Source organism: Vicia villosa, linkage group LG6 (assembly GCF_029867415.1).
Source record: "Vicia villosa cultivar HV-30 ecotype Madison, WI linkage group LG6, Vvil1.0, whole genome shotgun sequence".
NCBI classification, from domain to species: Eukaryota; Viridiplantae; Streptophyta; class Magnoliopsida; order Fabales; family Fabaceae; genus Vicia; species Vicia villosa.
Genome location: NC_081185.1, coordinates 38376688 through 38448776, shown reverse-complemented (window position 1 = coordinate 38448776; position 72089 = coordinate 38376688). Strand labels below are relative to the sequence as shown.

At 35.4% G+C, this 72089-nt stretch overlaps 3 protein-coding genes across 4 annotated transcripts in view; 2 read left to right on the top strand and 1 right to left on the bottom strand.

The window, feature by feature from the left end:
• Nucleotides 1-7331, top strand: part of LOC131609129 (GPI ethanolamine phosphate transferase 1-like) — a 17923-nt gene extending 10592 nt beyond the window's left edge. Inside the window, exons 11-18 of the mRNA XM_058880788.1 lie at nucleotides 1-18; nucleotides 123-231; nucleotides 4863-4965; nucleotides 5066-5255; nucleotides 5830-5928; nucleotides 6012-6070; nucleotides 6388-6493; nucleotides 6696-7331. The exon at nucleotides 1-18 is cut by the window's left edge and continues 124 nt beyond it. Coding sequence (XP_058736771.1) covers nucleotides 1-18; nucleotides 123-231; nucleotides 4863-4965; nucleotides 5066-5255; nucleotides 5830-5928; nucleotides 6012-6070; nucleotides 6388-6493; nucleotides 6696-6860 — 849 coding nt within the window. The 3' untranslated portion in view covers nucleotides 6861-7331. The remainder of the gene's footprint in view (nucleotides 19-122; nucleotides 232-4862; nucleotides 4966-5065; nucleotides 5256-5829; nucleotides 5929-6011; nucleotides 6071-6387; nucleotides 6494-6695) is intronic.
• An 18485-nt stretch (nucleotides 7332-25816) lies between these two features.
• LOC131609126 (UPF0051 protein ABCI8, chloroplastic-like) lies at nucleotides 25817-29676 on the top strand. The gene is made up of 2 exons (XM_058880785.1): nucleotides 25817-27313; nucleotides 29193-29676. The coding sequence occupies exons 1-2, from the start codon at nucleotides 25925-25927 to the stop codon at nucleotides 29409-29411; spliced, it is 1608 nt and encodes a 535-aa protein (XP_058736768.1). The 5' UTR covers nucleotides 25817-25924; the 3' UTR covers nucleotides 29412-29676.
• Nucleotides 29677-30698: 1022 nt separating this feature from the next.
• On the bottom strand, nucleotides 30699-32254 carry LOC131609127 (uncharacterized). Of its 2 annotated transcripts, none has more exons than XM_058880786.1 (6): nucleotides 32043-32254; nucleotides 31875-31910; nucleotides 31495-31696; nucleotides 31344-31422; nucleotides 31120-31237; nucleotides 30699-31048 (listed from the first exon to the last, which is right to left on the bottom strand). In XM_058880786.1, exons 1-6 carry the CDS (start codon nucleotides 32207-32209, stop codon nucleotides 30970-30972), a joined length of 681 nt encoding a protein of 226 aa, XP_058736769.1. In that variant the 5' UTR covers nucleotides 32210-32254; the 3' UTR covers nucleotides 30699-30969. The 2 variants fall into 2 exon arrangements, with proteins under 2 accessions (XP_058736769.1, XP_058736770.1); XM_058880787.1 differs by having other exon boundaries at nucleotides 31543-31696.
• Nucleotides 32255-72089: the final 39835 nt, after the last annotated feature.

The following is a 72089-nucleotide window of genomic DNA, read 5'->3' as shown; positions in this document are numbered from 1 at the left end:
GCACTATTTTACTTTCAGGTTCATCTCGTCACTTCCTTGCCACTTGTGTATGAATTTTGGAAGCTTAGTTATGCAATAATATATGATAAACCCTCTGATTAACGTTTGTTCTTCGTGCCCAGGCTCTTTTGGTTGCTTTGTCTTCACTCATGGTGTATTTATCAACTACTCACAGAGCTGAGAAGCAAGAGTTGCTTGTATTTCACCAGTTGATAAATTGGAGCATTGCAGGTATAGTTTTGACTTTTCATTTTTCTCCCTTTCTTTTTTTTTTTAAACCTATGTTGTATCACACAGCTCTACTTGCTCCTTGTATTAGATAGCTTACTGGTAAACACTTTAATGCTTACCCGTTTTTTCATTAGAAATAATGTATGATTTCACATTATGGGATCTTTTGTTCATGAAGCTGACCCCATCTTGTGAAAAAACTTTGGTTGTTTTGTATTGAGACATTATTAGAGATTGACTTAACTCATCCTTACAAAACCGGTTGGTAAGGTGAGAAGTGTCCTTCTATATATATATACTCTTTCAATGCTCTATCTCCATGGGTCTTTAGGATCTTCCTAATACTCCCCCTCACGTCCAACACTTTTTTTTGGGCTTGGTGCGTAGATATTAACGGTGGGCGACCCATGGTCCGATCAATAGGCTATGATACCATATTAGAGTTTGACCTAACTCATCCTTACAAAACTGGTTGGTAAGGTGAGGAGTGTCCCTCTATATATACTCTTTCAATGCTCTATCTCCATGGAACTTTAGGATCTTCCTAATATACATAAAATCAATATGGATAGCAAACGGGGATTTATAGATTTGAATAATGTATTTTGTCAAGGTTTATTAATTTAGATTCTTTTAGTTTTATCAGTTATTGTTATTACCTGTATATGCTGTACCATCTGTCTTTTAGTTCTTCGCGGCTTCAAGCAATTGAATACTCTGCGGGATTTTAGATACTCTCATTTGTGGAGTAATCACCTTTTTTCATCTACTTTGACGTCTTTGCTTACATCTATCTTTAGACATGATTCGTAAAGGACATTGTGATAGAGACCTGAGTATGAGAGATATAAAAAAAGGGCTATTATTGTAATAAAAGAGTGTGGTGAGGTTATATGGTAAATGATGAGTGGGATAGGCTGCTGAGTTGGCAAGTTTGTTATGCCTCTATAGTAGTATATAGAGTGAGGTGAGGGAGTGTGAAATCATCACGGAAGAATATAGTTTGTTATGAACAGTTGGCTTCATGCCTCTGTAGGAGCTTTGCTCTGTGGGCATTAGGATATTCATCCTCTTGCATTTCCCTTTAAGTTTCAGAAATAATACACTATTTTTCATATTTGTGCATTTTAATCCATTTCTTCTGTATTCTCTAAGTTGCGGATTTTCGGGTTCGCAACAATGGTCCGACCTACCGGATTAGACGGAGAGCCAGTGATATCTACGAAGGTGGTTCCTAGATTCGACGGAACAGAAGATGGCTATTGGTGGCTGATTCAATTAGATCGGTATTTTGAGGCTAACACTTGGCTTTGTGAAGGAAGAAAGGTGGGATGGGTGACTGCATTTGGGTTGTGTGGTAATGCTTTTACCTGGTGGCTTTCTTGGAAGAAAGGTAAACAGGATGTCACATGGAAGACTTTTGAAAAGGCTTTCATTATGAAATTCATCCCAGATCTGTGGGAGATGATGGAAGCTGCAGAAGTTGAGGAGGAAGAAAGCCATGGATACGCTCTGAATGAGACGGCAGAAAACGATGCCAAGTCAAAGGATGGCAAGAATGAATCGGTAGAGGTGATGAACAATACTAGAGAAGTTACGTCTAGCAATGAATTACGACCACGGTTAACACCTCAGCCAGAAAAGATCGTGGTGATTGTGCAGGAGATGAAAGAAGTGAATGAGGTACAAAGAGGAACGGATAAGGTGTTTGAGTTTGGGCCACTCCTGTCGCCAGAACCGCCGAACTTGGATTCACCGATGAAGACGTTACTCGAACCAAAGCCACCTGATCTACTCTCGTCGGAATTACGTTCGTCTGAAACGCGGGACTTTAGCCCAAAAGTGGTTGACAAAGCATCGTCACTTTTAGGGCAGCAAAAGCCATTAGAATTGCTGGATATTGGAGGATTCAATGCGACTTTTCCACGACCAACTCCACCGCCGAAACCGCCAGATGCACCGATTCTGATTGGAAGCATATGTGCGACAATCCTTCCTCAATCGAAAACTTCAATCATTGTTCACCGTGTGGTAACAAGGATGAAGAACAAGTTAGAATGGGTGTCGGTGATAGAAGATCCGACCCGGACGGAAGAGGGTGATAGAAGGGCAAACTTGTCTTTATGTAATTTGAGTGAATTCTTTAACCTAATGGGTCTGGCCCAAGTTGTTGATTGTTATCGGGTTAAAGAAAAATGGGTTTGTAGTATGTGGGACCCAACCCAAAAAAGACCACTTGAGAAAGGCGAAAAAAATTGTGTTGACCAAATATATCATATCTTCCCATCGACCCTAAGTGGCTTACAGATGTTTACATATGCTATTGTCAAGTGGGGATATAAAGATAAAGATGTCAAGGTACTAAGTGCTTTACAGATGTCTACATATGCTACTTCCAAATGGCTACATACCCTGGACAGTTCAGGGCATTCCTGGGTCCCTTCATTGCATGGTAATTTCCATTTTCAATATAGAAAATTTGGGAAGGCAATGAAGCAATTTCCCTTATATGTTCTGTTCACTCAATATTTTTCAATTTTTCGGTGGTTACTTGGTAGAATCAAAGGCTTTAATTCCTACTTTATGGATATGGAAATAAATCATGTTACCAATCAAAGTTTATTTCAACAACACCTGCAACATAAGTCCATGATAAATGAATATATGTGTTCTTCCCTCACTGCTATTAACTTGGTTTGGGCTGCAAATTTTATTTTGTTGTGTGGGATTTCCATAACAAATGGTGTTGCCATGATGCCGGAGAGTATAGGAGATGCAACACTAGTTAGGCTGGAAGCATCAAATAAGCTTGTTATTCAAGTGGATCGAGTTGTTGTGATGGATGAGGGTTTGTTTCCTCAGCAAGTCAAAAAAAAGTAGCAGGTTGCGATGCAAATGTAGAGAGGGTGAAATTGTTTGGGTGGTTCAAAGGGTTGACACTGGATCATCAACCTCCCAACAGTTTAACCCAGGTGGAAGGATCCTAGTTTTCACTTATTGTACAAGGAGTGTTTTTAGAAGAACTGCCATGGGTCAACTTTTACTTCAGTGGAAAAGAATTCTTTTCAGGATTGGTTCAATATCCCCACCACTCATATCAATTATATATGTTTTCTCAAACCCACCATTGGAGAATGTGCTTATGGGGCAGCACCTGATTTTAAAATCAGGGAGTTTGAATAGCAGTAACAACTCGTTGTATAGGGCCGGTGGAAGTTGTTCATGCCCAAACCACACAAGGATTCAATACTATGAGTGTTTAAATGTCTCAGCACCAACAAGAGAGAAAACCTCTAGTAGAAAAGCAGATTTTATCAAGCAACTGAAACCTCTGTTCAATACTGCAGAATCCTGGGATGGGCTTTACGCAGCAGCATATTTAATAAAGGATTTGGAGGTTTCTTTCTTTTATACATCTAAGTTGACAAAGGAATTTATGGTATGTGACAACAAGAGAATGACACTTGCTCTTCAGTTTGAGAATTTTGCAATGAAGGAAATAATAAATGGTGTGATCATGTCCTTAAGAATTGCAGAGAAATCAATAATTGATAAATTGGAGGTTTCAAATGAGTTTGCTCTTGTGTCAATATTCAATATTCAAAATACTTGGAAGGAAATAATAGCAATGGGTAGAAATAATGGAAACTATGAGTTTTGTTTTGAAATGATGTCGGGAAACCCAACAACTTTGATCATACAAAGGGATCCAGGGAAGTTCAATATTATGAAGGTAGTAATTGTTTGCGAAGGCTATTGGAGGAACTTACTCACTTTCTGCAGCGGCCTTAATTTTGTATATGATAGGGGAAAGATTTGGAATTCCCTCAAGCATTTATGTTGGTGTATCATTCATAAGCATCTGCAAAAAGTCTCTTCCACTGACTGCATTTATCCAAAACAAGGATCATCAGATAATGAGAGGACAATGTCGGTGCCGATCCGACAATGGGACCCAGGAGAGTTCAATTTTCCTATGGCAGCTACAACTTGTGACTACTGTTGGAATGGTTTGCTTAATGTTCATGGATTGCTCAACTTTGTATTTGATTGAGGCAAGTTTGATGGATGCAAATTTCAACCTTGGGGACAAGGTTGTTTTGAAGGGGTGGGTATTGATAGAGACCTGAGTATGAGAGATATAAAAAAAGGGCTATTATTGTAATAAAAGAGTGTGGTGAGGTTATATGGTAAATGATGAGTGGGATAGGCTGCTGAGTTGGCAAGTTTGTTATGCCTCTATAGTAGTATATAGAGTGAGGTGAGGGAGTGTGAAATCATCACGGAAGAATATAGTTTGTTATGAACAGTTGGCTTCATGCCTCTGTAGGAGCTTTGCTCTGTGGGCATTAGGATATTCATCCTCTTGCATTTCCCTTTAAGTTTCAGAAATAATACACTATTTTTCATATTTGTGCATTTTAATCCATTTCTTCTGTATTCTCTAAGTTGCGGATTTTCGGGTTCGCAACACATTGTGATATCATTTGATTTTAATCTGTATAGTCGGTCCCACATAGTAGGAAAATGCTTTGATTATAGGTGTTGCTGACTTCTAAATTTGCCGTGCTGCATAAACCATTTAAAATTGAAGATTCAGTACAGAGTAATATTGACCACCTCTTCTTTAGGTTTTTCTATGGTACTCCCATTGTTTTCAGAAAATAGCATCTTATCTCGCCTAACTTCCATATTCCTTGGGTTTGCACCTCCATTCCTTCTTCTCTCCATTGGGTAAATCTCTTTAAACAAACCTTTTATAGATGCTCTCTGAATCTTTTGTTGATGTAATGATGCATACGTTTTTACCCTTTCTATCTGGAATCCTGTGCAGATATGAAGCTGTATTCTATGCTGCTCTTGCTCTTGTACTCATGGCATGGATACTTTTTGAAAATACACTTTTCAACTTAAATATTAAGAACTCATCATCAAATTCCATTAAAAATGTTACGAATCATCTCATCCTTGGATATGATAATAGATCTTTGCAGCTCTCTGATGTGAGAATCCCATTGGCCTTTGTAAGTTCCATTTTTCTCAGTCTTTTTCCCTTCATTACTAGATTAAGGATCCTTTTATTGAGTTAAGTAAATTAAACTAATGCTGCATAAAGCTTCGTGAAATGATGCACATCCCTATCCCATTAACCTCCTCTGACTAGTATTTTTAAAATGGGATGGAATATTCTGTTTAACCTTAACACTTATCCATTTGGAAAAAAAAAGAAACCTCAACAGTTATCCATGGTTTGCTTTTCATAGCTTTGCCATGTCCATTTGAATATCTTATCATACATCATTTTATGGTGCACCATCTTTCTTTTATGCAAAATTAGTATGCAAAAGCATCATTATCGATGAACAGTACACAATCTGATGCTATAAGAGACAATAGAAGGTGCACAATATGACATGATTGAAGCATACTCTAATAATACTAAAAAGTAGTGCTTATTAAGATTCAGTGCCAACCAAAGCATGTATAATTACGCATAGATTTCTTGTTATATTCATAATATAAATCAGATAGGCTCTAAGTCACTATTTACATAAATGGTACTTATTTGACATGTTAATGAATTACTGCATCATGCAGATGGTTTTGTTCAACATTGCCTTCTTTGGAACGGGAAACTTTGCTAGTATTGCTAGTTTTGAGATTTCATCAGTCTATCGGTTCATTACTGTCTTTAGTGTAAGTGAAATTTGAACTTCTTTTAATTTTTGACTTATTACTTTAATAAGCTTTTGTACTAATATATTTCCTCCCAATTGCAGCCATTTCTGATGGCAGCGCTGCTTATATTCAAGTTATTTATACCCTTTATACTTGTAATGTAAGTGCACTTTACTGGTAACACTATTTATCACTATCCCTTAAGTATACATCTTTGAGACTCAATTCCTAAAATAGATGGGAAGTCCTTTCTTGCCGCCAAAGCATCTCAAATAAATGACGTGTGATCATATTAACCTCTTAAGCTATGGATTTTCCCATGATTAATTGTCAGCATTATTTTTTTAAATATAAAGCTGGAACAATTTTTTTTCATAGATAGATTTATTACTAGTTATGACTTATAGCAGTTGTTGTGGTTCTATATCTTTCTTACAACTATCCATCTAATATTACTTGCGCTGGACGGAATTACAGATGTGCATTTAGTGCAATAACCAAACTTAACCAAGTTCCAAGGATGGGATGCTACTTTCTTGTTATATTATTCTCAGACGTGATGACCATTCACTTTTTCTTTTTGGTATACTCCTCTTCATAATTTTGTTTCAGTTTCATAGATTTTATAAATTCTTTTGTCTCACAGCTCTTGATTTTTCATATCCTAATAATGTCTTTATTCCATTATTATAAATTGATCAAGTAAACATATAGAAATGGCGTATATGCTGATGGATAAATATTTGAGATCAGGTATCTTACATATCAAAATTGATGGTTGGCAGGTTCGCAATACAGGAAGTTGGATGGAAATTGGAAATAGTATTAGTCATTTTGGCATAGTGAGTGCCCAAGTTGTTTTTGTTCTGTTACTATTTGCTCTCACAAATACATACACAAAAAACATTCAATGCAATTCAGCAGCGAAGACCACACGTAAGGCAAATTAGGTTTCACAACCAGTCTTATCATCATGGATGACTCTACACATTTCTTGGTGGTGGCCTTGATGGTTTTATGACCAACCCGTTTTAATGTTTCTACCCTGGCTAACGTTCATTTGGGATTTCTGGTGCTCGCTGATATTAATACAACTAGTGCTGAAATTTTGGAACGATATTCATTCCCAGCTATAGAATTCAAAAATGGGATTGAGGTATAGTGATGGTGAAGGCAAAGCAAGCAAACTCTGTGCTGCAATACATCGAACCTTCATCGATTGTTTTCTTTTATATATTGCATTTGAGTTGTACACAACTGAGCAGTGGGCGAGTGTAGGTCCAGGTGATTTCATTGCACTTGCATTGCATGTCCAATCCAAGTGAAAAGAAATTTTGATTTTATGTTATGTATATTGTAGTTGATGTAACTTTGGCTGTTTTATACTCGGATTTATGATCGAGTATATATATAGTTGGGAATTGTTTTATCTGTTCACTTGCTCAGATATAAAAGAGCATATTGAATCAATCAAAGTGAAACATAAACCCTATCAAAGAAAAATATAATGTCAAAGTTGGATCTTGTTTGTTGAATCATTAATGCTATAATAAAGAGATTTATTTGTCATTACGATTCGATGTTAAAGTAAGGAAAATTTTAAGCTGGTTTTTAAGTGATTGGAGTGAAGTGATAATACATAGGAGTTGACCCTTATTTATAGTAGTTTGGAATCCAAGAAAGACAAGTGGTGTGCTTTCATTGGAGTGGATGACAAAATCTACTAAGTTATTGCTTCAGTATGAACACAAGGGATCATAAGAATAAGTTACGATCTGGATTCTCTAATGTTTGTGCGGGAACGTTAGAGTGACTTTTATCTATTTTTCACCGTTTGATTAATTGAACTCTTGCGATGATGTCATATAATCAATTTTTTCAACCAAGAAAGTCAAAGTTTTGGAAAAGTGACTAACAAAACTAATTAAAATTTTTTGTAGAAAAAACCCGGTCAGATTGATGTGCATAAGTCTCGTACGAGTAATATTTAAATTGTTTCGAGTAATATTTTAGTTAGAAACGAGTAATAATATCATAATCCATGAATAATATATGCATTATTTGTACACATCTATTAATTATGAGTAATTATTAATTGTGAGTAATGAGTACACTATTCTGAGTAATATCGAATTTTAACTATTTTGAGTAATATATTCATTGTTTTGAGTAATGTTTATACTATTTTGAATAATTTGTATATTATTTTGAGTAATAAATATAATATTTTGAGTAATATAAACAATATTTGAGTATTTATGCACCGTGCATAAGGATATACCTTATGCACATCAACACATCCCGAAAAAAATCATTTGCAATTTATTTCTACATTTTGCTTTTATGTTCTTTGTGATCACTTGAACTGCCGTCAACTGTCATCAAGACAAAATGAAAGTAAAACTTAATTTACCATTGAGTACCAAGTAACAATGGAAGCAAAATCCAATTTATGGCTGAATATGGAAGCAAAATAACCCCCGCGGGTTGGTCTAGTGATTGAGGCTAGGGTCTTAAGAGTGTGCTTCTCTCAAAGTCTCAAGTTTGAATTCCACTAGGTGCAAACAATTTATGTGTTGGGTCAGTCCATATAGAGCTTCGCTCTGACTTTAAATGGTGCCCCCGCAAGTGGACGGTGGGATTGATCCCCTTAAATTAATCAGTCGTACCAGTTACTAAGATTTTAAAAAAAACAATGGAAGCAAAATCTGATGAAAAATGTTGTTTAGAAAGAATAAAAACACGAAGTTATATATATGTGACCAACTAACACCAATATCCCATGATTCTTAAATAGCACTTGACTTGTTGACCCATCACTAATATTAAAAGAATTATACATTCTTAACAATTCTTTAAACTAAACCTTCATACCATTTATCATTACTGAAATCCAATTTAGGGCTGAATATTTCAATTTTTATAGAACACAATTAAAACCAAAATCAATTGAATTTTCAAAGAAGAAGCAACAACAATCCACTCACATTGGTGGTAGGGATGTCAATGGGGGCGGGGATACATTTCCACCACAATCCCCGCTCTCGAATCTATTCCCTATCCCCGCTTTGGATCCTCGCTACGGGGGAATTTTGTCCCCCATCCCCGTGAATTCCCACGGATCCCCAAGGTTCATGCGAAGATCCATAAACATGACTTTTTTATTTATTATTTTAAACTAAATTAATAGTAAAAGCATAAAAAATTAACCACAAAAAATTTAGAAAGTATTCCTTTATGATAAATATATTGTTTTAATAATATTTAATCTATAATATTGAGTGTCATGACCACCAAAATTTCAAACTAAAAAAAATTGAAATAATCATTTAGTTTTCACTTTTTTATTAACAATACATATATGTTTTAAATTTGTGTATAAAATTAATTATATGAAATGACAAATAAACTTACATAATAATTTAAAATTATATATAAATTAATGATATTATGCTATTATAGGCGGGGCGGGGATTCCACGGGGCGGGGGATATTTACGTCACCCCCGTCCCCGAAGTGCCTTCGGGGAGACTTTGTTCTCCATCCCCGTGGGGGGAAAATTCCCCATCTTTGGGGCCCTAAACGGAGAATCTCCACGGAAATTCCCGCTAACGGAGGCAAGTTGACATCCCTAATTGGTGGCATGGTCACAAAGAGAAAATTAACCAAACATTTTCTCTATTTCCACTTCTTTTTCTTCAATGCTACACCTTATCTTCTTTTTCATCTTCTTCTTTGGTAAAATTGACCATGTAGTAGAATTTAAATAATCAAATTTATCACACGGTTGAAAATGAGTGAAAGTCACTCTAAAATTCCCACACGAACCTTAGAGAATCCGGATCCAATAACTTATGTGATCTTTGTTTCTTACATGATCATCTAAATAAGTCGGGTATACCATAAAGGTATTATGATGTCAGAATTAGATGGAGCTTAAGTGAGGTATGAAGTGAATGATCATACATGAAATTATCCTCCTATTACTCATTGCTATCTCCACTCATGCGACACCTGCAGCTAGGGTGGCAAAACAGGCCCGGCCCGCGGGGAAAGCCCGTTTTACCCGTACTTTTTTGCGGGGCGGAGCAAGGTTTTAGGCCCGCTCTCTTTGTACGGAATCACTTCATTCCCCAACGTCTCTATCCTTCTTTTCACTCTATAAATACCTCTCATTTTTTCCATAAATTCTCACATCAAATTTCAACTCATCTCTCAAATTTCTACCTCATATTTATTTTCTCTTCTTCCCCTGCAAAAATGGCGAAGTGGATGGATACGTGTTTTCTTATGGTCATCATTGTCTTGGTGGTGATCATGTCCTTTTTCTGTCTGCACAGTCCTGAAAAATGCGGACTTGGGTTGTTTACACTCCCAATCATCTATATGTTGTTATTTATAGCATGGGTTTTTAATCGTCATTTTTAAAGTTTGTCGTATCTTTTATTTTCAAATAATGTACCGTTTATTTGTCGTACTGTTCATTATATTATGTAATATTTGTACTGTCAGTATTAAATGTCGTACTATCTGTCGTACTGTAGTTTAATTATCCAGATAATATTTTGTGTGTTTTCTGCCAGTTAAATATTTATTTTTCTGTGCATTAAATATTTTTCAAGGTTATTATCGGTAATTTCGTTCGCGTGCAGTATATTTTATTTATTTATTATGTTTTGTGTTTTTCTAGCAACCCATGTAAATAAATTTTCACTATTAACACAACAAAAAACAAAAAGAAAAAATTAACTTTAACTGTTGAATTTTCACTTTAACTATTACGTTAATGCCTGAACATTCAATTGACAGTCAAACCCGCTGACAGTGCAATTCTCTGTGTTTTGTACCATCAATCAAATCAATCTTTTACATTTCAAAATTCCAAGATTTTTGTTCTAGAAGTCTTCTGATAATCACATGATCACCAGAGACTCAACACTGCACAAAAATCAGGTACGCTTAACTGTCTCCTACACAAACAGTCCCTAACTAGGGTTTTTGTTTTTTTTCAGGAGAACAAGTTTTTTGAGACCTCAAATGGATTTCATGGACCTCCATATATCTCAAAGTACCACCACACAAATTTTCAAACTTCAATTCGCTCAGACGCACAGTCAGCAACTCAAACAGTCAACAGACGACCAGTTTGACCGAAAAGTCAACAGATAGTCAAAAATGAATTTTTTGTCAACATCCATATTTTGTCAAAAGATTCATCATTTGATCATTGGTTGATCATAATTCATCAAGGAAAGATCAAAAATCAACAAAACCCTAAGTTTCAAAATTAGGGTTTTCTCCTAAAAAGTCAACTGAACTTTGACCGGCCATAACTCTCTCCTCGTTCATTCAAAAAATTCCAACCAAAGCTTGTTTTGAAGGAAATTAAATTATCTTTCAAATTCAATTGATCCCATGGTCATTGGATTCACCATTTGAAAAATATGAGCTTAGACATTACAGGTCATTTTCAAAGTCAACAAAAAGTGGTTTTTTGTCAAAGGCCATAACATCAAGATAACTTCTCCAAATGAAAAAATGTTTCCAAAGTAGCTTGTAGAGGACATCTTGAGGTTTCTAAAAAGTACAAGAACTCCTTCATATGATAAAAATTGAGGGATTTATGCCTTGTTGAAGTTGGCTATATTTTGGGAAAATGCATGAAACCAACATTGATCAAAAATGTTTTTTTCCAAAAGGGGCCAAGTTTTCATGATCCAAACATGATTCTAACAATGTTAAGGGCCTCCCACGACCAACCTAAGGCCCTTAACATTTTTATTTCTTTTTTGGTTTAATTTTATTACATTTAAAGTTAAATTGAAAAAGAAATGGTGCAAGATCATTATCCAAAGCTTTGTCTCTTGTTTGAGTCATCAAGATAGCTTATTTTCTGCAACAAAGAGAAGTACAAAGTAGGCCTAGAGCAAGAGAGACCAAGAAGATCAAGCCATGGTCAAAAATTCAAAGATTTTTAATATAAAAAAAATCAAAAGTTCAACAAAGCAATCAATGCTTCTTTGCTTCAATTTTAAGCACTTCATTGCTTATAAATGAAGTAGTATACTTCATCAACAAAGAGACACGAAATTATAGCAAGAGAATAGCAAAGAAATCCACAAAATTCTCAAAAAATTCCAAAACTTTGTAATTTTCGTTTTATATTTTCCAACCATTATCAATACAAGTAAACACTTTCTATCAGTTTCTGAAGTCATATAGAGTAAGAATGAGCTCCTAATATGGTCCTATGAGGGTTATAACACGTGCATAGTGTTCTTCATCTTCATGCATAATCAATTTTCGTTTTCTTATATTTAATCAATATCAATGTAATCTAATCATTCTAATGAGTTCATGAGGTCTTATAGGACAGGTCTGGGCTTTAACATGTTAGCTTCCACGTGAAAATAGCTCAATGCCATTAATAAGTGTTCATGCATGTTCAAGCTTCAACATCTTCGAATCCATAGCTACAGCACTCAAACAGCAAAACTAATATCATATTTGAAATCAGAGCATCCTAATTAGGGGATCTGGGTTGCTTTTATTGTTTATGATCCTTGCTTTTGCAGGTTTATGAAGCTACAAGAAATATGGCGTTTTATCGTGAAAATAGTGGGGGTTCAAAACCGCCGCTATTTGCTTCAAAAAAATAAAGGAGACGGAGGTTGAAGACGACCACGCGTCCAAGCGTGGTTCGTCAGTCAAAGCTGACCATTCCCTCCGCTCGCGTGGCTGCTCACCAATGGCCAGTCAGCTGGTCTCTCCATCCACGCATGCATCTGTGGGGCCCACCTGAAAAATTTAAATTTCTAAAGATCCAGCGCATCTCTTTTGCTCAGCTTACCATGCACCTTTCCACGTGTACCATCAGATTCCTTTAAATTCAGATCAAAAGGCCCTGAACAAGCAGTCCACCATATGCCCTCAGACCAATCCACACATGATCCTTTATTTCTATTTTATTTTATTATTTCATAATTAATTTAATTTCACTTCTAAAAATGATTAAAAATAGTTTTAAAAAGCCAAAAATTATTTTAATTTCACTTCTAGGCTCAGAAAATGTTAAATTATTTTATAACGAAAAAAATATTTTATTTTTTCTTCATAATTAAAATATTTTGTTAATTAATTAGTATATATGTAAATATTTACTTTTTAATTATTTCAACCTATCAAAAAATCAAAAAAATTTTTCTTTTTATTAAATTTAGTTTATATATTATAGACTAATTTTGTACATATTTAGAATATTTTTCTCTTTAAGTTTTAATTATGTGTGTAATTATTTGTATAATTATATATTAATTTGCTTAATAAATTTTCAAAACAACTTCAAAAAATCCAAAAAAATTAGTTTTATTTTAAAATTAATTAACAAGCAATATGAACATATTTTAGACTTAATTTTTAGGTTTAAATTTTATTTCTACCTTTTTCTCATTTTAATTAAATTAATTATGCATTAATTCTAATTAAAATCAACCATACAAAAAATTCAAAAATATTTCTTTTATCTTATTGCAATTTAAATTCCTAGATAAAGTGTATAGGTTGTCAAAATCATGTAAATAGCGTAGTTTACATTTCTCGCACAATCGATGTAATAGCGTAGATTTATTTTCCGCATTTTTACATTCCCGCACTTTAATTTCTGTACATATAAAACTGTGTGTATGTCAAAGATAAAAACTGAAGCGTTAGGTCACTAACTTCAAAGATAAAAATATCTGAACCAGAACACAATCACACTTGCACCTCTTAGGGTAATCCCTCTGTTACTCTTTTCAAAATCAATTCTACTGTTTCAAATGCAAATCCAAACTTTTGTTTACATCCGGTCAAAGGAGAATTTTCTAAAAGAAATAGGAAAGGACCTTATAAATCTAGGGTAGATCTCCTAATTGCTTGCTCAAATAAAAAATGTCTCACATATTCATTGCTTTTCAAAACAAAACTTTCAAAAAAAAGACAATACTTGGTATATATCCAAACAAGGATTATTACGAAGTTAAAGATCTTTTTTTCAAAACATCTTTCGAAAGATCAAACACTTTGTATACATCCGCACAAGGATCATTACAAAGTCAAGTTACAAAATGAATTTTAAAACCACATACAAGCATTACAAGGCAAGACAAATGATTCAAACAAGTGAGCTAAGCAATTAAGAGCCCATGGATAACCATGGATACAAAGGGGTGCTAATACCTTCCCTTTGTATAACCTACCCCCGAACCCAAAATCTCTTAAAGGTCTTTTTTCTGTTTCTTTTATAAACCTTTCCTTAATTGGATAAAATAAAAGTCGGTGGCGACTCTCTGATTTTCAAAAACTCAAAAAAATAAAAGAAGAGTCAGCTCGTATCTCTCGCGAGATATAAAAAACCAAGGGCGACACACCTCTTCGTAGGCTCAAACGACACCTCAATCCGATACTCGGAACTCAAGATATGAATTTTCTAACGTTATCCGAAAATGCACACATCGACGTCATGCAACAACACTCTTTACGATATCCACCAAACTTATCAAATGGTACACTTGATCCTAAAAGTGTTTCTCAACAAAACCTCTTAATTTCTCCTTCAATTCACTCAACTCTGACGTTGACATCCCGCGCGACACCAACGCACAAATCTGGTTTCCAAGACAAGCGTAACAGCAAACTTCATCTCTTTCCAACACCATGTTGTTACAAATAATTCCATTACAGCTTCTGGAACCATTTTTAAAATAAATTTCATCTCGTTAGCTTTCCAACACTTCAAACGTGACTCGAATCAGATATCCAGAACTCAAGTTATGAATTTTTGAAGTTTCACAAAAAATTCAGCAATTTTCTGCGTTTTGCTTACGGATATTCCACTCCAAAACTCATTTTTCTTCAACTTAAACATATTCCAAACAACCCTTAACATATCTCCTTACTCCCAAACTTTTTATAACTCGAGAGACATATTCTTTCGCCGAAATTCAGTTTCTGAAACACCAAGACCGCAATCCTCTTTGCGAACTTGCAACTGAACCACATCCGAGAAGCAAAGCTTCTCCCCCACTTTGTTCAAACTAATTCCTGCAACAACCATAAAGCAACAAGTACCGACAGTGTTTCACTCACTTGTCGCGTATAGAGGAATAAATAACATTAGACAACTTGGCCGGACGGACCGACCTGCTCTGATACCACTAATGTAACATCCCAATTCTACCCATCGAATATTAATAAAATCAGAGTGTGGAAAATTTAATCATACAAGGGATGTCACATTTACTTCACATAAGCAACATACATTAATCATAATTATGGAGATACATAACACTTAGAACCTGGATGAACTTATAGCAACATATTTCAATTATCAACTAAACAGCGAAATCACATTTCTCAACGGTAACAACATCACATCTTTTATTCACTGAAAACACTTCGCAACTGTTAATATTATTCAACTTCAATTCGCTTAACATATTTATTCGACTAAACAACTTCAAAATCAACATGATAATTCATAATTCAACTTAAGGTAATAACAACATTTAAACATAACAACAATCGTCCATCCCCAGAGTGCTACGTATCAGAGCAAGACCCTTTTGACTTATTATAGAGCAACATGAAGACTTCATAAATTAACTTCAAACTTCCACAGTTATACTTGAGTACCTGCCCATTTCTCATGGTAGGGGAAATATCAACAGAAGGGGTGAGATATCTAACAATATAATACGATACATGATAAATAATATAATAGAAATCAGATCGTATAATTTACCACTTCACAACTTTCAAACAACAATTATAACAACAAATATAATAACAAATAGCAACGACAATTATAAAATAGCTATAATAGCAATTAGCAACAACAATTATAATAATAGTTATAATAACCATTACACATCTTTCCAACAATACCTGTCACAACAAATTGTTAGCATAATTTCACACTAAGTCATCAACAACGTACTACAACAAAATCATCAATTTAATACAACATTTATCCATCATCACAACAACATCATCAACAATAATTAATCAACTCGAAATACGACTCATAACAATGCATATGTACATGGTACCATTTGGAGTAAAACTCCCCACTTAAACATTTTCCATTCAGGCCATCGTCACTTTTTCCATTTTCAGACCAACTTAAACATTTTCCATTTTAAGGCCGTCGTGTTTGCCATAATTTTTCAAGCCTTCGTGTTTGCCATAATTTTCAGGCCATCGTGTTTGCCATGATTTTCAGGTCGTCGTGTTTGCCCTAATTTTCAGGCATGCATTATGTAATGGATGTGACTCAATGAATGCAACAATCACATACAACACAACTAAACTCTCATCACGAGGCATACGCCTATATCACTGTTATTACCAATTATTAGAGGTAATCAACATCAAAAAAGGCAAAAGCCTATATCGCCACTACAACACTGGCCATAGGCCTACAACACCATCATCGTATCAACAGCATAATCATAACGATAATATAATCATAATCACATCACCAACATCACAATATCAACAACATATTATTACAACAGCATAATAACTATGCCAACATCAACATAGAACAATTTTCAACAATAGATTCATTGATAGTAGAATAATTTCAGCAATATCAGAAACAACCACCACAAACAACCACACACCGCAACAATTTTACACAACCACAAACAGAGGCGATTATACAAACCCAATCCCACATACAATTCATCATAAATCCCATTATAGAGTCAGAACCCCACCCTTACCTTGGATTGGAGATTACTCTATAATTCTATCGATCGAAGCCTTCTAGCCTTAGCTTATAACCCTTGCCTCTTTTAATCAGAATCAAAAGATGAAAATTTTCCCAAATACGCAACTATAGTGCGATGATGATATCTCGCCACTCAGACCTTATTTTGAAGATCCCAAAGGTCAAAAGTTAGATATAGGTGTCGCGAACCTACCCTCAAAATTTGGCCACGATCCAACGGTTAACGAATCGGGGATCTTCGATTTGGTGAGACTGCTGCAAGAAAAACGGGAAGGAGTTTTTCTCCTATTTTCTTTCTTCTCTGCAACATCCCATGATCAATTCCCCAAGACTTTTTCCTTTCAATGCTATTTCTACAACTTAATCAATTAATTAATTGACTAGTTAATCATAACAATCCATGTCAACAATTCTCAATACTCCACAAATTCAACAATTAAATTCTAAATAATTTAAAAATATTTAATTAAATAATTAATTAAATACCAGGTGTTATAGATAACATATACATAGGTCCCACTTTTATCCATAAATATGGACGTGCTGACCAAAATCAGTAGATATGACCTTAATCCACATACTTTATGGTATGTAACATGTGCATCATCACCATCATCATCTACAATTGCATCCAGGTGGTGTTCAAACAGATCCACCAAATAATAAAAACCTAGCATGACATCCTTTAGTGTCATCTATCTTTTATTGGGATTTTCCCAGGTCAGCTCCTAAATAAGTCACCATCATGTCGAGTATCCCAAGTCTACTAGTTTTGGAATAGTTTAATGATTTTCCCATGATCTGAAGATGTAAAAGGAATGATTCATCATCAAGTGTGATAGACATCTGACCGGTCGGAAGATGAAACGACGACGTCTATGCATGCCATCTTTCCAAAAACGCAGGTTATTGCACATGATTAATATACACATATCTAGTCCTGTATAAGTCATGCACCCAGATAAATGCAAGACATCCTAAAACCAAGGTTCATCAGACTCCGCCAACTTTGCAACTTTACTACTGTAGCCGATATATTTTAACGGATCATGATACTACAAAAAAATAATACATCCAACATCAAATAGTTTAAATGTTATAACATAAAATGTTTAAAAGAGTACAAAAAAAATCACGTCATAACATAGTACAATCGAACAAGAAAAACTATGTCATAACAAAGTACAAAAACTAAAAAGACGAAGTAGAACTAACACAAAAATAAGCAAATCCAAAAACCAGATAACAGGCAGGGTAATGATAAGATCAAAGGTATGATGGTTAAGTGAGTATGAGAAGGGATGTGATTGTCTAGGTAATCTAAAGAGAAATCACTGGTAGTGTGAGAAGTAGGTTTAGGTGTGTTGCTAGAATATGTTGAAGGAATGTGGTAGGGATGGATGTTTTCCAAAAACTGTTATCCGTAGAGATAAGATATTATGAAAGTCATAAAAATGTGACCTTTAAAACCATTTATCACTACTACGGAAAACCCCTTACACAACGGTTGGAAAATGGGTACCATCACGCATGCCATATCGTTCTTAAGTAGGATGTGGTTGTAAGTTCGTTGTTTCCACCACGGTGTAGAAACCGTTATTGTAAGGTAGGGCATGCGCCATATATCACAACAGTTATTCTTATAAACCGTTGTGATATATACATGTAGGAACTGAGTTCGAAACCCAACAACAACAAATAATTTAAAACATAAATTACTTTTGATAACAGTTACAATAGATAACTGTTGTTGAAAGTACCCAAAGTTTATTATATAATATGTAGATTGCTTGTTTTTTCAAATACCTCACTAAAGAAATATAAGCATTCAAATTGATGAAGAAGTCTATAATCTGAAAATTGACTATTCTTTTAAACCAACTTAAACAAACCATTATTTTCTGATTGCATGTGTCTCATCATTCATTTCATGCTCTTTTGCATATAGACTGTGGTTTATTGGTCTAACTTCTTCGATACATCGCTACCTTCTATTATAATTTCAATAACAATAAGGAATTGGATAATCTACCTCGTCATCATCACTTATCATCGTAATTTTTATGATGATAGATCACACAAAAATTACGATTATAAGTTTTGATGACGAGGCAAATTATCTAATTAATTATTGTTATTTAAATTTAACTATAATCGAAGATAACGATGTATTGAAGGAGCCAGGTCATTATACCATATTCTATATGTAAAAGAGCATGAAATGAAAGATAAGATGCAAGCATTTCGGAAAACATTGATTGATATAAGTTAGTTTTCAAATACAACTTAATTTGTAGATTATAAGTATCTATGTTAATTTAAATGAATATATTTTAAGTGAAGGTTAGTGAAACAAACACTACACATAGAATATAATAAACTCAACCTAATCTTTTGGCTCTGAGAACATTAATCAACAACAACAACATACAAAAGCAGTTATCAACAAAACAACATCATACAAGGTGACTGTGCATAAAGGAAAGATTGCATAAAGGAAAGATTTTATTGATTGTAACAATAGTATAATTATAGGGGTGGCCTATGTGACTGTGCTACAAATTAAAAGTGTTTATAACATGGAATTTGACACTAGGGTTATGATAATGAGGAATATTATTGGAGATGGTAGAAAAGGTGAGCATGTATAAGCCATTTTTAGCTTAGTTGCGCCAATCTTCATCAGGATGTGATTCGCCTGTATGAAACAATCAAAAGAGCTAAAAAATGAGAGAATAACAACCTAGAGTGACACACATGATATGTGGCTCTAGTTAAGATTAGTGTCATTACCTAGAGTTAATGGACACATAATTAAATTACTTTGCATAATGTCATAATTGTACTGAAGATAATGTATATTGGAGGATGGCAATGATGAATTCTATTGAAGAAAGGCGAGGAGAGTTTTTGGTTGGTCCGATGTGAAGTTGATGTGATCAGTTTATTGGGAAGTGTCTTCAGTAGAGGTGTTTTGGGATTCATAAGGACTATTATCTTTTTATAAAACTTGGTTTACACTAGGCTTTTTCAAGTACGAAGGAATCCCGTGTTTCTTGAATCATACCTCTATAGTATGGTCTGACTTGTTGTAGTAGGAACAAATCTTGATTCCCCTTCTTCTTCCACCTATAAAGTTTCTTGAACCAATTTCAGCGGATTGTCCTTAAAATTGAGTTTTGTTAATGTGAGCAACAATCTATTCTTCGTCGAGGTGGTTGATTTGTTGATATTCTTGTTGAATTAGTAAAGAAAATATTTTATTGATGAAGGAAAAGGATGCATGAGAATTATTTGGGATCTTGAATTAGCGTATTCTTCATTGAATCTCTTGAGAAATCGAATGACATACTCACTCTCCCTATAAGCCTTGATGGTGGAAAGGAGTTGGCAAATGTAGGTGATGATGCACGTGCAAATAGAGAGAGGTCTAAAATTATTATATTCTTGCCAATTTGAGGGGGGTGAAGTACTGTGTAATGGTGTTCTCACATTGTGTGAAGGTGTAAAGTTCTTATTGTAGGCCAAAGATGGGGAATGTATCACCTTGATCGCCCATTTACCGAAGCTCTTTCCAGATCCCATTGTATCTCAGTGACCCCATGCAATTTGTGTGCAACTTTAATTAGTTGGACAAATTAGGGTTTCATCTATGAACCCTAATTTGTTTTTGGATTGAAGGACTAAAATTGTTTAAGAATGGTGAAACGACAACTAGACTTGGGTTGTCACTGGGTGCATGAAGAGAGGATTCAACATGTCATTTTGGTAGTTGCAATTATGGTTTTATTTTGAATTTGAAAGATTTTGAAGGTTGTCAATGGTGGAAGAAAGAGTGGATTGGACGTTGTAGGAGGTGTAATGGGTAGAGAAGGTGAAAAATCTTTGATGATACCATCAACGGTGGCCATCATTCTAGAAGAAGAGGATGAGGAAAAAAGATTCAAAGAGAGAAACGAAGGAAACATTTTGTGTAGAGAGAAAAAGAATGTGATCAAATGAGATCATCTGATCATATAAGATGCAAGAAAGAGAAATGAGGGTAAGGATAAATTGTGTCGACCCAATAAAAAGATGATACGAGTAGATAAAGAAGAAATGAGATATAAAAGTAATCTTACTCTCTGATACCATGTTGACATTTGTGCAACAAAAGCACATTCTCTCTTAATCTTGGAATAAAAAAACTAAAAGAAAAGAAAATTGAAAAATTATTAATTCAATCCTTGAAAATATATAAGCTTAGCTCAATGTTAATATGTCAAATGGGAGAAGGTATGTAGGCCTTTAGATGAAGGGGTCTGGGAGTTAAAAACATGAAAATTTTCAACTTGACAATATTAGGAAAACGGAAGTGGAAAATTAAAACGAAAAGAACCGAATTATGGTTCAAGGCTCTGATGTATAGGTATGGGAGTATAGAGGTCCTTAGTGAACATGCTATAGTAGTGGATCAAAATGGTGGAAGGAAGTGCATGAATTAGACCTAGGTGATTGGAAAAATTATGGATTCTTCTCTGTTAAAGAGGCATATAAGGATTTTATAATTAATGTCCCTAATTCTGCTAATCCCTTATGATCTAAGGCTTGACACAAATCGATTCCACTCAAAATTTCCTATCATGTGTGGAGACTATAACACCCCATTTTCTACCCGGTAATTATAATAAAATGAGAGCGCGGAAAATTTTAAACATCAAACATGAGGCATTACATTTTCAACTTAAAAACCACAAACAACCTGTATTTCATTTATCTTTGATACATAGCATTCAGCATCTACAACTTTAAAATTATAATTCATACACAAGTTTATTCAACTAGATCAAACTTCAACTTATTATTATTCATCAAATTTTATTCAACTAAAAAAACTTAAAACAACAGTAATTACTTCTTATTATTCAACTTGGATTTCAACTGCTATAATAATAACAACAACAATAGAATAAAAAATACAATCATAATCTCATCCCGAGTGCTACGTATCAGAGCAAGACCCTCTCGACTTATCATAAGCAACATAAAGATACTTCAACATCCAGAGCTATACTTAAGGACCTGTCCATTTCCCATGGTAGGGGAAACATCAGCAGAAGGGGTGAGATATCGAAAAATATAAACAAAAGTATGATAAGTAGTATATTAGAATCATATCATACAAATATTATCACTTCACAACTTTCAACCAACATTTATAATAAAAACTATCAACAACAACAAATTATCACAATAATTATAGTAACTATTTCACAACTCAAACCAACACAACTTATAGCAACAACAACTCATACAACGACTCAAAATGCGACACAACTATGCACATGCATGTGGTACCATATGGAGAAGAACCCCTAACTTAAACATATGCCAGTTTATCGAGGCATTTCAACAACCTGAACAGGATGCCATCAAGGCCAACTTAAACGGATGCCATCAAGGCCAACTTAAATAATGCAATGTATGCCATGCAATATCAACTACAACGAAAACCAGAACAACCACAATGAAAACAAAAACTGGAACATGCAACAAATTGCATCAACTTAATCCAACATTGGTCGTTCGACCTACAACTTAATCAACAACAACTCATTCCCAACAACAACAAAATCAGCACATACTCAACGATAATTTCGTAACAACACACACGTTCAACAATCAACACAACATTGATCATAGGACCTATAATCAACAATGTCCATAAACCAGATGAATCAACTTACCCAGCTGTACCTGCACGTAAGCATATTCCACATAATTTCAACAAAGCAACACAACTACAATTATCTACTAATTAATCTTAGTTACCCCATCAGTTTTTATTAAATTCCGGACAACTAATTATACCGCCTAATTCGGCTAATTTGACCAATCTGATACTAATTTTATCTAAATCCAATGTACTACTTATACTGATTTTATTACACTAATATAATTAGTCTTTCCCTACATTCAAAATTATACTGCCACTAATTTTCTGTACCTTTTCCAGTGGAGTCATACTGCTATTGTCTGCTACTAGTAATCTTGTTCTACTAGACATTGGTTAATATATATTACTGGAACTTCCATGATATTTATACCAATTCATCCTATGTATATATATATATATATATATATATATATATATATATATATATATATATATATTTATATAATATGCTACTCGGTTCAATTATATTAGCATATACCACTTGCCACAACACAAAACGAAACACATAAAAATAATCACAGAACAAATGGTTGCAGTTAGTGTGGCCCCCACAACCATTGAGAAGACCGTCCTCCACCTTCCAGGCTTATAGGGTGACCGTCTCCCCCTCTCTTCCTCATGGAGGCGCCCACCTCCAAGTACTGGTGGCCCCCACCCAAAAAGTATCTCCTTCCTCTTATTTCTTTCCAACGTTTTTCTCATATTTTCTCGTAATTTCTTCAATTAACAATTCCAGATCAACACTACCTCATAGCAATATAATCCCATAAGGACAACAAATTCAGAGACATACTTTTATCATTCAATTCTATCCATACTCATGTCCACAGCCAGCACAACAACAACATTCAACAAAATCAATTTAATCACATAAAGCTCGACACAACACAGGAAACGACAATTATTCCATGGTAAAATTTATACACCCTAACCTCACATACAATTTATCATAATCCCAGTTATAGAGATCGAACCCCACGCTTACCTAGGATTGAAGATCGCCTCTAAATCCGATCGAGTGCATGCCTTTGCCTTCTTCCCCAAAATCCACGATCAATTTCTTTCTCCGCCAAAACCCCCGTTCCTCTATTTCTGCAACTTTTGTTTCACGATCTCTTTTCCAAAGTTCCAAACCCGTGTGCCTCTATTTTTCTTCCTCTCATAACAACCAGCAAAACCTATCTCTTACTTCCTTGTTTTCTTATAATAGACCAAATAATAATATTCTTCCTTATTCCCAATAATAATAATAATTATTACAATAATTATAATAATAATATTATTATTATTATAAATTCCATTGGGCTCCAATTCTCTACACCTCCTTATCACTTCATACAACCACACATCAAGCCCAACCAATAAGGTAATCAATTAAATAAATAATATTATTCTTAATATTATTCCTCCGACTAAAACTCGACTTTAACTTAATAATTCAAATACGCCTCCTAAAAATAATACCGACAAATCCAACTACTCCGATAAATTCTCAAACTTCTTCTAAATCCAATAAATAAATCCTTTAATAATTTAATTAAATAATTAATTAAATTCAGGGCGTTACAGAGAATGTTCCAGAATAGATTAGCTACAAAAGATAATCTCTTTATGAGGGCGGTAATTTTTCAAAATTTGCTTAATTGTGTCGGGGAATGTAAGTGTGAAAAATCTATTTCACATATGTGAAGGAGGAAAGACAGGGTCAACAAAAGTTTATGTGGTTTGATTTGCGTGTGTTTGGAGTATTTGGAAAGCTAGGAATGAAAAATTATTTTGCCACTAGGATTTAGACTTAGAAAAGCTGGTTGAAGAAGCTAAAAATCACTCATGGAGGTGGCTGACCTCAAATTGTAATAGCCTGAAAATTAATTCTGCCCAATGGAGAGTGAATCCAAGAGCCTACTTGGGGTTCTCAGAGTAGTTCTTTTGCAGCAGGTTGGGATAGACAATTTGGTTCAGCAGATTTGGGTGTTCTGGTGTATGTTGCTGTTAGTCGAGTTGCTTGTGTTGGTTTTGGAATTATTGCTTGTTGATGCGCATCGGCACTTGAGCAATGTTGGATTCTATTGAAAGCAAAGTTGTAGAATTTGGAGATTTGATTAGCTCTCCTTGTGGGATTACTAGTGATTTTGGTGCATATGTCTTTGTTAGAAATTCTGTTATTAGAGTGGATTTAATAGCCTTGAAAATTAAGTGAGTTGATTGGAGTGTGTTTCAATAAAGTTTGGGAAAATGTACTCTTTTGTTTGGTTCGTGTTGGCTGTCTGGTTTTCGCAGATCCGATGTCCTTATGCGATCGAAAATCTCTTGTTGTTAGGATCATGGTTTTGTATTTTTAGTTTCTAGTTTGTCTCGTGGCTTGGAACATCAGGGATATGCTGTTCTTGGGCATGGATCCGTATCAGTCTTATGACTGTTGGTCTTCCGTCGTTGGAGTGAAGCGGATCTCGCCGGAGGTTGCTTTGTCTCTTTTTAGATTGGAGGTTCGTCTCGGCTGATTCAGTGGTATTGAGAATTTTCGTGCAAAGCCGGTTCAGAGCGCTTACAGTAGTTATTTGTATGCGTCATTTCCAATTGTGGCGCTTTTATTGTCTTTGGTTTTGTCTGCTTGTGCTGCATTCAGCAGGGTTAATTCCAAGGAGTCGTGGGATTTTCCTTTTGGCAACAATTTTGATCGAATTCAGTTTGTGGTTTCGAGCCGATGGGGATGCAAGTCTATTAGAATTTATAGTTTGACTTGTTGTTGTGATTGTGGTTACTGTATTTGTTTATTTCATGTGGGTGGAAGGGGGTCTGGTGTGTAAATTAAGCTTGTGGTGCTGCATTACTTATATCAGTGTATGCAGGATATCTAATTGCTAGCTCTTCTGAATAACATCTCTTATGCCTAAATATATTAATGTATATACTTTTTGCTGTTTTAATTAAAAATTTATAAATCCAATAATTTTATTATTTAATGGATATGCACTAATAGTGTAAGAGAATTTCTCAATACACCCCATGATTCTCACATACACCGCGCGAAATTTCAATTATGTCTCTTATTTTCGTAGATGCATTTTCGAAAATATTTTTTTTTTCAAAAAATTTGTTTCTTTCCGTAGATGCATATACGGAAGCTTCCGTATGTACATCTAAGAAACAAAACAACGTTAAAAAAAAAAAAACTTCTGAAGATGCATATACGAAAGCTTAAGGACATTTTTGTCAATTTAATAATACGTAAAACGATGTATGAAGTGACGTTAGAAATTCTCTAGTGTGAACTAATTTTACATAATCGTCAAAAAAAAAAATTAAAATAACAGTCAGCCATATCACCCGAAACCGAATAGTAAAAAAGTTTAAAATTTATTTCATTTCAGACATCATTAAAATTTACTTGGGGCCCACACACACAAACTAGTAGTCCGTGTTACCCACACGACAACCACAAGTTCCCCAAACTTCAATCCTCTTCCACATTTCACACATTCATCTTCTTTCCATACTCCACCATAACAAACTATTCCATTCCCATGGCTTCTCTTCTCAACGGCAGCCTCTCTTCCATACACCCCCAACACACCCGCGAAACCCCCTTCACCAAATTCCCCAACCACTTCCCAATCTCCAAAACCCCCAAACACAAACTCCTCAAAATCCGCGCTGACGTCAGCTACGAGCCCCGCAACACCTCCTCCGATGACAAAATCCGCGAAATCCTCCGCAACCGTGACTACGACTCCAAATTCGGCTTCAACATCGACATCGATTCCTTCACCATCCCCAAAGGACTCTCCCACGAAACTATTAGGTCAATCTCAACCCTAAAATCAGAACCAGATTGGATGCTCAATTTCCGCCTCAACGCCTTCGAGAAATTCTCCAAAATGAAGGAACCGAATTGGTCTGACAACACTTATCCATCCATCGATTTTCAAGACATCTGTTATTACTCCGCTCCCAAGAAGAAACCCTCTCTTAACAGCTTAGAAGAAGCCGATCCCGAGCTTCTTAGGTACTTCGATAAACTCGGTGTTCCGTTGAACGAACAGAATCGGTTAGCGAATGTCGCGGTGGATGCTGTTCTTGATAGTGTTTCCATTGCTACTACTCATAGGAAGACACTTGAGAAAGCTGGTGTTATTTTTTGTTCGATTTCAGAGGCGATTAGAGAGTATCCTGATTTGGTTAAGAAGTATTTAGGTAGAGTTGTTCCTAGTGAGGATAACTATTACGCCGCGTTGAATGCGGCTGTTTTTAGCGATGGATCGTTTTGTTATATTCCGAAGGATACTAAGTGTCCGATGCAGATTTCGACTTATTTTAGGATTAACGCGTTGGAGACCGGGCAATTCGAGAGGACGTTGATTGTTGCGGAGGATAGAAGCTCAGTGGAGTATTTGGAAGGGTGTACTGCGCCGTCTTATGATAAGAATCAGCTTCATGCTGCGGTTGTTGAGTTGTATTGTGCTGAGGATGCTGAAATTAAGTATTCGACAGTGCAGAATTGGTATGCCGGGGATGAGAATGGGATAGGTGGGATATATAATTTTGTGACTAAGAGAGGATTGTGCGCTGGTAAGAGATCGAGGATATCATGGACCCAGGTAGAGACTGGGTCCGCGATTACTTGGAAGTATCCGAGTGTTGTTTTGGAGGGAGATGATAGTGTGGGAGAGTTTTATTCGGTTGCTTTGACTAATAATTATCAACAGGCGGATACAGGGACGAAGATGATACATAAAGGGAAGAATACTAAGAGTAGGATTATATCTAAGGGTATTTCTGCTGGACATTCGAGGAATTGTTATAGAGGGCTTGTTCAGGTTCAGTCTAAGGCCGAGAATGCGAAAAACTCTTCGCAGTGTGATTCCATGCTTATTGGGGATACTGCAGCTGCCAATACATATCCTTACATCCAGGTAACATTTTTTTTTTCCTTTCTATTTTGTATTCAACCTTTGATGATAATTATATATTTACATTCGATTGGTTACTCGTTAGTATTATTAAGGTAAAATTACATTAGGGGACCTTTAAGTTATTTTTTTAACAGATTGGTCCTTTTAGTTTTTTTTCGTAACAACTTGGTCCTTTAGGGTGATTTCTGCCTTCTTTTTCTTGCATTTTGAACATTTAGAAATGTTGATTGTTGTATTTCAGGTTACACTTCATCATTTTCATACCATTCAAAATAATTGCATCCATAATTAGCACATTTTCTCTGTTTAAAAAAGGGTAATAGGGCACACATTTGATAACTTAAAGGACCAAGTTATTACAAAAAAAATCCTAAAGGATCAATCCATTACAAATAACTTAAAGGACCTCTGATATATTTTTGCCTTAATTAATATTTATTGTATCAATAACTTTGAATGATAATGATAAGGAATCATGTAGCCGTCTTCGTGCACACCTCGGGGACAATTTGTATTTGCTTGTCAAGTTGTATTTGTGCTTTTTAGTTGTAAAAGGAATGTTTTGAACATTTACTTGACCAATTTCAAATTCTGGTAGAAATCCTTAAAGTATTACTAGAATAGAAAATTAGTCCTGATTGTGTTGGATACAATAGCAATAACTATGGTAGTCGCTATTCAACAATCCTTCAATTTAATCAAAAAGTTTTTAAGTAAAATATTTTGAATCATTAAATCCTGATTATATCAAATTCCAAATGAGAGTAGTCAATAGCGACCAACAGCGGCACTATCCCGCTATAGCAGAGCGGAACAGAGGCCGGCCGCAATGGGAAGAGCCTTAGCGGTGTAGAACACTATAGCGGTCGCTATAGGGTAAATAGCGGGATAGTAGAGCAGAGCGGTCCCGGCCCAGAGCAGTTTCTGGCCCACTATCCTTTTCCCCTCTAGAAAACCAAAATTATCCTTTAAATTTACAACGTTTTCAGGGTAATTTTGGATTTTTCAATCAAATTTGAGTTGAGACTCAACCTTAACCTTCCTTCAGGATCGTTTATGCACTTCATGAGTCATGCGTGCTTTGATTATTGAATATATTATGAGTTGAGTTATTTGTTAATATTACATTATATACAGTTAATATTTATTATATGTAATTTATCCAAAAAATGACCAAATAGAGAGGTCATCTGGCTATACGCCATCCTGCTATCCCATTTTTGGAGTCAGTTGCTCCGCGCCGCTATCCAGAAATGACTACTCTGTTCCAAATCATACATATTTTTGCACCTTGTATGAGCATTACACGAGCATAACACGGTGAGAAATTGGCAATTGTTTTGACAACTGTTGTGGGTCTGTGGCCTAATATATGGCTAAGTTTTAAGAACTAAATGGGGGTTCTAGTGCTCAATATCAGTACGTCTTATGCTACTACATGCGGTCTAGATCAAGGTGATGCTGGACGAACACTATAGGCTGTTGTTAGTATCCTGGAGCTTTTTGATGTTGGGTTTGGCTCCTGATTTTCATCATCCCATTTTCCATACTTGATTAAACACAACTTTTGATGTGTGTATATACATTGTATATGGCTTGAAGATGTATGTTTTTAATTCTGTTACTAGGATGCCAAAACTCTTGCAAGGTTTGGTCTTTACTTTGGTAACTTCAATGGTTGTTGGTTGAAACATCAATGAGTATGAAATTCTGTTTTCTTCTTTTATAGCATTATCATGCGCATTTTCCTTATCCAAGCTAACTCCCACAGCTTCCTTTTTGTTTCCTTTTCCTTATTTTCCAACATTTTTTCCCATGTCTGTAATGTCCACAAACTTCTCATGAGACTTCTGCTCATGAAATTGCCATTGTTTTGCAGGTGAAGAACCCATCAGCAAGAGTTGAGCACGAAGCTAGTACGTCCAAAATTGGTGAAGATCAATTATTTTACTTCCAGCAAAGAGGAATAGACTACGAAAAAGCAATGGCTGCTATGATCTCTGGATTTTGCCGCGATGTGTTCAATGAGCTTCCTGATGAATTTGGTTCTGAGGTGAACCAACTCATGAGCTTGAAGCTTGAAGGGTCAGTGGGTTAAACAGCTTGCTGGTATCATTGTTTTGAATTGGCTCAGGCCATTTGTTGTTAAAATTGTGCAAGTTCTGAGAGGTAGTGTCTTGAAGGACGTGTACATGATATGTATATAGATTTTGTTTGTAACTGGCGCAAAGGTTCCATGAAACATTGAGTTTCAAATCATAATATATAATCTCTGTAATTTTGTCTATCAAAGAATTTATGTCGACTAACTTAAACATTTGTAAGACTGTATGAAAGAATTTATCGAAATAGCTTAAGACATATTTATTGGCTGTTTTCAGCTTATTTTTACAAATTCAACAAGACAGGATATCTTACAAAAATAAGTTATAGACAGTTAATTTTAATTTTTATCTTTTATTATAGAAATATATTGGAATAAGCACTTTCATACTAAAACAACTTCTCTACAATTTCATTAATTTGGATATTGGAGTCCTAGTCTTACATGTCCTCTCTTCTAACTCTACCAGACACTCTTTATAGATATGATCTCACTCTCACACTGAAACTACTCTACAATTTCACTCACTTGAACATTAAAGTGTTAATCTTACATGTCATTTTTTGTTGTGCATCAAAAGCTCTCACCACTCCACCGAAAGAGCGGATTCCTGCTCATTTACTATGTATTTCTAGTTCCATCTCAGAACACCAGTCATGGTCTTCTGAATGATTTATATGTATAAATTTCTCTCTCCTTACAATCGGATGATAACTTGAGATGAGCCACCGATTGTGTTTATTATTGTATATAAGACTGTAGAAGAGGGACTACCAGTTCCATATCTCCGCGCTGGTAGATTTTGAAACTGATATTCTGTGATGCCACTGCATCCTCATGGACCGTGATGCCACTGCATCCTCATGGACTATGGTTGTAGTTCAAGTGAATGTTTGATGCGAATGAAGCAAAAATTTCAACTTCCTTATCAACTGCATACACTATCTTCCTTATCAACTGCATACACTATCATATTGTTCTATGATTACTTCAATCATGGCATGTTTTAATTTTTTCAAGGTTGTTAGAAGAATTTCATGTTTTTAAGAAACTTCCTGCCCATAATGTTTTCACTGGCATATTTCCAAATAACATTGGTTATGTGAGTGCCTACTATATAAGAATGCCAACTACTTTGTTATCAATCAACTATCTCTGTTAACCCTCCTTTTATGTATGTCAATTAGTAAAGATTCTATGCAATATTGTGTCAGTATAAAGAAAACATAGGTATGAAATTACATTACACCTCATTACAGAAAACAAAAAACATAAAATAGATAGATTAAATGTGTGCCAGTGATTGCAATATTTTCATAATACAGTAGCCACAACAAAGCAAGTACTCAGGATCAGTTTGTATTGATACATATCATATTTTCACAAACATATTCATGTTACCAGCAGTTACAACAAATTTTGTTTCTTTTGCAGCAACATGGTGGTGCCTAGAAAAGCTTTTCACATCAGAAAGAAATACACTATTTGAAACACAATGTCATCACATATTACTTATAATAAGTAAATAACAAAGAAAACGCAATTTGTGCATTTACAGCCCCATAGTAGGAGTTGCAAATAGAAGAGCATTCAGAGAATCAATCCATGAGAGAATGAATCCACGATTGTTCCTGCAGACCGTAGAAATGAATCAACAATACATAGAAATAATTCACTTTTATTTAATCTTATGTTCACTTACATTTTATGATTTAAGTAATCTTCCACTGTCAGAGGTTTTGGACCACCAAACCAATTAATTAAAAATATATTTTCAATTTTCAATTTGTAAACTTTGAAGTTGTGATCCTTTGGCCAGTCTGTCAAACATTATTGAACTTTGAATGTTAGTATGAATCAGTGTCTAACAACCAATATTTGCAACCATTCAGATAAGTAATATTTAAATTGATTTTATGCATTTACCGATCATTTCTGAATGCTTGGAGAACAAGGCATTTCTGGCAAATTCGGCTTCCTCTGACTTTTCATCAACCAATTTCAGCTGAAACATAGCGAGACAATGATTCAGTTGTAATTACAGTGATGATATTTATAGAGTTTGTTTTTCTCACACCTTTCCTGTAAGAGTAATTTTGGAACATGTAGGATTCATCGGGTCGACCTTGCCGCAAGTCCCGAGAGGGTACTCACTGACTGTGAAGGAAGCTCTTTCATCTTTTAATGCATTTCTTGCTGTTGGATCAAGAGTTGTTAAGTAGAAGTATGGGATGCCACTGCCTTGGTTTGGTACTCCATCGCTATATGATACCACTTTGCTGCATATGAATAAATTTATAAACATCGCTTTTAAATATGGAAATATTAAAAAGTTTTTGCAAAATTCAATAATTATGTCTGTCCTATAGCTCAATTAATGTGTGTTAGTTGAGTTAGACGAGTGTAAACTGCGAGTCTAAGGTTCAATCTTTCTTGATAAGAGTAAGAAGTGCTTACGCAAAGGGTGCTCCATCCAAATCAATAGAGATAGTACTGCAAAGAAATAATAAGTTTTTTAAGCAATTTCAATATGAAACTAATGGCCTAATGCATTTACAAACAACATGAATCAAGCACAACAAAGTGAAAAGAATAAATGAGAATTGAAGTGGTGGGAGAGAGAACCTTAAGACACCCCAGAAATTCTGAGAGACCAACCAACGGGCAGTTGCAGCAGCATCCTTTCCGTCAGGTTTTGTTGGGATTGAGATCAATCTCCCTTGCACTGCACAATATTGGGAACACCATAACAACAAAAACAAAATCACTGGGGCAACTTGAAAAACCTTCATTTTGAAATCCACCGTGTTTTCTTCTTTTTCCCAAAATTTTTGTTACTCACCCTGTCCTATTTATATATTAGATAAAAATAATTGAGGAATATAATATAGTATACATTTTTATATCTAATTGTTTAATAATCAAAATTTCAAAATACATATTGAAATTGATTTAAACACTATATTTAGAAATGGAGTGATGATTAGAGATAACATTAGATTTAAACTTTCGATACGGTAGAAAGGGGGTTGACCTGCAAGATTAACATTCAAACACTAAAATCAGTATGTGAGGGAGAAAAGTATATTGAAATTAAATTTAAAACTGAGTACATGAATTGACACGCTCTGTATATAATATGGAGAGAAAATAACGAACTACTATTTGTTAAGCATGGATTGAGGAGTGTCGTTGTATGTACTTGGAGTTTGGATAATTTGTTCTTATCTACAAGGAAATTCTTGTATGCTCAAAAGATTTTGGAAGAATTGTAGTTCTTCTAGAGTGGTTGGTCGGAGATTGATTTGGATGACCCAAAACAGTTGCCCCTAAGCCTTTGTGTCTAAGCCTTTGTGTCTACGTAGCAAGACAAGGATTTGTCGTATTAGCCTCGACGACTGATTGCTCTATCATTTATCCTAAAGGGTAATGTAGGCTCTCTTGTTCATGTTGTGGAGCAAGTTGTGGATGTTACTCGAGAGAGTCTTTAAGGTATTCGAGTCCTTTCATAAAGAGTTTAGTAGAAATTCCTTTCTTATGGCTTATCATACAACAACCTTTAACAGCAGCTAAAATTAGCTTTTGGGGATCCAACATTCAACTTCCACTTTGTAAGGATATTGTAAGCATATTTCATTGAAGTTCTAGCTTTCAATAATCTTATGGGAGGCATTGATACTTCATTGAACTTCCAATATTCAATAGTCTTACAGGAAACAAGGATACTTCATTAAAGTTCCATCATTTAATAGCCTCATGGATGACGAGGATACTTCATTGAAGATTCAACATTCAATATCCTTGTGGGCGGCAAGGACACTTCATCGAAGTTCCAGAATTTAATAGCCTTATGGGCAGCAAGTGTACTTCATTAAAGTTCTAACATTCAATATTCTTGTGGGTGGCAAGGATACTTCATTGAAGTTACAACATTCATGAGCGGTAAGGATACTTCATTGAAGTTCAAACATTCAATAGCCTCGTGGGCGGCTAGGATACTTCAATGAAGTTCCAACATTGAATAGGCTCATGGGCGGCATGGATACTTTATTGAAGATCTAACAATCAATAGCCTTGCGAGAAGCTAGGATACTTCGTTGAAGATCTTGCATAACATATTACCACTAGGGCGTCAATGATACTTCATTGTAGTTGCAGAATTCAACATCCTTGTGAATGGAAATGATACTTCATTAAAGTTCCAACATTCAACAGCCTTGCAGACAACATGCATACTTTATTAAAGTCCCAACATTACATAGCCTCATGGGCAGAAAGGATACTTCATCGAAATTCCAACATTCAATAGCCTCGGGTGCGGCAAGGATACTTCATTACGGTTCTAGCATTCAATAGCCCAGTGGGCGACAAGGATACTTCATTGAAGATCCAAAATTCAATAGTCTCGTGGACGACAAGGATACTTCATTTAAGATCCTGCATAACATATTACCACATTGGCAGCAAGGATACTTCATTGAACTTGTAGAATTAAATAAACTTGTGGCTGAAATGGATACCTTCTTGAAGTTTCAACATTCAATAGCCTTTTATGCTGCAAGGATACTTCATTTGAAGTTCTAGCATTCAATAGCCTCTTGGGTGGCAAGTATACTCAATAAAGGTCTTGCATAACATATTGCCATTTGTTCAACAAGGATCCCTTGTTAAGGGTCCAACATAACATAGAATTGTTTGGACGACAAGGATAACTCATCGAGGATTAATCACTCCATTCGCATATATCCTACAAAATTCAAACAATGTTGTATGTAAATTTATATAAAGAAAGATGGATACCTCATTGGTGTTATGTTTTGTGCTTGTTATGGATATGTTGGAGTTCAATAGTTATAAATATGCATCTTTATCATTTTTGTCCTCACAATCAAGATTGTTAAAATCGTGATTTAAAACTTAAACTCTATAGATTTCACGTTTCTAGGTCAGCATTTCATGTTAAATCATATGAGAAAACCATTTTACATAAAATCGTATTCTAAATGATTTAAATCACTCTGAAGTCGATGAAATCGTTTAAAATTATTGGATTTTATTCTTTGAACCGTGATCAGTGCATTTTGATGCTTGTCCTCACAATCAAGATTGTTAAAATCGTGATTTAAAACTTAAACTCTATAGATTTCACGTTTCTAGGTCAGCATTTCATGTTAAATCATATGAGAAAACCATTTTACATAAAATCGTATTCTGGGACGATTATAAATGATTTAAATCACTCTGAAGTCGATGAAATCGTTTAAAATTATTGGATTTTATTCTTTGAACCGTGATCAGTGCATTTTGATGCACGTTCCTTTATGTTTGTACTTAGGCATTTCTATGGTTTGGTTTGTTTATTTTTCAATTTTATTATGTTTTTATATTTGAGTTTATTTTTATTGTTATTTGATTTTCGTACTTATTTTTCAGCTTTTGCAATCTGCACTAAAACAATCATAACTGGAGCTCTGGGAATCAGATCGATGAATTCTAATAATCGCCGGAAAGCTAAGAGAAAGAGCTAAAACTTTTGTGTTAGAGTCGAATTCAGATTCAGAGCTCATATTTTCCAGAATTTCGTTTGAAGCTGCAGCATTAGTTTTATTTAGTTTTGGATCATTTGTTATGGGCCTGGGTTATGTTTCCGACCCAGTTTGAGTTAGGTGTGAAAACTCTTATTTTGTTTATAAGAATTTCAGCCATGCTACAGTAGTTTTGACCTTTTTTCCCACAAATTTTACTTTTTCTTTCATGATTAGAATGAAGAACTAATTCCCGAAGGCAAATTCTGCTGCTTATGGGTTCCATTTCTTTGAGGTTATTCTAATACTAATTCAAATTCTATTTCTGTTCAATTATTTTCTATTAAATCATTTGCTTTATTTGATTACAATTGTTTGCTTAATTTGATTATTGTTCATAGGATAGAATTGATTAAATTCGATTGTATGCATGTTCCTAAATTTAATTGCGTGTTATCGTTTGCTTAATTCGTTAACTCGTCATATTCTTAACTGTTTGCTTAATTCGGTAAACAGGAACATAACTCGTATGATTTTGATAAGAGCTTGTCTGATTAATCTCATAATCGAATAGGATCCAAGCCGTTTAGGGATTGGTGTTATTATAACCGATGATAAGTCGGAATCCGAATCAGTAGGATTAGCCGTTTAGCTTATTTTGATAATCACTTAATTTACTCTATTTTATAAATTGATTCAAAACCATAAACCCCCAATTAGATTTCTTTTGGTTAATAACAAAACAAGAATCCTTGCGATACGATACTCAAGTTATTGCCGCTAAACTACTGTTTTCAAAAATACTCATTTTTGATCCGTGCGCGACAACGGATGGCGCCGTTGTCGGAAATTCTTGTTGTTATTAACTAATTTCATAGTCATAGGTATATGGTTCTTCCTAGTATTTTCTTGTATTTGTTGTTGTTGTGTTTGTTAATTTTCAGGGTTGCAATACCAGTTACAGACAGTGGTAAGTTTTCCAGCCTATCAGGTAAGTTTTCCAGCCTATCAGGTAAGTTTTGAAACCTTTTGTTTCGATTTGCTCCGATTATTTTCCAGAAAATCAGAAAAAAAAAATCGAGGAACTGTACTCCTTTCGACCCTAAAAATCGCAAATTCTTCTTTTTTCTATTTTTAATTAATTTTTTAATGTTTTCATAGTGTCAGAAAATTCCAAAAAAATTTCAAAATTTTTATTTGTCTTCATTAAATCAAATTTCGTGCTTTTGTATTTATTTTAATCATATTTGTTCTTTCGTGTAAAAAAAAATAATTAAAAAAAAGGGAAATTCATTGGATCAGTTGGCTTATCTTATTAATTTGATGGAAGAAAGAGAACATCAATCGTGCTTTCAAAATCTAATTCCACTTGCAATTTTCAATATTTGTTCTTCAAATTTTCATGGTAATGATGCATGTCCTATGTTGTTAGATACTAATTTTTGTGGTGAGGCCCAAATGGTAGGTGATCTTCAAGGACAATACTCATATATTGAAGAGCAGCCTATTTGGCCGTATCAATAATTTCAACAAAATGCATCATTGAAAGCTGGCACACAATCATATTTGGAAGAAATTATCATGCAAATGGCTGAAAATAATAAGCGAATGACTGAAAATAATTTGCAATTTCAACAACATATGCAATCTATGTTTCCAGTTAAAAAAGTCCAAGGTGAACAAATAATCTCAAGCGTCCATCAAATTCAAGAGAACGTGATGTTTCATGATGATGTACAACCTGTTGCATCATTAGAGTTAACACAGTGTTATACCAGTCTTGATGAATTTCCAGGTGAGCCCATTAAAACAGTGTTTGTTTCATATGATGAACTCATAGTAAGAAACAAAAATTCAAGTGAATGCATGAAAGAGATTATGCCACAAAATTTCTTGAAATGTGATTTGGATGAATTATATACTTCTCTTGAAGTAGGTAACTCTCTTGAAAATTTTGCTTGTGAATATGGTGTTTGTAATGTTTGTCTTGAGATCAGTGCAGCCATTTTAGGTGAAGATAGTGTGATGCCGACAACCACTTGTGCAGAAATTCTAGCAAATTCAATAACTCTTGAATTTGACACAAAAAATGTGGATTTTTGCCATAAGCAACCATTGTCCATAACAGAACTTTTTTTGGTGGAAACTCTAATTAAGCCAAACAACATGGAGTTATCTTTCACCGTTTGTGCATCTCTTCCACCTATTTTATCTGACTCACCAGATAAATGTGGATTTTCTATTTTTCATACTTTTGTTATTGCAGGTTTACCATATGTGCAGACTATTCCTCCTAAGCCACCAGATTTTTTTACTAATATCCAAGTTCACTTGCTATTTACTTTTTCCTATTTCATGTGTTCATAGTGCAGAAAGGACTCCACCAAAACCACCAGAGATGAAAGCTACATTCCACCTTAACCCCTCGGGTGTGTTCTTTCCTTTCTCTCATTCTTATTTTATATTTATGTTCTTTCATTGAGGACAATACATGTTTTAAGTGTGGGGGAGGGAATAATTTATTTTCTTTATTTTTGTTATTTTTTTTGTTTCCTTTGTTTTCGTTCTTAAGAAAAAAACATCTTTTTGAAAGTTTTGGGCTATAGATTAATCTGAGGTTAGTTGTGGAGACTTGGGAAAAGTTCACAAGACCGGTATCGTCTTAACACCGTAAGTCTCCTGCATATGGAAACTAATTTGAATACTTATTATGACATAGCCTTGAATTCTCATTCTCTAATAGCTCTTGAGTAGTTTATCTTTGCAGTCGGCACCATCTCACGCATGCTCTACGTAAGGAAGCGGATGAAAATAAGTGAGTGATCCAAGTTTTATTTGGAAAAAAAGAAAGAAAGAAAAGGAATGCACCTTCTAAGTTTGGTGACCCTCGCCTGGTCATTTAACCCAACGGTTGTAGAACCTATAAAAAAATTATTTCAAGACCCGTTGTTAGTTGGTTCAGAGGTTTCTGATGCTGAACTTGGTAGGGTGGATTACGGTCCGATCCCCCACAACTACAATTGGGGAATAAAAGGGGTATACCACTTAGGTACCAGAACCCCATGCAAAAATGATGAGAGTCACTAACTAGTAGCCTTACTATGAGTGTGTGGAGATAACAGGCTTAATATGATTGCAGTAGAAAGAAAGAGAGGAGGATGAGTAAGTTAGGGTTAGGCATAATAACATGATTCAAATTGATTTGTATATGTAGGAGACATATAACTGAACAATTGTGGATTAGTGTTCCTACGATATCCTTAGTGTGCAAGGTTAGTACATATTGATGCAACCTTAACCGAAGAAGAGTTTGTAGCTTGGAATGAGTAACTGATGCTGTGTGTTTCTTGAGTTTTGACTTTATTTTGCTCGGAGTGCAAAAGTTCAAGTGTGGGGGAATTTGATCAGTGCATTTTGATGCACGTTCCTTTATGTTTGTAATTTGGCATTTATATGGTTTGGTTTGTTTATTTTTCTATTTTATTATGTTTTTATATTTGAGTTTATTTTTATTGTTATTTAATTTTCGTACTTATTTTTCAGCTTTTGCAGTCTGCACTAAAACGATCATAATTGGAGCTGTGGGAATTAGATCGATGCATTCTAATAATCTCCGGAAAGCTAAGAGAAAGAGATATAACTTTTGTGTTAGAGTCGAAGTCAGATACGGAGTGCATATTTTCCAGAATCTCGTTTGAAGCTGCAACGTTAGTTTTATTTAGTTTTGGGTCATTTGTTATGTGCCTGGGTTATGTTTCCGACCCAGTTTGAGTTAGGTGTGGAAACCCTTATTTTGTTTATAAGGGTTTCAGCCATGCTACAGTAGTTTTGACCTTTTTCCCCACAAATTTTACCTTTTCTTTCATGATTAGAATGAAGAACTAATTCCCGAAGGCAAATCCTGCTGCTTATGGGTTCCATTGCTTTAAGGTTATTCTAATATTAATTATAATTCGATTTCTGTTCAATTCTTTTCTATGAAATCATTTTATTTATTTGATTACAATTTTTTTCTTAACTCGATTGTTGTTCATAGGATAGAATTGATTAAATTCGATTATATGCATGTTCCTAAATTTAATTGCGAGTTATCGTTTGCTTAATTCGTTAACTCGTCATATATTCTTAACCGTTTGCTTAATTCGGTAAACATGAACATAACTCGTATGATTTTGATAAGCGCTTGTCTGATTAATCTCATAATCGAATAGGATCCAAGTCGTTTAGGGATTGGTGTTATTATAACCGATGATAAGTCGGAATCCGAATCAGTAGGATTAGCCGTTTAGCTTATTTTGATAATCACTTGATTTACTCTGTTTTATAAATTGATTCTAAAACCATAAACCCTCAATTCGATTTCTATTGGTTAATAACAAAAACAAGAATCCTTGCGATACGATACTCGAGTCATTGTCGCTAAACTACAGTTTTCAAAAATACTCATTTTTGATCCGTGCGCGACAACGGATCAAATTGGCGCCGTTGCCGGAGATTCTTGTTGTTATTAACTAATTTCATAGTCATAGGTATAGGGTTCTTGCTAGTATTTTCTTGTTTTTGTTGTTGTTGTGTTTGTTGATTTCCAGGGTTGCAATACCAGTTACAGACAGTGGTAAGTTTTCCAGCCTATCAAGTAAGTTTTGGAAAACCCTTGAAGATATATATATGAGGTTAGGAAACACTTGGATAGAAAATATGAGGTTTTCTTAGAAACATGGGTGACTATATTCTTGTAACTCATTTGTATTATTTTGTAACAACTCTTGGATGTATTATGAATCAGAGAATTGTTTTTTTATAGTAGATCAGTTGACCAGACATGATAAACAGGTTGTTAAATTTATCATGTTTTATCTTCCCTACCATTATTTTTGTCCCCACACACCGAATTTCTTAGTGTGACTAAACCTTTCAATTTCACAACAAGTGACACCCACTGTAGAGCAAAGAGGGGTTATTTAAAAGTGAGCATTATTCATTGTAAATGAAATATCAATAGGTTTCCATAGGCAACAATTTTGTGTTATGGAACATGGATATGCAAGAAATCTTAATTCAAGAGAGGTGTTTTGAAGCATAGAAGGGCGAGACATCGATGCATGAACAACTAATAAAGAAGACCGAGGTAATGGATATTTCTAGAAGTTCCATTATCTTGTGCCTCATGGATAAAATTATAAGGACAATCGATAGAGAGAAGAATGCAACTTCAATTTCGGAAAAACTTGAATCAACGCATACGACCAAGTATTTGGTGTTAGAACAAGATTTGTTTCTACAGCAAGTTTCTATGTTTTGACGATAACAATACATATATTTTATATGTAACAATTTAGTTTCTAAAAGTTTCTTGAGTGTAGAGATATTGTGTTCTAAGAGATTCTGGATTGTTGTTCGTGAAGAATCATCAGAAACAAGCAAGACGACTCAGAAATACTATTTGCGTCTGAATTTGAAGAAACATCGGTAGTTCTAAGGAATACTGAATGTTCATCAGAAGAGAAGTTGTGTGCTTTTCATATTAAGTTGCCGCTTCAGAAGTCACAAGTAATTAAAAGGAAGAATTCCGTTAGAGCTTCTGTTCCGAGATCAGAAATCAACATACAAGGGCGAACTTTCAAGACAAGATCAGAAGCCGAGATTTATTCAGCAGAAAAGATGTTGCTTTTAATTCTGAGGACAAAGTCAAAGATTCTAAATACATCAAAGGTCAAGCCGTGAATACATGATCAGATTCAAGGATGTACTAAAGATCTGAACTGAGCTAGTCAAGCAAAAGATCAGATACCAAGATCCAAGAATCAGAAGTGCTTTCAACAATGAAAGAACTTGTTTTCAGATTGGCTGTTGTCTATATATCTGGAAAACAATGTTCCAATTCTTAAAGGATTCTGAAACAAAATCTGGACAAGCTATAGCATCATAAGACCACTCCAGATCAGAAATCGAGTATTGTTTTTCAGAAGAGTTGTTGCTACCAGCTCTGATAAATGAGACTCTGACTCTTACAAGATAATGATTATATACTTCACAGCAAAGTAGTATCTACACTACACATCAAAGTCATTATCAGAAAGATGAAGACAAGTTGATCTCTTCCAAGTTTACTACTTCAAAATCAGAAGCACATTATTTGAAGATAAGATCAAAAGAACTTAGTCAAGAAGAAAATAGTACAATAGTACATTACAAATTCCACTATAATTAAAAGGGAGTACTATTTTTACAGAAGGTGTCTCCCACCAACTCACAACATATCAAGCTACAAGACAAAGGAAAGTACTATCTATAGTAATGTTTGATTCTAATCGTTAGGAACTAGCCGTTGGAAGTCAAAAGGGCATTCTTATCCTTCAACGTCTCTTTTGAGAGCTATAATAGAAGACCAAATCATCTAGTAAAGGTTGACGACATTGGCAACACCTATGTTGTTCCCATCACAACTATTAATTAAAATTCAGCTGATGTAGCCCTTGATGCCATTGGTATCATTACTGATGTCACTGCTATTAACATTACAGTCGATGTTCATACTGCCATAACGGCTGTTGTAGTTGCAGTTGTTAATTATTGTTTTGGATTGAACGGAACTCAACCAACACAGATTAACAAGAACAAACATATGAACAAATAAGACAATGCTTAGAAGCTGGAAGCTGATGATAAGAAGCATATGTTAAAAGAGAAGCTGAAGCTCATGACAACTCAAAATTCTACTAGGCCAATTAGTTGATGCTAATGACTAAGTTGTTATGCAGAAGCTGATCAGATCGAAGAAGAGAATAAAGAAAATTCTACAAGATGCTACTCAATTCTAATCATATACATCTTGATAGAAATCAGAAGAAGAAAAGAGTTTTTGCTCGTGACCTGCTCAACGAAGAAAATGAAGAAGAAGACCACTACAAGATGCTACCCGAGATACAATCATATACATCTTTATAGAACAATGTAATAAACACAAGAGTTGTTGCTCGTATTTTGTTATAGGTTTAAAATTCTCCATGTAAATTGTTTTAACATAGGAGTTGTTGCTCAGAATTATGTTAAACAATGTGTATTTAATTTATTGCGTAATCTGCTTAAGAGAAGCAATCATGTAAACAAAAATCTTATCAACTGTATGTTAATGGTTCCTTGAGAGATCGAGTGAAGATCATAAGCTCAAGAAGACAATGACAGTAAGTCATTGTGGAAATCCTCTTAGAAGACCGAGTGAAGGTCAGAACTCTAATGGGGTAAATGAACGTTATATCCGTCGAGATCACTAAACGGGTCATTTCTTGGTAGTTAGTCACATACAGGTAGCTTGTGCATTATAGTTAGTCACATATGGTTGCTTGTGCATTGTTAGTCACCGGAGGTTTCCCGTGCAATTCTAATCAGTTTGGTTATAGTGGATTAAGACCTTGAGTTCAAGGCGAAATCACCTCGGAAGGATGGACTGGAATAGCTTGAGAATTTCTCAAGTGAACCAGGATATATCGAGCGTTGTTTGCTTCTGTTTATTATATTATGATCATCATTTAGTTAGAAGCTATAATAAGACTCAAGTTTCGAAGAAAGCTTAATGCTTCTGAGAAACATTAAGCTTATGATAAATCAGAACAGAAATCTTCTGATAACAAAAGCTTCCTAAGCCTCCGCATAAGAATTTAAAGAAAGGAAAATTTATTGAAAACCCAATTCACCCCCCCCCTTTATTGTGTTTTTATCCACCTTCATTTGGCTCATAGGTTGTATTTGAAACAATAGCTCTACTCATTCTAAATGGTAGAGAACAAATACTTAGTGGAACAATTGAGATAATTTCAAAATATCATTAATGATATAGAGAATATTGAGGTTGAGATTAAAGATGAGGACATGGCTCTACCCTTGTTAAGATCATTACCCATATCCTTTGAGCATTTTAAGTATGCCAACTTTGGATGAAGTCCCAACGAGTGTCAGATCTAAAGAATTTTCAAATATGAAAGATTTGAGGATCGAAGATAGTGGTGAATGCATGAGTTTCTCAAGAGGAGGAAGTGTGTGTAGATGGATGTTCAAATCAAAGAGGTTTGATGGTTAAAATTCTTTATTTGTCAAAAATCTGTTCACTTCAAGAGGAATTGTCGTAGAGGTAAGACAATGAAGATTATATTCATATTGTTGTTGCCTCTAATGAGATTTGTTATGAAAGTGTTGGTACATTCGTAGTGTCAAGTGATGGCTAAAGAAGTTAGAATCTGAAAGCAGGAGAGAATTTATTCACACTCACGAGGCTACACTGATAATTGGAACTCCCTTTTTAGGGAGAAATTGGTTCAAATGAGAGATAATAGTGAGGAGGAATTTTAATAGATGGAAGAGAATGGGAGGGGAGGGATTTTTTTAAATTATATATATGTTTGGTTCAAAAGAGGGGAGAGAAGGGGAGGGGAAGAGAGAGAGATTTTAATTAAAAATATGTTTGGTTTTCGAGGGAAGGAGGGAGATTTTACTATTAAGTTACATTTTCATCCTTATAATTTTATATAAGTGATGTGATATTCAAAGTTGAAAATTTCATAAATATTTTTTTGGCAATATTTTTTTTTAATATTTAATGATTAAAAAAGTTTTAATTTATCACATAACATTAAACAAAATTTAGTACATTTGATTCATATTATAACTCTGTGACACAAATTAAACTATATATTGGTAATAGTTTTTATATACAATGTAATAAACATAAAAACAAAAAATTATAAAAAAAATAAAAAATTACAGTGATTATAATTTATATTAAGTACAAAATTATGAAAAATAATTTGAAGAAGTACAACTATAATAAATTGTTGGAAGTAATAGAGAAAAATCACACAAAAAGTAGTAACACAGATGAAAATAAATAATTTTGAAATATTAAAATATAATTGAAGATTTTTAGTAAATATATTCTTTTAATTATGGAAATTCACAATCCCTCACGTTCCCTCCAAATCCTCCTAATTTGGAGGAATGTGAAAAATGTGTTTTGGATGGGTCTTGCTCTTCTCCAAATCCTCCAAATTTAGAGGGCTGCAAAAAAAGTGTTTTGGAGGATTTTTGCTCCTCTCCCATCCCTTCTCATTCCTTCTTAAATTTGAACCAAACATATTTTATTAGTAATATTCTCCTCTCTCCCCTCCCCTTCATCTACCCGAATTACACACACCTTTAAATATTCGTGAGCATAATGGTTTGTATGGCCTTTCAATTAGAGTGGTAAAATGGGTCTGACCCACTAGATATGCCTATTTTTTATCGTGCTTTTTTACGGACTGTAATATGTTTGTCCCGTCTCGCCCCAATTTTTGCGGGCGCGAATACTAACATAATTTTTTTGTTACAAATTTTAAATTTTAAAGGTCCACTGTTTGCGGGCCCGCCTCACCATGTCCTCATTATTACACTGGACGGAATAAAATTTTAGGCTCACACTATTAATTATGCTCGCTCCGTCCTACCTTATTTTTTGTGTGTTTTTTTTGCATAGTGTACTTAAACTGTACTGTCATGTCCATTCGCCATCCCTACTCACAATCCCATAGGTTAGTATGAGTGGTAAAATGGATCCGACCCGTCGAACATGTTGTTTTTATTCGCATATCTTTAGAGTTGGTCAAAGTTTTAGACATACACGTTCTAATGAGTCTGTTGCACTCTGTTATATGATCTTTTGCATATGCAAGCATTAAAAAAACATATTTTTTAAGCTTAAAATATACAATACTACTCATCATCTTATTTAGGTCAGATTAAAGTTTTAAAACTCTAGCTACAACTATGTCCGTTACGTCCCAATTTTTTTATAAACTTTTGTGAAGCAAACTTAAGCATAAGTAACATGTCCTTCCAATGGTTATAAACATGCAATCAATGTCTTCATCATTAAGTATCTCTAAGATGTGAGAGCACAATGATCCGAAAAGATATGGTGATTGAAAGTTCCACCTAGACTAAACCTAATGGTATTGAAAACTTGATGCCAAATTTATAATTGTTGTATTTTAAAAGGTACACACAGATACAAATTATACTCCAGAATATATGAGATGGCATTCGCCAAAAATTAAAAATGATTATATAATTTATTAAAATAAAACTCTCAAAATAAAATTTTAAATAGCTGAATATAAACATAAAATAAAGTAACACAAAAACCTATAAAATATTAAAATATGTGATTGACGTTAATGTTATTGCTTTTCAAAAGAAATTTCACAACTTATATATTTTTGGCTCAAATCTTATAAGTATATATAATTAAAAATATTTTATGATTCTAAGATTAAATAACATATAATAATTGAGAGGTGGATCATCCCAACCATCTTCTTCAATAAATATGATTTTGAAAATCTTCCGAAATTTGAAATTTATAGCTAAGTGAGTATCACAAGCTTTACCTTATCCAAATTTAGAAAGAACTAAAAACAATGACCGAGCTATCTTATTGAATGCCATGTGCACCTTCAATGCAAACAACCTAACTTGAATGGAATCCATCGTCCCCATCTTTTTGAATAATACATTGTCAGACTATTACATCCAACTAACTATCCAAATAATAAATTTGTTTGTCTTTTTTATTTATTTAGAACGTGGTTTGAATGGTTTTGAAATAAAAATTTATTAATTTAAATATAAAAATGTATTTATTTTAATCAAGTTTTAGATGATAATTTAAAATGTTAATCTAAACTGATTTATTTAATATAGTCTAATATAAATTAATTTTTAAATATTTAAATTTATAAATTATAAATTATTTTATTAATATAATCTATAAAATTTATCAATTAAAGTATATGAAAATAGTTTAAAAAATTAAATTAGATAAATAAGTTGTATTGAAAGAAATAAAAGATACAACTAATAATATAATATAATGCATCATACTAATATAAAAATAAAAATGATTAAAATATAGATATAAAGTATGATTTTGTTTTGAAAGTTCAATCCAAAATTCAATTCAACCCTTCAAGAATTTTTAATAATATTTAATTTTAGAGTTAAAAATAGTTGTAATCTTCCTAAATATCCTATATGCCATTTTAAAAATTTTTAAGATTTTTTTTAATGAATGTTCTTCTTAAATTTTTTTCAATCGATTTAGACATAAACACCTTTATCAAACGGGATTTTTTGTTTCTTTATACAATACTATTAAAGGACTCGCGCGTTCATACGGGTCTCGCAATATAGTTAAAAAATCATAAATAAATATAATATAGAGATATATTTTACTTTACTATAAATAATAAAAAACTATAATTGATAGTATGTATAAATATTGAGATTTATTTTTAGTAGTCAAAATAAATGAAATAATTAAATTGTCATCAACTCGTGCGGCACGGGTCGCACAATAATGTTATAAATAGTAAATAAATATAATATATTAATAGTTAAAAAATTTAAATTAAAATATACAAATTAAATAGTTTTAGTACATCGGAAATGTATATTTTGATAGAAAAACATATGAAATGATTAAGTAGTAATCTTCCCGTGCATTCGCACAAGTCGCACAATACCGTTATAAATAGTAAATAAATATAATTATTATTCATTTTATTCATATATATATATATGAAATATATAATAAAATATATTAAAAATAATAAAGATATGCAAATTAAGTAGTCTCGATCCATCGAAAAATGTTAATTTTTTAATGATTTACTAATATTCTTGTATTTTATTTTATAATTTATTTGTTTACTATATTTTAATTTTTAGTTATAAACAAATTAAAATAAATATTTGAAAAAAATAAAAGTTTTTAATTTTTTTTATATTATTTATATTATGTATATGTAATTAACTTAATAAATTTTAAATTTTATATTATTGTTACTTAAAAACACAATAATACAATATAAACACACAAAACACAAACTAAATAAATTGAACCTTTAATTTTGTAATAATTCCTGCTTTCAACCAAAAATCAAAAATTAAAAGAGAATGTATACTATAAGAATGTTATTTTTATGTGAGAACGTGAAAATTGTAACACCCTTCTAACCCACAAGGAATATTTGCAATATAATACATTTAACTTATTGAAAATATCATCAAGAACTTCAAACATCACAACAGAATTATAGTCTCAAAAACATCTATTTAATACTTCAAGTAAAATGTTATCACACTTCATAACGCATAAACCATGCTTAGAGTATCTCAAGAAAAACTAAAGCATCTCAATACAACATGCTAACAAAGAACATATAGTTCAAATTCAACGTTCCTAACCTCGATGTTACGTATCAGAGCAAGACTCTCTTAACTCTAAATAAAATACTAAAAGACTCCATGAAGCTATTCTCTAAGCTTCAACAGACTATTCCTGGTTACCTGCGCATTACCCACGTGGAGGCAACATTCAAACAGAAAGGGTGAGTATTTCATAATTATTATAAAAGACATAAGAAATAAATATAGTAGTGGCATACAATCAACCAGTCACACATATACCAATACGACATATCCTTCATATACACATACTTACTCACACCTACACATCATCACCTATTCACAACATCATCATATTATTCAATCATATACACCATTTAATTCATCATTCACCTCACAATTAATCAAACATCATTCAATTCACACCAAATCAACATCATTCAATTCACAATTAATCAAACATAATTAAATCATGCAATGTCACAAAGAATGCAATGCAACATCATCGACTCATGCATGTGGTACCAATTCATCACTGATGACTCAGTCATCATCCTCCAAAGATCCCCACCATAGGATCGATTCCCACTTGGAACCGGAGCTCAACAAAACGCACTTAATCCAGCACAATGAGATTAAGGCCAATACTGGACCAAAGACCCTACAACATCACTGGACTTTCGTCCTACAACATCACTTCACTTTTGTCCTACAGTATGCTATGAATGCATGATGCTCAACGTTAAAAAATCAACAACCACGACCAGTTAAAATGGAATCATCATTCACATATTCATCATTGTCATGTCATCATCTAAATTACACAAATCATCATTACAACATATATTATATGTATGTGTGTGCATTAAGGCATGATTAATATCACTTGTTTCACACATCATACATTTGTTAGAACAAGAATTGTTCTGATCAATATTCTTAGTTTTGATGATAACAATGTATATGAATTTTGTATAAGACAATATGGTACTCTAATCCTATGCATTTTCCATTTCAGGAAATATATGATGAGTATGCACAATTCAGCGCAAGAAGCACTGACTCAGGAGGTTCAAGTATGCAACATCAGAACATGCTCTCGCAAGACATCAGAAGATGGTCAAGCAGAATCAGAACATGGTCTATTGAAGCATCAGAAGAACTTGAGTTCAGAAGCAGAAGCACTGAAGTTCTTATGGTATCACGCTAGAAGCACTTCAAAGTCAGAAGACAAGAAGATGCTCTGCACCAAGCTGAATGACTCTGATATTCAAACGTTGTATCTACAAAGATCATATCAGAAGCAAGTACAAGATGGCAGGCTATGCTGACTGAAAGGAACGTTAGAAGCTATTAAAGGCAAAGTCAGTTAAAGCAGGAAAAGCAAGGCTCGAGGTAGTTGACAAAAGAGTGAAACATGAAATGCAATGCTGTACGGATCATGCAACGCATTAAATGCTCCCAACGGTCATCTTCTCAAAACACCTATAAATAGAAGTTCTGCTGAGAAGCTGAATACACAACTCTTGCACAAAAATACAGAAACGCTGTCAAATTCAAAAGCTCTCAAACTTCATCTTCAACCTCACATTACTTTTGTAATATCTTAGTGAGATTTAAGCTTAGAACTTAAGAGAAATATCACAGTTGTGATTATAGCTTATTAAGAAGCATTGTAATACTCTTGTAAGAATTTGTTTACATTAATTTGTAAAAGGTTCCTAGAGTGATCAAGGTGTGATCAGAATACTCTAGAAGACTTAGAAGGTATCTAAGTGGAAAACCATTATAATCAAGGTTGATTAGTGTATTAAATCCTCAGGTGAGGTAAATCACTCTAAGGGGGTGGACTGGAGTAGTTTCGTTAACAACGAACCAGGATAAAAATCATTGTGCAATTGTTTTTTTATCTTAAGAGTTTTTAAAGTCACACTTATTCAAACCCCCCCTTTCTAAGTGTTTTTCTATCCTTCAATTGGTATCAGATCCTGGTTCTAAGGTGCAAGCACTTAACCGTGTTTAGAAAAGATTCAGGAAGAGAAAAACACTAAGTCAAGATTGTTGAAACTCCACCACCTACATCTACATCTGGCTCTGCTGAGCAATACAATGGAAATGGTAACAATGGCTACACTAGACCACCAGTATTCGATGGTGAAAACTTTCAATATTGGAAAGATAAACTCGAAAGTTACTTTCTTGGATTAGATGGTGACTTATGGGATCTTCTAGTGGATGGTTACAAACATCCAGTGAAAGCTAGTGGAGTAAAGCTGACAAGACAAGAAATGAGTGATGATCAAAAGAAGCAATTCAAAAATCATCACAAGTCAAGGACTGTTTTGCTGAATGTTATCTCTCACGCTGAATATGAGAAGATATCTAACAGGGAAACTGCCCATGACATATATGAATCATTGAAAATGACTCATGAGGGAAATGCCCAAGTCAAGGAGACTAAAGCTCTTGCCTTAATCCAGAAATATGAAGCCTTCAAGATGGAGGATGATGAAAACGTTGAAACAATGTTCTCAAGATTTCAAACTCTAACTTCTGGATTAAGAGTTCTTGACAAGGGATACACAAAGGTTGATCACGTCAAGAAGATCATCAGAAGCTTGCCAAGAAGATGGGGTCCTATGGTGTTTGCATTCAAAATTGCCAAGAACCTGAATGAGGTCTCTCTTGAAGAGTTGATCAGTGCTCTGAGGAGTCATGAAATAGAGCTGGATGCTAATGAACCTCAGAAGAAAGGTAAGTCTATTGCGTTAAAATCTAATTATAAAAAATGTACTAACGCTTTTCAGGCTGAAGAAGAAGATTCTGAAGAATCAAAATCAGAAGAAGAAGATGAACTGTCCATGATCTCCAGAAGGGTAAACCAACTCTAGAAGAGCAAGCATAGGAAGTTCAAGAACTTCAAAAGTTCTAAGAAGCTTGAAAAAGGAGAATCTTTTGGAAGCAGAAGATATGACAAGAAGAAGGTCACATGCTTTGAATGCAATGAGACAGGACATTACAAGAGTGAGTGTCCAAAGCATCAGAAGGAGAAGCCCAAGAAGAAGTTTCATAAGAAGAAAGGTCTTATGGCAACTTGGGATGATTCATATTCATCAGAATCAGAATCAGACTCTGAAGGCGAGCAGGCAAACATTGCGCTGATGGCCACAGTTGATGATGGATCAGAATCTACATCAGAATCAGATTCTGAAGAGGTATTTTCTGAACTATCTAGAGAAGAGTTAGTTTCCAGTTTAACAGAACTTTTGGAGCTCAAGGCTCATCTTAGTATCAAATACAAAAAGCTGAAAAAGTTATTTGAATCTGAAACTAAGAAGCTGGAAGCAGAAAATTCTGAACTGAGGGAAAAAGTTTTAAAATTATCCAAAGATGTTGGATCTCCTTCTGACTCAGAAAAGTCTATTCCTAGTCTGAACCATATTCTTAAAGAATATGACTTGAGCTTTAGGAAGTTTTTATCTAGAGGTATTGGAAGAAGTTAACTTGCCTCTATAATATATGCTGTTAGTGGAAACAAGAGAGTTGGCATAGGCTATGAGGGTGATACCCCATACAAACTTGAACCCGTAGATGATATGAAAATCACATACAAGCCATTGTATGATCAGTTCAAGAATGGCCATTCCCATGATATTAGGCTCACATCGCATGCTAAAAGCTTTCACATTACACACACTTAGAAGCATGTGACACAACCTAGAAAATATCATATTGCTCAACCTAAGGAATATCATGTTGTACCTCCTGTTAATTATCATGCTAAACCCAAGTTCAGTCAGAACTTGAGAAGAACTAACAAGAAAGGACCCAAGAAAATGTGGGTACCTAAGGAAAAGATTATTCCCGTTGCAGATATCCTTGGCTGCAAAGAAGACAAAGGAAAGCATGTCATGGTATCTGGACTCTGGGTGCTCTCGACACATGACGGGAAGAAGGTCTATGTTCCAAGACCTGGTGCTTAAATCTGCTGGAGAAGTTAAGTTTGGAGGAGATCAAAAGGGCAAGATAATTGGCTCAGGAACCATAAGTACTGGTAACTCTCCTTCTATAACTAATGTTCTTCTGGTAGATGGATCAGCTCATAACGTATTGTCCATAAGTCAATTAAGTGACAATGGTTATGACATAATCTTTGATCAAAAGTCTTGTAAGGCTGTAAGTCAGAAGGATGGCTCAATCCTATTTACAGGCAAGAGAAAGAACAACATTTACAAGATTGATCTTCAGGATCTTAAGAATCAGAAGGTAACTTGTCTTATGTCTGTTAGCGAAGAGCAATGGGTCTAGCACAGAAGATTAGGCCATGCTAGTTTAAGAAAGATTTCTCAGATTAACAAACTAAATCTAGTCAGAGGACTCCCTAATATGAAATACAAATCAGATGCTCTTTGCGAAGCATGTCAGAAAGGGAAGTTTTCCAAACCTGCATTCAAGTCTAAGAATGTTGTTTCTTCCTCTAGGCCGCTAGAACTTCGGCACATTGATCTGTTTGTGTCATACCTCAATTTTTTACCCTAAGATCATACATCATTTACATTTCAATCATCAATCAAGATCACAATCTTGAGGTATCATTTTGTCTTTGAGGGGAACCATTAAGCATTTCTAGCTTTTTATTTGTTTTATACTAACTAAAATCCAAAAATATGTATTTTGCCTCTTTTGTTTATATTTTACAGGTAAAAGATCGGGCAAAAATCAAAACAGTGCAAGAAAATGGATTTTTGAAAATTTCACAATGGAAATCGATTTACCCATATAGGAAATCGATTTCCCTGGACGAAATTTGAAAAAAAGAGGGAAGCATGACATCATTTTGGCACCAAACACTTTTTTCTTTGATCATTTTTGTCATTTTACCAATTTTCCACCTCATCAAAAATAATTCCCTTCATTAAACCCATTTAAGCTCCATTTTACCATTTAAATACCATTTTACCATTTAAACACCAATTAAACACAAGTTAATTACCAAATGCAAAAAGACCAAATTGCCACTACTCGTGCTCCCATCCTATAAATAGAGGTCTTTACTCCCTCATTTCTAAAGCTTGGAAAGCCAACAAACCCCTTGCAATTTCTCTCCTCATCCCTACCAAATTCACCAAAGCTCTTTTTCTTTCATAAAGTTTGTGAGTCACATCTTGAACCTCACAAACTTTGAGCTAAACCACCATCCATTTCACTCTTTTTTCTTCAATTGTTGAGAGATCAAGATTTGTGTTGGTGATTCTTGAAGTAGATCTAAGTTTTGTTCAAGATTTGGTCATTTTCTTCATCCTTATTCATGCATCATAATGTGATTCTTTTGTGCTTGTGTGTGATACATCTTTGATGCTATATTGGTCCTATTTGATGGTGAATTGATGGAAAATTTGTGCTCCAATTGATATGTGATCATAAGGTGTTTGTATGTTTGCTTAAGTCAAGTTTTATGCTTCCTAATATGTGATCATAAGGTGTTTGTATGTTTGCTTAAGTCAAGTTTTATGCTTCCTAATGCTGATTTTTTGAAAGCTGCGTGCAGGAAATCGATTTCCCTATGTAGGAAATCGATTTCCACCTTGTTTTTATGCCAATTTTGAACTCTGCACTCAGGAAATCGATTTCCTACAGAGGTAAATCGATTTCCAGTGAGGCAGAATGCATGTTTTTGCTATTTTTGACTTGTTTTTGGTTCTAACTCTTCTTCTACTCCATTCTTTTGATATTTTCTTTGAATCACAAGTTAGAGGCCTAATTTCTCTCTAATTTCAATGGACTTAGGGCGTCGATAGGATGAGAATCCAAATCCGCAAAATTAAGTGATTGAAATTATGGATGAAAGGAGCTTTTAATGTGGTTCCATCTTTTGCTTCTTTTTATTTTGATCGATGAAAGTCTTAGTACCTTGAGAATTCTTATGGATTCTTGGTAAAGACTGGATCGTTACCTATTTTATTTTTGTGCGATATTTCTTTCGGAGAGTGATCTACATATCGCTTCTCTCGCATGCATTAGCACATAAAGTTTTGACCGACCTCGTTGTAGGGTGATTTCTACATAAATCACTTGGCGATCTGCTTAACATAGTGCAATATTTCGTGTCCCGAATAAAAAAAGATCAAATATGAAAGAGAATTGTATGCGGTTGATTTAAGACTTATGGAGGTTTATCGTGTAGTCGCTATGATTTTATCAAGCTTCTGATAAATGTCCATTGAATTTAAATCCGAGAACATCCTTCACTCACCATCGATCTTTATTACTAACTTTGATAACATACTTGACAAGTTTCAAGATGGTTATCTTTAACATCTAACAATTGACTTTAATTTCCGCAATTTATTATACCGCTCTTTACTTCTCGCTTTATTGCTTTCTTTTATTATTTTATCATGTTTATGTTTCCGCTATTTTCTCATTGTCCATTTGGACGTTTATATTCCGCTATTTTCTCTTTGTCCATTTGGACGCTATGTTTATGTTTCCGCTATTTTCTTTTTGTCCACTTGGACCATACTTTACTTTTATGCTAAAATACTAATAAACAACAAAAATCTAAAAAACACATAAGGCTCTCTTTCGGACTATTGGTTACTATCCCGAGTATTTTGGAGATTCGGACTTATGGACATAGTGCCTCTGGACCCTTATTCTGTTATTACTCTGTGGTTATTCTGTCTGTCTGGCATTGGATTGTTGTCTGTATGTGTATGCAGGTATTTCCTTGAAAGTCCTTGATGATTAATTCCAAGGCATTGAGATAAGGATTTTACCCGAAAACAGCCGTTACTCTGCCCGATTTTCGTCAGAATTTTAATGTGCTTAATGCAAAGTGGTGCTAAGATAATAAGTTCATCTGGATCCCCAAGTGATAATGTGTTGGTTTAGTATTGATATTCCAAAGGATGTGAAATCTACCTTGACTCATAATGTCAAGTGTTGGCTTCTTCTTCGGTTAGACTGTTCTTTCCTTAGCTTTTATTTTATGTATTAGGATAGCCTCTTCATCTCCTCCCCTTCTTTAATTTTCAAAATCTTCTCCCTTTTTACAAAACCTTCTTATGTTTGCAACCTTTTCAAAACCTTTCTCTAAAAATATCTTTTGCCCTTAGTGGCCTTTTTCTTCAAAAAAGTTTAGACACGACTAATTGTTGAAACGAGTGGCAATACCCCACGATTTTGAAATTGATTGATATAATGAGATCTTTTCCGCGTGAGAGAGCTAGTGGCATACTCGTTGATTTCTATCCGAGTTGGAGCCCTTCTTTCATTTGCGATGCAAAGAACTCGTTTGTTCTCATGCTCAAGATCAATGGCTGAGTATTTCTCTCCGACGACGATAAAGTGTTTATTCGTTTTTTAAAAAACGTTTTTCCCTTTAAGCGGAACTACATTATCTCTGACTTCTCCATTGCACCGAGGAGGTATGTAGGCACAAGGCTTAACGTCTTGCCGAGCTTATTTTAAAAATAAAATAAACCCTTTTTTTAGCACACACGACACAGATTTTCAAAAAGGTTCCTGTGGAGTACCATAGATATGAGGGGTGCTTAAAACCTTCCCCTTGTATAATCAACACCCGTTCCTAAGATCTCTTCTTTTTGCTTTTTAAAATAAACTTTGGGCTTTCTTCGTTCTTTTCCCTTTTCCTTTGGAAACAATAAAGCGCGGTGGCGACTTTCACTGAAATATTGAGTCGAGTCAATCCTATGGCTTCGATCTCAGATTTTCCCCGCTACAGAAAAAATGGCGACTTCACTGGGGATCCAGTTTTTAGTGTGTTAAGCCTATTTTTGTTTATCTGTGTGTTTTATCTGTATATATTATTGTGTGCTTTGTTTGTTTATTTTCTTTTTTCTTTTTGGTGCTCGATGGTTCCTCTGTGATGAGATAAAGTTCTAACCCGGACTTTGGTGAGTAACTTGAGATAGGAGGTGATAAGACCAATAGTTGCATGTCAGGAGCAATCCTTAACATGAGCATCATATGGTGGAACCCCAATCAGTGGAGGCCTCATGGAAGGTAGTAGATGTTGTTACGAACTATCGTAAGAACGCTATTACTTTCAATAGTGAGTGTCCGTAGAAGCTGAATGGCCTAGAACCCTTTTAACCCATCTAAGCCTTTTTAGGATGTAGTGCAGAAACAAGATCAAGTACCAATTTGAGCTTGTTGTCATGCGATACTACGCTCAGACGAGGTCTTTTTAGGCATATTATTGGCGCCCATGAGCAATTGTGCATGCCGGTAGTATCTGATAGAAGATTGAAAACTCTGGGAACCTTTGTAGAACCCGTTCGGCAGGTACAAAATTCCCTAGTACATACTGTAACACCCCTCTAATAACCCGCGGCAATTAAATAATTATTAATCAGAGTAAACATGCAAGAGGTGTCACAATTCATAAATGAAGAAAAAACACGTCAGTATAAGTCATGCATTCACTGAAAACACCTGAGATCATAACTCATTAATCAATTCATGTTTTACACAGCGGAAATACTTCATCAAGTCAACATTCATCAACAATGTATCAGACTTCAAACATCATAAATAAATAGAGTTATAAACAAAACTCTAAAACAAAACAAAGCGTTCCTAGTGTTACATCTACTAGAGCATGACACCGACACAATACTAAAACCGACTTATCAGCTAATCCTCACCAAGTCACGCCGCTATCCTCAATCTGAAAATGACAACAAGTAAGGGTGAGTCTCATCACAGTTAACCAATGTTATTGCATCATAAATAATAACATATCATAGTTATATCATTCACCCAATTGTTTCATACTCAGACAAATCAATCATTTATACATCCACAGATAAACAAACAGTCACCATGTAACATCTATCATCATGCTATAAACAATTCATGCACATGTATGAAACTGACACTATGCATGTGGTACCAATCATCACCAGTGGAAATCATCCACCGACCGATCTATCATCATCCAGATACGGTCCTGCCAGCACAAATTCCACACAATGGGAATTCTGCCCCTCGCTGAATCCTCTCATCATATAGGATTCAGCCCATGTTTATGAATGCATGCAACATATATATAACATACTTTCATCATCACCATTCTATGAGTAGCATCATCTATACTCATTTCATCATCATCATCATCATCAATACTAAGCATGTTCATATATACATTACATCATTCAATGCAATCAATCATCAGTAAACCACAGAATCGCATCACAAGGTTTACACAGTCTAAAACAACATACAAACAGGCCTACAAATCGAAAGTTACACATCATCGAACTTTCCAGAAAAATCACAAAACAGAAATTTCACATACAGGTAGCCATACGCGTATCATAGGGTCCATACGCGTATCCCCTTGCCTCATACGCGTATCATACGCATCTCAACAGAACCAAATTTTGCCTACAATCAATCTCATACGCGTATCAGTATAGCCATACGCGTATCACCAGAATAATTTTCCTCTTTCCAAATTCCCATACGCGTATGAGCATCCTCATACGCCCTCATACGCAAAACACCAGTACATGGTGTTTGGGACAGGGCAACTGCGTATCATACGCGTATAGCCCATTGGGAGTGTCCCCCATACGCGTATGACCCCATCCCATACGCGTATGGCACTGTTTCATACGCGAAACACCAGAAAATGCCCAGAACCTGCAGAATTCGTAACAGTCCAAAACCCATTCGTTTTTACTCATACCAGTCCACGATTTTGAGTCCAAAAACCAGAGAAAAGCACATCTAAACAGCATACGAATTCATCCATAACCATAGTATATGATTCCCTACCAATTCTATTCATCATACCCTAAATCTATCAGTTATTAGGGATTAACAGTTCAATTTTTAATGATGAACACATAGTATATGATTCTCCCACTCTTTCAGAAATTTGGAATGGTCCGATAAAACGCGGAGTCAGCTTCTTCGACTTCAATGCCCGACCAATCCCTGTCATAGGAGTAACTCTCATAAACACATGATCTCCCTCTTGAAACTCAAGTGTTTTCCTCCTTTTGTCGTGATAACTCTTCTGACGACTTTGAGAAGCCTTCATCTTCTCCTGAATCATTTTAATCTTCTCTGTAGTCTGTTGTACAATTTCTGGACCAATCACAACACTCTCACCAGATTCGTACCAACACAACGGCGCCCTACACCTCCTACCATACAAAGCCTCAAAACGGAGCCATACCGATACTCGAATGATAACTGTTGTTGTAGGTAAACTCAATTAAAGGCAGATAACTATCCCAAGTACCTCCTTTTTCTGACACACAAGCACGCAACAAATCCTCTAGCGACTGAATCGTCCTCTCAGTCTGTCCATCCGTCTGCGGATGATAAGCAGAACTCAATCTCAGCTTAGTACCCAAAGCTTTCTGCAAACCTTCCCAGAACTTAGATGTAAACCTCGGATCTCTGTCTGACACGATACTTGAAGGAATACCATGCAGACTCACTATCTTCTCAATATACAATTGAGCCAGCTTCTCCATCGGATAATCCATTCTCACCGGTATAAAATGTGCAGACTTCGTCAACCTGTCCACCACGACGCAGATAGCTTCACAATTTCTGACAGTTCTCGGCAAACCCGACACAAAATCCATTGAGATGCTGTCCCATTTCCACTCAGGAATAAACATCGGTTGCATAAACCCAGACGGTTTCTGATGCTCGATCTTTGACTTCTGGCAAGTCAAACAAGAATACACAAACTCAGCAATTTCCTTCTTCATTCCAGGCCACCAAAACAACTTTTTCAAATCATGATACATCTTGGTAGCACCAGGATGAATACTCAATCCACTACGGTGTCCTTCTTCCAAAATACGCTTTCGGAGTTCATCAATATCAGGAACACAAACTCTGTCACCAAACCTCAGTATACCATTCTCGTCGACTCTGAATTCACTACTCTTGCCTTGATTAATCAAAGTCAACTTATCAATCAATTCAACATCGGCTTTCTGACCTTCTCTGATCTCTTCAAGAATACCACTAGTCAGCTTCAGCATACCCAATTTGACACTAATAGGAGTACCTTCACACACTAAACTCAAGTCTCTGAATTGCTCAATCAAATCCAATTCCTTCACCATTAGCATAGACATATGCAAGGTCTTCCTACTCAATGCATCAACAACAACGTTTGCCTTACCCGGATGGTAATTCAAACCAAAATCATAATCCTTCAGAAATTCTAACCACCTTCTCTGCCTCATGTTCAACTCTTTCTGATCAAAGAGATACTTCAGGCTTTTATGATCACTAAATACCTCAAATCTCGAACCATACAAATAGTGTCGCCACAACTTCAAGACAAACACCACAGCTGCCAATTCCAAATCATGAGTCGGATAATTCCTCTCATGCACTTTGAGTTGTCTCAACGCATAAGCGACCACTTGTTGATTCTGCATCAATACACCACCTAAACCCATCAGTGATGCGTCACAATAAACCTCAAATGATTCTGTCGGATTCGGCAAAATCAAAGTAGGAGCACTAGTCAATCTCCTCTTCAGCTCTTGGAATCCTTCTTCACACTTTGCATCCCAAATAAAGGTTTGTCCTTTCCTGGTTAGTTTAGTTAACGGCAATGCTAACTTTGAAAATCCTTCAATGAACTTTCGATAGTAACCTGCAAGACCAAGAAAACTACGAATCTCTGACACTGACTTCGGAGCTTCCCACTGAGACACAGCTTCTATCTTTGTAGGATCAACAGCCATACCATTCTTAGAAATCACATGTCCAAGAAAACTGACTTCCTCTAACCAGAATTCACACTTCAACAGTTTGGCAAAAAGTTGCTTCTCTTTCAACAGCTCTAACACAGTTCTGAGATGTTCCGCATGTTCTTCTTCATTCTTAGAATATATCAGGATATCATCTATAAATACCACCACAAACTTGTCGAGATACGGATGAAAAATCCTGTTCATATATTCCATAAAAACACCAGGTGCATTAGTAACTCCAAACGGCATCACAGAATACTCACAATGTCCATACCTTGTTCTAAAAGCAGTCTTCTGAATATCGTCATCCTTCACACGTATCTGATGATACCCAGACCTCAGATCAATTTTACTAAACACACGTGCTCCAACCAACTGATCCATCAAATCATCAATCCTCGGCAATGGATACCGATTCTTGATAGTGACCTTGTTCAATTGTCTGTAATCTACACACAGCCTCATCGAACCCTCTTTCTTCTTTACCAGCAACACAGGCGCACCCCACGGCGAAACACTAGGATGAATAAACTTCTTCTCAAGCAATTCCTCTAACTGCTTCTTCAGTTCAGCCAATTCAGACGGCGACATACGATACGACGCCATTGACACTGGACTAGTTCCCGGAACCAAATCAATAGAAAACTCCACTTCTCTTTCCGGTGGCAATTCATTCACTTCTTCTGGAAAAACTTCTGGAAATTCACACACCACAGGCAATTCGCCACTCGCCACTTTCTCCTTCATATTCATCAATGCGAACAACATAAACACTGTTGCACCATCTCCGATAGCTTCATTCACCTGTCTAGCTGTCATTTCCAGACTATCAGAACTAACCTCTTCAGGAAAAATCACCGTCTTTGCAAAACAGTTGATATGAACACGGTTGAATTCCAACCAGTTCATTCCCAGGATTACATCAAGTTGTTTCAACGGAAGGCACACTAAGTCCATCCCAAATCCTCTACCAAAAATGTCAACCGGACAATTCAAGCATGCAGACAAAGTAGTTACTGAACCCGACGCAGGAGTGTCAATAACCATACTTCCATTTATATCAGATATCTCAAGATTTAACCTCTCAGCACAATCCAAAGAAATAAAAGAGTGAGTTGCTCCAGTATCAATAATTGCAACTAAAGGTGTGCCATGAATGAAACACGTACCTTTAATCAACCTGTCTTCTGGAGTAGTCTCAGACCCAGTCAAAGCAAAAACCTTTCCTCCCGATTGGTTCTTCTTTGGCTTAGGACAATTAGGACTGATGTGACCCTCTTCACCACAGTTGTAGCAAGTCACAACCCTCTTCTTGCAGTCAGCAGCAATATGACCCACTTGGTCGCACTTGTAACACTTCTTCTGATCAACCTTGCATTCATTCCTACGATGTCCCATCTCACCACAATTGTAACATCTGATACGAGCACTGGAATCTCCCCCACTGGGTTTCTTCCAATCAACAGGTTTACCTCTACCATATGGCTTACCTCGATCCATATGTTTCTTTCCTTTTCTGTCAACCAACTCGCGAGAGTGAGATGACCTCAGCTTGATGTTATCTTCCTCAAAAATCCTGCTACAATCTACCAGATCAACAAACCTCCGGATTCTCTGGTACCCGATACCCTGCTTGATCTCATCACGAAGACCATTCTCAAATTTGACACATTTTGAGAACTCACTGGCTTCATCATCATTGTAATGCACATAGTACCTTGCCAGTTCCACAAACTTAGCAGCATACTCCGGTACTGACATATTACCTTGAACCAGCGCCAGAAATTCAACTTCCTTTCTTCCCCTAACATCTTCAGGAAAATACCTCCTCAGAAATTCCCTCCTGAATACTGTCAAGGTAATTGCTGTACCACTAGCATCCAGCTCAGTTTGGTTGACATCCACCAATCATCAGCTTCCTCTGATAACATGTGAGTGCCATATCTCACTTTGAGATCCTCAGCACAGTCAATGACTCTGAAAATCCTCTCGATCTCCTTAAGCCATTTCTGAGCACCTTCAGGATCATGCGTGCCCTTGAACAATGGAGGATTGTTCCTCCGGAAACTGTTCAGTTGTATGTCAGCACCAATCGCAGCTCCATTGGCATTCCCTCCCAATACACCAGCTATCATGCCCAGAGCCTCAGCGATAGCATCGTCGTTTCTTCCTCCTCTTCCAGCCATTGTTCTGCTTAACACAAACAATCCGGTCAGAACAAAAGTATCGACAAATAACTCGTATTAGTCGCATACACAGAAGACCGACACTAAGACTCTGGTCACAACGACCGACTATGCTCTGATACCACTATTGTAACACCCCTCTAATAACCCGCGGCAATTAAATAATTATTAATCAGAGTAAACATGCAAGAGGTGTCACAATTCATAAATGAAGAAAACACACGTCAGTATAAGTCATGCATTCACTGAAAACACCTGAGATCATAACTCATTAATCAATTCATGTTTTACACAACGGAAATACTTCATCAAGTCAACATTCATCAACAATGTATCAGACTTCAAACATCATAAATAAATAGAGTTATAAACAAAACTCTAAAACAAAACAAAGCGTTCCCAGTGTTACATCTACCAGAGCATGACACCGACACAATACTAAAACCGACTTATGAGCTAATCCTCACCAAGTCACGCCGCTATCCTCAATCTTAAAATGACAACAAGTAAGGGTGAGTCTCATCACAGTTAACCAATGTTATTGCATCATAAATAATAACATATCATAGTTATATCATTCACCCAATTATTTCATACTCAGACAAATCAATCATTCATACATCCACAGATAAACAAACAGTCAACATGTAACATCTATCATCATGCTATAAACAATTCATGCACATGTATGAAACTGACACTATGCATGTGGTACCAATCATCACCAGTGGAAATCATCCACCGACCGATCTATCATCATCCAGATACGGCCCTGCCAGCACAAATTCCACACAATGGGAATTCTGCCCCTCGCTGAATCCTCTCATCATATAGGATTCAGCCCATGTTTATGAATGCATGCAACATATATATAACATACTTTCATCATCACCATTCTATGAGTAGCATCATCTATACTCATTTCATCATCATCATCATCAATACTAAGCATGTTCATATATACATTACATCATTCAATGCAATCAATCATCAGTAAACCACAGAATCGCATCACAAGGTTTACACAGTCTAAAACAGCATACAAACAGGCCTACAAATCGAAAGTTACACATCATCGAACTTTCCAGAAAAATCACAAAACAGAAATTTCACATACAGGAAGCCATACGCGTATCATAGGGTCCATACGCGTCCATACGCGTATCCCCTTGCCTCATACGCGTATCATACGCATCTCAACAGAACCAAATTTTGCCTACAATCAACCTCATACGCGTATCAGTATAGCCATACGCGTATCACCAGAATAATTTTCCTCTTTCCAAATTCCCATACGCGTATGAGCATCCTCATACGCCCTCATACGCAAAACACCAGTACATGGTGTTTGGGAAAGGGCAACTGCGTATCATACGCGTATAGCCCATTGGGAGTGTCCCCCATACGCGTATGACCCCATCCCATACGCGTATGGCACTGTTTCATACGCGAAACACCAGAAAATGCCCAGAACCTGCAGAATTCGTAACAGTCCAAAACCCATTCGTTTTTACTCATACCAGTCCACGATTTTGAGTCCAAAAACCAGAGAAAAGCACATCTAAACAGCATACGAATTCATCCATAACCATAGTATATGATTCCCTACCAATTCTATTCATCATACCCTAAATCTATCAGTTATTAGGGATTAACAGTTCAATTTTTAATGATGAACACAGATGAATATTCAAAATATAGAATCAATGGATCAAATCATACTCCTAATCCATACTATCACCTATAATACGATAAAAGAGATTAAACGGAGAGTCTCCCCTTACCTCAGATAGAATCTTGGTTCTTGGTCTCTCCCTCTACGGTTCTCCTTCACGTTCCTTGTTCCAACTTCTGTTCTCTCACGTTCTTTCTTTCCCAATTCTCCAATTCTAATTATTTTATGAAAAATAATATTAAATTAGTAAGGGCTTTACTGCACCACACCCCCCCTCTTCTTACTAATCTCACACATGGCCCAAATGCCATTAACCATCATTTTCCTCTTATTTTCATAAAATCCATAATAATAATAATTATTAATCTAATATTCAAATTAAATTAAAAATTAAAATTATACGGGTGTTACACATACCTTTGTGGGTGGTTCTTAACTTTGACTCCATGGTCGTGACGTCGAACCTTTGAACCCTGTTTGTGCGACCATGTGTGATCTTCATTGTGATTGATGCATAAACCATACATCCATGCATTCATTTGATTTCCAAGGAACTCATAGGTCTTTCTTTGTAAACATCATAAGTTTCATCAAACTCAATGGATCTTGGGTGTTGATGGGGTGAAAACTCTAATCCACCAAAATGGATGATTGATCTTGATGATAACTTGATCAAAGCATTGATCCAATATAGGATTTACCTCCTTCATGTTTTGATGTTTACAAATTAATAACTTGAATTTCTTGAAAATAAAATAAATAAAAAACAAAAAAAACAGCAATTGCATCATTTGCATACATACATCCAGGTTGTCCAGAAAACTTATCCTTGTATGTCTCCATCTTCAGAGTTTGTTTGTCTACCGTCAAGCTGATTCCTCCATACAAGTACGGAACTAGAGCCAACGTCAGATTGAGAATGTAATACCAAGAGCAACACAATGCAGAGGTCAGGATGGAAATTGATGAGTTGAAGTCAGGCATGACCAAGCTAACTGAGATGCTGCAAGTTTTGATTGCTAGAGGAGAACCGCCTTAGAAGACTGTCATTGTTGAAGTCTCAAGTGCTGATGTTGACCCTCAACCTACTCAACAACCACCTTCTACATGGCCTGAGTTTTGTTTGCCACCTGGTTACACTCTTCCCTATGAGAAGACTCCTGGTATTGGTCAATCTTCACAACTTGTGATTGGTCAAGCTTCAAACCAAGTTTTTCATGCTCCTGTATTCACTGAATCTCAGCCTATTATGCACACTGTTGCTCAGCCTACTTATGTGAATCCTCTGTTTGAATATCAAGCTGCCCGTTCCCATAATGGAAGCCAAGGAGATGCTGGAGATATTAAAGATATCAAACAGCAGTATCATACTTTAGAAAAGCGCCTGAGAGCCATGGAAGGAAATGATTACTTTGGGGTTGCTGCTGAGGATATGTGTTTGGTTTCCGACTTTGTCATGCCTGCAAAATTCAAGACTCCTGAGTTTGAGAAATATAAAAGGAACACTTGCCCAAGAAGCCATTTGACTATGTACTACCGCAAGATGGCCGCTTATACCAAGAACGACAAACTTCTCATTCATTGCTTTCAGGATAGTTTGAGTGGAGCTTTGCTGAAATGGTATATGGGACTTGAGAAGAGTCACATTCATTGCTTCCAAGATCTGACTGATGCTTTCATGAAACAATATAAGTATAATTTGGACATGGTGTAGCAACCTGCCCTAAAATTGAAGGTTTTAGAGTCGCCACCTATTCTGAAGGGCGAATAGGAAACCCTACGCAGATATGAGATTCAGGGTAAGTTATTATAATCAGGTTGAGGGAAGGTGTTAGGCACCCTCAACCCTTTCCTAAAGGCTAACATTTAAAGATAAAGGTTTATGGCAAAAAATAAGGTTTATAGCTAATGAAATGAAAAAAAAGCAAAAATTAAGGTTTAAGACTGAATTGAGATTTTTAGGGGGGAGACTCGCCTTGTTACCAAGTGCCTACGTACCTCCTTATGGAGGATCAGAGTCAACGTAGTTCGGGCACAGGGTTGTACGCCTTAGGGTTGAATTTTGTGATTTGAAATTGTTTTAAAGGCTTTTGAATGGCCTATTCGCAGTTTGAAATTGATTTGAATATGGAAAAATGTCTTGAGGTTTGGCATACAACCCTGATTTGATTTGGCACCGTTAGATGCGGTGACCAATAGGTTTGGTCAGTATAGCTAACGGATTAAAGGCATTGCTGATTGCTCAGATCGATAGATTGATCATCACGGGCGGCAAATTAAAATGTATTTTAATTCATGTATTTTTATCTCTCGTCTAAAGCGACTGATAGCTTCAGTCGGGTCGAGGAGAGAATTGATTTAGAATTTATTAATTTATAAATTAAGTAGAATAATTTATTTCTCGTCTACTACGACTAATGGATTTAGTCGGTTCGAGAAGAAATTAAGTCATTAATAAAAAAAACAATTAAACAAATTTTAGAAATTTAATAAATTAGTTATAAAAAAAAAACAATTAACAAGTTTTTTAGAAACTTAATTAATTAATTACCAATAAACAATTAAGCAAATTTATTTTTATTAAAATTAATTTAAGTAAGTTTTATTTTTTTTATTCACAGGGGGGGTGTATTTTTATTGTCAGATAGCAAATTGGAGGGTGTTAAGAGAAACTGGGCTAGATCCATTAAAGTTTTAGTCTGTTAGGCTAGGTGTGGCGCAGACGCATGGTGTATGGTGCACCACAAAATGTGAAGCGTCGGATTAGGGTAGAGATCGATCAAACAGTCTGCATGTGTTGGTGTCGAGGGTGCATGATAGAGCATTTGCATGGAATCATGTTCCAAATACAATCCGTGTGGCCATCAGAAGGCCACATGGCGCTCATCTGGCCGTCGGTGGGGGAATGTTATGCGACCTATACCTCTTCCTCACTCTCATTTTCCAGATTCTTTCTCTCTCTTCCCTCTTTCTCTCCCTCTTGTTCTCCTCTCTCTTCAAACGAAACCCAGAAAGCCCAGCACACCACCACGTCCCACCGTAAACCACCATCGACCACCCTATCCTCCACCCTAAACCACCACCTAAACCCAGGTTTCCGGTTGAACTTCAACCGGAACCTTCAAATCTTCATCTTCCCCACCCCTATCCTTCAAGAACCCCAACCCTAAACAAACCCTAAATCCCAAATTAAATGCACCGTGAACGAATCAAACCCAGAGGAACAACATAAAGTCACGCAAACAATATGGATCGTAAGCTAAGTCGATTAGAGTTACCTTTTGTCTTGCTTTTCTGGAACGTGTAAGCTCCCTCCTGATCTTCCTCTCTTTGTGTTTTGCAGGTTCAAGATTGAAGAACAAGCAAGCGGCGCTTAGGGTTCTTTCTCCAGCAAAATTCTCCGACCCCCTTTTCTGCTTCTTCTCTTTTTCTTTTATAACATTAGGTTTAGATTCATTTAGGAAAGATTAGATTTAGGATTCAATTAGTTTTTTTTGATTTGATTCGATTGTCCATTTGTTTGTTGTTGCTTCGAGTTGATTCAATAAAAAAATTATTAAGATTTGATTTTGTTTAAGTTAAGATTTGATGCGTTTTGATTCAGATTCATGGGCCTGGGCATTTGAGATTAGGGTTTGGTTGCTTGGAAGGAGCGGCCGCCGCTGGTGATGGAGCTAGGGTTTGCGTGAGGTTGAGGAAGGTGGACAGGACCTGGGTCGGGTTAACCCGGTCCACCCTTAGTCCAACATGACCCAGCACACTTGGGCCCCATTGCCTGTTTTTTCTTGCTATTGCTTTGCAGCCCAAAGAACAAAAACGACAACAGACCAAACCCAATCAAACATCAATTAATTTGTTTAATTTGATTAATCAATTAATCAGTAAAAACTAATTAACTAATAATATTTTCCTGATAATAACCCAATAAAATTCTTTAATTAATGAATAATATTCTGATAACCAATTATATTAATACTAATAATAAAACTTAATTAATCTTTAATAACCTAATATTAATTTTAAAACTAATAATTAGGAATTAACAAATAATAATAAGCCATAATTAATAGTAATGTAAATGGTTAAATGGTGATAAGCAAATGGGCTTATTGGGCCTTAATTTTTCTATTTCTAGCAAGACACCCCTCTATATTTTTTTCTATGAGACAAAAAAGAAGAGAGGAAAAAAAACCCAAGTGCCAATTGAATTTAGAGGTTTTTGCTATTTACACCTTTTTTTTATTTTAAGCCAATCTATACAGGAGTTTTATAGGAGAGCGAGTTTGATAATAGATATATCAAACCCTATGGCTCCTAATTTTTTACTCCCTTCATAAATTGAAATGAGAATCACATCGGGTAAATTTTGGGGTATGACACATGGCACCTGATCGCCGACAACTGCAAAACATCCCTCAAAAAGAGAAAGAATCTTTCAAGGAGTACGCTCAACGTTGGAGAGAGCTAGCTTCTCAAGTGGAGCTACCTTTAGCTGAAAAGGAGCTGACTGGCATGTTCATGGACACTCTCTCACCTTTCTTTTGGGAGAAGATGATTGGCAGTGTATCTTCCAACTTCACAGTCCTGGTAACCATTGGTCAGAGACTTGAAGAGGGAATCAAGAATGGGAAAGTTACTCATGTTGCTGAATCTTCTGGTGGATAGGAGAAACCTTATGGAAACTTCCACAAGAAGAAAGAGAATGAGACTAATGCTATGTCAGATGACAGAAGGGGATCTCGTCGTAGACCTCAAAATGGTGATCAACCTTATGTAGCCGTTGTCGCTCCTATGCAAGTTCGAGTTCCTCAACCTCAGGTTGCTAATCAGAATCAGAACCGTGATAGGACTCACTTTGATCCTATTCCTATGTCTTACACTGAATTATATCTCGCATTGGTTCAAAAGGGATTGATCACAACAAGAGCCATGCCGCCTCCTCGAAATCCTCCCTCAAAAGGATTCCGACCTGATCTTCATTATGAATTCCATCAGGGTGGTGCTGGCCATGATTTGGAAAATTGTTATGCTTTGAAGGCTAGAGTTCAAGAGTTGGTGAGATCAAAGATGCTCTCTTTCAAGGATATGGGTCCTCATGTTGTCACTAATCCTTTACCAGACCAGAGTGGCTGAAGACAGGTCAAAGGAAATTATTTTCCTAAAGCCAAGTGTTTCAGACGAGATAGCTCATCTTTGTTGCTGATCGGTCACTAGGCCTTGTTTCTGTACTGTTTGCTTTTTTCCTTTATTTTGCTGTTTACTTTTAGACTTTGTTTGTTTTTGAATGGTGATTTTAACGAAATGAGCATTGCATATTTTGAATTCATTCTTATCCACTGTGTTTATGTTTATACCTTCTTTTACAAAACTTTTTCTTCCGTTTTCTTTCTCTATCAAACTTGTGTTTTATGCAAAGATTGGAGGGAAGATGATGACAATGAAATACCCAAGTTGTTGAACTGTATGCTTTCAAATAAAAATTTGCAGATGATGTACAGGCATTGTTTCAATTCCCAAACACTAGAGAAATAAGGAAGTTAATCCCTTGTCAACCCCTCTGAGCCTTCGAAGTTGGTGTTTCTTTCTGTATGAAAAAACCCGCATTTTTAACCTGGGGCAGGGTAGTTCTCAGTTAATTTGGCTGTGCATTCTATTTTAAGAGAATCATTCAGTACACCTTTCAACAAAGGCTTCAATCACAAGCTTTCCTCCGCACACATCAAAGAAGTGTTGGAGATGTCAATCAAAAGCCAATGATGGTTCATCAATCATTTAGCAAGGCAGTCACTATCTTTCAAAAAAAAAATGTATCAAAAAAAAAAGCCTGCTAAGTCAAGACCAAAAGATGACTTAGGCAAAAATAAGAGCATCCCGCTGACTGTAAGTTCAAAAATAGACAGTTCAGGAAAAAGTTAGGGATATCAAAAGAAAAAGATGAAAAAGGAGAAGTCAATAAAGTCCTCAAACAACAAAATATTGTGACTATCAAATGGAAGAAGTTACGGCCATCTCAAAAGTTCTCTTTGCTTGTGAGCTATCATCATTACAATAGGTGCAATTCCAGAAGTCTCTTGAAACCTGAATGCATGAGTTGAATTAACTGAGTTTTAGGACTGGAGATCATCACGAAGATGGGGTGGGTACAATCAATTTTGAGCCTTATATCCTTTGTTTTTGAAACCGTGAACCTGGCCACGTTACAACCTTTAAAAGACCTAATTGAAGCAAGGTTTGTTTGAAAGCATACTACAACAAGGTTGTGTAAGCTGACTCCCAAGAGATTTACCAATCATTTGTTTTGATACCATATCTTTGCTTTATCTTTCACTTTGAACGTCTTAACCTTCATGTTTTGACCAGTGATTCCATTTGCCTTACATATATAACATCATTCCAATAATGATTTTGATTTTAAAAATATGCCTTGAGCATTGCATTAAAATTACCATTCTTGAATGAACATTTTATTTGCAAGTAAGCACTCATTTTTCAGGAAGTTCAAACAGTCGAGAAACTTGACCAGTGATCCAATCAGGGGCAGGTTATTTCAAGATCCTGTTGTTAAGATGTTCAGTTCAAGATTTGTTGATCAGAATATCCTTTCAAGACTTATACTGGGGCAAGCCGTCCCAACATGCATTTCAAGAAATGAAGCCATGATCAGTTCATCCCCAGTACAGTTCAACTGAAGCCATGATCAGTTAACTTGCAACAATTAATGAATCAGGGGCAATCTTCTTCAGCAATCCCCAAGCACAGTTCACCAGTCCTTCTCAGAGGATCACCAGTCTGATACAGTTACCAATGTGACAAGAAGTGTGTCCAAGCATCTTCTTCATAAGCAGAGTTGGCAGAGCTCCCGCGTTGAGGAATCAGAGTTCCTATCGTGCCTCACAAAAGAGTCTACCTCAATCGTCACAAATTATCGCATTGCATTAAGCATTCATCATTCATAAAAAAAATTGCATAGAAAAAAATTCGTACTCATTTACATTCTTCCGAGGTCTTGTTGTTATCAACATCTTACCTTGAGATCAAAGTCCAACTCACTTGGCACCTACCAAAAACAGATACTTGTTTGTCTTCTCCATCTAGTTCTATTCCTAGATGTCCCTTTCTACTTTCAGCACCATTCCTGAAAGATGTTTCTCACTTTATCAGGTGCCATTTCTGGATATCGTGATTCCTTTATTCAGTGCCATTCCTGGATATCATGATTTTCTCACCTCATTCAGTGTCATTCCTGAGTGTTGTGATTCTTCTTTCTTTCAGTGCCATTCCTGAAAGATGTTTCTCACCTTATTCAGTGCCGTTCCTGGATATTGTGATTTCTTATCTCATTCAGTGCCATTCCTGAGTGTTGTGATTCTTCCCTCATTCAGTGCCATTCCAGAAAGATGTTTCTCACCTTATTCAGTGCCATTCCTGGATATCTTGATTTTCTCACCTTATTCAGTGCCGTTCCTAAATGTTGTTGACTCTCTTTTACTTCTTTCAATGCCATTCCTGAAGGACCATTTGAATCGCTTTATCCAATTTCATTCTTGGATATTATTTTCTCACTCCATTCAATGCTATTCTCGGATGTTGTGATCTTCACTTTATTCACTGCTATTCTTGAATATCGTGATCCTTATATCTGGTGCCATTCCTGGATATCATTTTCTCACTTCATTCAATTCTATTCTCGGATGTTGTGATCTTCACTTTATTCACTGCTATTCTTGAATATCGTGATCCTTTTATCTAGTGCCATTCCTGGATATCATTTTCTCACTTCATTCAATGCTATTCTCGGATGTTGTGATCTTCACTTTATTCACTGCTATTCTTGAATATCGTGATCCTTTTATCCAGTGCCACTCCTGGATATCGTTTTCTCACTTCATTCAATACTATTCTCGGATGTTGTGATCTTCACTTTATTCACTGCTATTCTTGAATATCGTGATTCCTTTATTCAGTGCCATTCCTGGATATTCATGTTCTCACTTCATTCAATGCTATTCTCGGATGTTGTGATTTTCACTTTATTCACTGCTATCCTTGAATATCGTGATCCTTTCTATCCAGTGCCATTTCTGGATGTCCTTTCCAAAATTTAGTCATGTTTACTCTTGAACGCTTCTGTTGACTGTCTCTTTCTCCTGTGAAGTCCAAGTTTTATTCCTGGATGACACATACCTTTTCCCCAGTGGAATCCTTTCTTATCTCCCCAGTGGTGTTATATTTCTCTCTATTCCATAATCATACTGGATGCATCCATTAGCATCGCATCATACCTTAGGTTCAAAAATTGTGTGTTTTATATTTAAGTCTCTTCAATTACGTCGAGCTGAGGATTTTAACCCTCACATCTCCGGATAGAAGAAACTTAAATAGGGGCATCTGTCATACCTCAATTTTTGACCCTAAGATCATACATCATTTGCATTTCAATCATCAATCAAGATCACAATCTTGAGGTATCATTTTGTCTTTGAGGGGAACCATCAAGCATTTCTAGCTTTTTATTTGTTTTATACTAACCAAAATCCAAAAATATGTATTTTGCCTCTTTTGTTTATATTTTACAGGTAAAAGATCGGGCAAAAATCAAAACAGTGCAAGAAAATGGATTTTTGAAAATTTCACTATGGAAATCGATTTACCCATATAGGAAATCGATTTCCCTGGACGAAATTTGAAAAAAAAAGAGGGAAGCATGACATCATTTTGGCACCAAACACTTTTTTCTTTGATAATTTTTGTCATTTTACCAATTTTCCACCTCATCAAAAATAATTCACTTCATTAAACCCATTTAAGCTCCATTTTACCAGTTAAACACCATTTTACCATTTAAACACCAATTAAACACAAGTTAATTACCAAATGCAAAAAGACCCAATTGCCACTACTCGTGCTCCCATCCTATAAATAGAGGTCTCTACTCCCTCATTTCTAAAGCTTGGAAAGCCAACAAACCCCTTGCAATTTCTCTCCTCATCCCTACTGAATTCACCAAAGCTCTTTTTCTTTCATAAAGTTTGTGAGTCACATCTTGAACCTCACAAACTTTGAACTAAACCACCATCCATTTCACTCTTTTTTCTTCAATTGTTGAGAGATCAAGATTTGTGTTGGTGATTCTTGAAGTAGATCTAAGTTTTGTTCAAGATTTGGTAATTTTCTCAATCCTTATTCATCCATCATAATGTGATTCTTTTGTGCTTGTGTGTGATTCATCTTTGATGCTATATTGGTCCTATTTGATGGTGAATTGATGGAAAATTCGTGCTCCAATTGATATGTGATCATAA

Bases quoted from the DNA above. Each gene is read 5' to 3' on its own strand.
- LOC131609126 (XM_058880785.1), top strand. From the start codon at position 25,925: ATGGCTTCTCTTCTCAACGGCAGCCTCTCTTCCATACACCCCCAACAC. The intron at 27,314-29,192 runs GTAACATTTTTT...ATTGTTTTGCAG, and splicing joins ATACATATCCTTACATCCAG to GTGAAGAACCCATCAGCAAG.
- LOC131609127 (XM_058880786.1), bottom strand. From the start codon at position 32,209: ATGAAGGTTTTTCAAGTTGCCCCAGTGATTTTGTTTTTGTTGTTATGG. The intron at 31,423-31,494 runs GTGTGAGAAAAA...GCTATGTTTCAG, and splicing joins AAATTACTCTTACAGGAAAG to CTGAAATTGGTTGATGAAAA. The intron at 31,238-31,343 runs GTAAATGCATAA...AATGTTTGACAG, and splicing joins CAAGCATTCAGAAATGATCG to ACTGGCCAAAGGATCACAAC.